At 32.5% G+C, this 60,948-nt stretch overlaps 2 protein-coding genes across 2 annotated transcripts; one reads left to right on the top strand and one right to left on the bottom strand.

The window, feature by feature from the left end:
• Positions 1-1,413: 1,413 nt before the first annotated feature.
• Positions 1,414-32,433, bottom strand: LOC133202274 (probable serine/threonine-protein kinase kinX). Its single transcript, XM_061338067.1, has 33 exons — positions 32,366-32,433; positions 31,247-31,297; positions 31,062-31,160; positions 30,766-30,888; positions 26,563-26,667; positions 26,136-26,192; positions 25,914-25,961; positions 25,542-25,592; positions 25,277-25,351; positions 24,531-24,641; positions 23,897-24,010; positions 23,721-23,774; positions 23,375-23,407; positions 23,193-23,270; positions 22,716-22,838; positions 19,898-19,954; positions 19,751-19,804; positions 19,610-19,660; positions 19,451-19,507; positions 19,220-19,264; positions 19,058-19,114; positions 18,781-18,840; positions 18,367-18,432; positions 17,042-17,098; positions 16,907-16,963; positions 16,736-16,798; positions 16,437-16,508; positions 14,756-14,830; positions 13,107-13,172; positions 12,924-12,989; positions 12,739-12,819; positions 11,392-11,538; positions 1,414-2,897 (listed from the first exon to the last, which is right to left on the bottom strand). The coding sequence occupies exons 1-33, from the start codon at positions 32,366-32,368 to the stop codon at positions 2,667-2,669; spliced, it is 2,487 nt and encodes an 828-aa protein (XP_061194051.1). The 5' UTR covers positions 32,369-32,433; the 3' UTR covers positions 1,414-2,666.
• Positions 32,434-50,442: 18,009 nt separating this feature from the next.
• Positions 50,443-55,831, top strand: LOC133202102 (visual pigment-like receptor peropsin). Its single transcript, XM_061337885.1, has 3 exons — positions 50,443-51,107; positions 53,942-54,047; positions 55,229-55,831. The coding sequence occupies exons 1-3, from the start codon at positions 50,469-50,471 to the stop codon at positions 55,627-55,629; spliced, it is 1,146 nt and encodes a 381-aa protein (XP_061193869.1). The 5' UTR covers positions 50,443-50,468; the 3' UTR covers positions 55,630-55,831.
• Positions 55,832-60,948: the final 5,117 nt, after the last annotated feature.

Raw genomic sequence — 60,948 nt, 5'->3', positions numbered from 1 at the left:
GAAATATCAGTTATCAATTTCATTGATGGGATATGATTATTGATTCTGTAGTTATATAGTTAAATTATTATTTACAGTTGATATGTAGTATACCCGAGACTTGTATCAGGCAGCTAATTGAGTTTAAGCCTTGTTCCATAAACAGGTAATTAATTGATAAGAATATGAAATATAATACTTTTATCTTAGATAAATGTAATGTGAAATAGTTGCATTGAAATGTATATATTTATTGAGTAATATTGTATATGCATAATATTCATTATCAGGATTAATGTTTTTAATATATTTTAATGCAGTCAAGGGAAATAACTTGTAAAGTACTTTAAACTTTAAGAAGATAGCAAGAGTTATCCTTCTTGTAATATACATATTCCCTTGTAAGTTATTGTTGATTTTTTATGCTCAATATTGATTATTCCTATTACAGGGCTTAACTACAACTATTATATTATCATTGTGTCCATCCATATCAACACTGAAGTATTTAATAATAAACGATGAACCCATAAGTGGTGTGTTATTCTTCACTTAAGGCCACTACTACACATATCAAAACTTCATGGCCCTCTATATATGCTTTAAGTAAAATATAATTCCCATCAACATCACCCTTTTCTGAAAGAGGTTTAAAATCAAAGTTATTGTTAACTAGAATTACCACTCCCCTAGAGTTTGTGGTGCATGAGCTGAAAAAACACTGGTATCCCCACAAATTTCTTACGTTTTCAACATCACATGAAAAGTGTGTATCTTGTAAACAATAAATATTATATTTTAAGGCTCTTAAGTAATGAAAAACATCCTTGCGCTTTGCAATATCACCTAAACCTTGGCAGTTCACTGAAATAATTTTAACCATTTAGAATAATTACAAGACGTTTACGAGTTGATACCCACCATGGAAACAAACAATCGGAGCTCATGTTGAAACTTAAAAGAGAGAAAGAAAGAAGAGAGTAAGAGCACAAATATAACAATATAGATGAATTAAATTTTTTCAGTAAAAAAAAATCAACTGAAAGTCAAGCTGACTACCGTCATGGAGTTGTAAGTCACATTTTGGAAGATTTAATGCAAGTTATGGCCGGAAAAGCGTTTTGGTAACTATTGTCGAAGGAGGTATGGTAGATGATAGGTTTACTACTATTGTGAAAAGTACGGATGTTTGATTTACTATTAGTAACAACTTTGAAACTTTGGTTTACTGAAGATAAGTTATAGTAAACCTAAGTTTATTATTAGTCTACTACAAGGTTTTGGTAGGGAAAATGAAAGTCAATGGGAAATGAGATCTTGAAATGTTTTAAGAACATAAACATTGAATGAATTTAAACGTCTAGATAATTAAAGTATTTAAAAATCTAGAATGTAGGTAATACCCCAAAGGACAAAGAGAAATAATACAATAAATAAGCATAATATACGTTTTATTTTAACTAGCATTTCTAAGTCAATTTGCAAATATACATATACACAATGTAAATTGTCGTACAATACACATTCAAGAAAAAAAATAAATAATACAAACTTGGGCAATCTGTTCCCTTACATCACGAGAGAACAACTCAAACGATTTAATCTCAGCCTTATAATGTCTAAATAGAAAAAAAAAAAACAAACAACCATTCTACAGTATGCTTTTGCATGTTGGTAAAACTAAAGAAAAGGGATATAAAAAGGGATAACAGATACCTATGTAGGATAATAGCAGACACAATATAGACAATGTTACTAAAATGCCTATATTTTAAAACAGATTATATGTTATGTTAATTCATTCATAAGTATATGCATGACTAGTATTACAGTATAAATTGTATATAAACCACTGAATCCAAATTCGATTGGGCCCTTTTAAATAACATGTAATTTGTATATCGTAGTAGGTTTTTTACAAAGCGAAAAATATGTTTATGCAAAAATTGCTTAAAGATATTAACAAATACTTACACTGCCTGCTTATAGATTACTAAAATACAGATGCTACAGAATAAAAATATTTGGACAACAACAACCTCAGACAACAAATCACAATTTTTCCAACCCTTTCGAGATATCACAGGCTTTATTACAAATGTTATACAATATATTAGAGGCAAATTACGGCAATTCACACACACAAATACAAGTAGAGATGTACATTAATATCTACATGAAATATAGTACAATTTGCATTATATCTACATGAAATATTGTACAATTAAATGATTGTTAAAGATTTATTGTTTGATGAAGTAAAGAGATACACATAGAGACATAAGAGCAAAATTTTGAGAAAATATAAAATTGCACATTCGCCTTTCTTAATACTGTCCAAATGCAGTCTGGATTAAGAATGCAGCTTTGCTGTTACTTTATCTAAGGCATATGATCTTTGAATGGATTACAACCAAAATAATGAAAATATTATGCGGGATTTTTTATATCCTCTACTAATGTATGTTTACATCTTATAAATAATATGGTTAAAAAGAAGCCTAATTACGTTGATAATTAAATAATTAATGAACTTAATAATTATTTGCTAGTGCAAGTAACGTCTACGACATTTGTAATCTCTATCGTTTTCTATCCCGAATTCTGAATATACATGTTTGCTTTTATTTTTACATGTGAGCTTAAATCATTTCCGAAGCAAAATCAAAACACACTGTATTCTTTTTTTAACCGGGTGAAGGCGTATAAGGAGCTGTGCCATTAACAACATGGATAATGTGAACAGTGCGATACTCTGGCTCTGTATTGCCAGACTTGTTAGCCACAACAGCGATGAGAATGATGACAACGAGGACAAGGATAGCGATGACGACACCAATGATGATTGCTTTGGTCCTCTTGTTACATGTCTCCATTTTGGTTTTAACTTCAACGGATATCTCGTTAAACAGTGAAGCCTGAGGGATAAAAAGTGCGGTGTTATACGAGAATTTCAAGCTACTTAATTATTTGCAATGCTTCCAAACTGCATGAAGAACTGAACATATGAAATATGTCAATTCGAAGTTAAATTTACATCTTTAAATTAAGGTCTGATGATACGTTCCTCGAAAAACTGTTTTTGTATCTCTTCTTAATAAACCAGAAATATTATTAATTATTATTATCTTCTGATTTCAAACTGTTTTCAAAATGTCTAAAAACATATATACACTAAAAATTATTACATCAGCAATTCAAGTGATTTCTAAGACGATTATATAGTAATTATCATTCTTGCACAAATGCCTGGTAATGTGCCTCAATTCTTTTACTATCATTCCAATAACAGGTGTCCGTTTGCTTGATCGACCGAAGTAAAATTCCACAAACGGATTACCAAATTACCCATCCACTGGATGTTTGATTTCAATAGAATCAATACAATTTTACATATGAAACACAGAACCCTGCAATATCACTGATGTACGATGGTCGTTCAACAAATAATGCAACAAACAGTATATCATAGTAAATGTAGATCTATTTAATTTTATTTTTCACAGTTGAAACGTTCATTTAAAGAGCTCACAGAAAACCCCATGATGTTTCCTATTGTCCTCGCAAAGAAATTCACTTTTAAAGTATGCATGGTCACTACACTGAGCTGAAAACTGTTTAAAATTATCTCTCCCAAGAAGATGGAAATGAGAGCGTTTGTGAAAACTGTGCTTCTTTTAGAAAATCGCCGAAGAACTCATATTAAAGATATGTCTTTAACGCTGCATAGTTCTCAGATTGGTTCAGCAATTCAAAAGTAAAAAAAAAAAGGAGAGTTAAAATATAAAAGTCAAACTGCTCGATTGAAATTTGTAGGAACACCAAAAATCATCGATGTTATGTGAAATATAATATCTAAGAATGCCAGATTTACATGCAAAGACATTGCTAGAACACTAAGCATTTCATCGTCATAACATTTTATAGAATTCTCACACGGAAATGTACATAATAATATTTCTATCAGATAGATGCCTTATTTTTCTAAAATTTCCTGAGAGAAAAATACGCATTAAATATGCCAACGGTCTATTTAAAACCAAATATTTCAACAAAATAGAAGACTTGTTAAATTTGTGTGATGGTTGACGAAACATGGGTGCAATTTTATAGCCAAAATGGAAGATGAATAATAAAATGTGGAATAAAAGATAAAGCTATTGTTCTTATTATTGTAAAGAGAAACAAGGGCTCCTAGCATGTTTTATTAGTTTTCATTTTTTTTCAAGAGGTTCAGTAAAACATGTACATACACCCAAGGAAGGACCATCAATGGTAACTTTTATGTTCAAATACAATGAAGAAAGGTAAACAAATTTCCTGCAAAGAAGTCCAAATGCTGCCCAGGGTAATTTTCTTGCACCTGGCAACGTTGCTGCAAATAAGCACAGAGAAATAAATAAAATTCTGAAGAAAAGAAAGTTTACAGAGCTTTGCCATTCTCCATATTCGCTAGATCTCAGCCATTGTGAGATCTTTTTATTCCAAAAATGCATAAAAACAATCAAAGGAAGAATGTACAATATTAAATATGTCATTGAAAGTTATATTCATCAGTGTCTTTGGGGCATCCCTAAAGATGGGTATGCTGGGGTTTTCTGGTCATGGGTACAAAGACTTAAGACATGTATAAAGGATAATACGGAATGCTTTGAGGGATTGAAAGTGTTTAGAATATGTATTACGTATTTTTCTTACTTTAAGATGACCTATTGCATTATTTATTGAACGACCCTCGTAATACTGAACAATCACATTAAATGAGTGATTTGTAGTAAACAGCAACACAACACGTGGTCAGACAAAGTCCTTTTTTCTGCATGTGTTATATATGGTTATGATTAGATATTTCTAGCCCAAGGAAGAGATATTCCAAAGATTTTGATTTATAACAATATTTGATCCACACAACAAAGTGCTAGAGTTTATTGAACATCGAAAATGAAACTCTAGCGCTTTGTTGTGTGAATCAAACGTATTGTAATATGCATTCTTTAGCTATCACTTGCATACCGCACCCATGTACCAGTACTCAGGAGCATTGTTTACTAGTTTTCACGTAAAGATTCGTATGAAATATGTGGAGATAACGAACAGTATTCGAGCTCAAAAGTCCATTTAACATTACAAAATAGGAGCAGAGCAAACACGGACCTCTAAGACATCAGACGTGGGATCAGGTGCCATGGAGGAGTGAGCATCCCCTGCCGACCGGTCACACCCGTCGTTTGCTCCTTGTCATGATCGGGAAATAACGGAAAAATCCGTCGACAATTCAGTGTGTAAATAATGGCCTGACAATTAGTATGAAAAACGTCAGTCAGCATTTGACTTAATGAAAGATGTTTTTGCTGACAAGGTCATTATATCGACCATAGAACTTACGAAATGATGATTTAAACGAGACTGTTGATATTCTTGTTTCATCAACTTGTTTGTCAATAACTTACTTCGTTTTCGAAATTGTTCATACGTAGAGAATGCTCTGGCGTATCGAATCAAATATTTTTACCCGGTCAATTCACAATTGAACTTGACACGTTAGATTATAGAAAGTATTACTGTTATACAAAGTAAGACAGGCTTTGACTGACCACGTATTGCTGTTTTCTACCGTAGTAAATAATCATTCAACGTGTTCGATGCGATTGGTCAATACTCTCGGTGGTATTTGAGATCCTGTGTTTTATATGTAAAGTAGTATGTTTTTTTAACCAACCAGCCAATCAAAGAGTAATATGGTAATCAACGTGTGAACGTTTAGCACGCTTGATCAAGCAAAATGACACGCTGTTATTGGAATGTTAGTAAGAGAAAACCTGTTAAAGTATCAATATTTCAATCCCAAATTCTTGGGAAAAATATATACAATTGAACTCCAATATCTCGAACACGGATGTCTCGAATACCACGGATACCTCGACGTTAGTTGGAATTCCCAACTGCTTTTTTTCTTTGTTTATTTTTACCTAAATATCTCGATATTTTCACATCGAAGTTTTTTCTGTTTTTAATTGACTCATTCAGTTTGTGATCACGAAATTTGACTGTATAATTGAGGAACGTATCGTCTGCCCTTAATGGATTTTCTTTGTCCCGTAAGTTGCGGAAAAGATACATGTAAGTGGGGAAATTTAATACCATATACAAATGTATATCTGTGCATTATCTTATGCTTTTCTTAAACTTATGGACGCCAAAAATGGGATACATTCTTTTCAGTATGCTAGTAAGAAAATATTATATTTTTTCAGTGGAATGAGGAAGAAAAATTAATTACAAAAATGAAAACAACAAAAGAAAAATCAGCACCAAACTTCTATCGTCCAATAGGATTAATAAATCTTCATGTTTAACCGTGATTTAATTTAAATTTGTAATATACATGTAGTGAAAAGGCTTAACTTTTAAAAACTAAACCTTGTGCTTAATCCCTTTGTAATTACAAAGTGCAATAAAATATGTTCAAACCAAAATTAGTATTGCGTCATGACCTTGCTGTTCGAATCTTAAGAGGATTTCTCTATGTTCCTATGAAGAAACATAGATTTTTAGTATAAATTTCTAAGTAAAAGTTTGATCCCCTGTTATGTGTTTCAGAGGAGCTAAAATGTCAGAGAGAAAAGGTGTTACACAGTATTTTTTTTGGGGGGGGGGGGAGGGGGTTATACGTAGTTTTTTGTGAAAGAGATGTAAGTTAATGTAATTTAAGCATTTTACGATTATCAGAGTCGAAATTGGAAAAATTTCATGCCTTTAATAAATTGTAATGTGAAAATTGAGGATTCTTCTTCAATTTCTATGAAAGTTAAACATTTAGTGTGTAATCAAAAATTAAAACGATAAACCCTACAAGGACACCGAAATAGAGATAAGAACAGATAGATACAGGTATATGAAGATGATAGCATCCAGTGAACATTGGATAGGGTGTAGGAAATGCATTTTCCTTCTACAGTATGATATTTTGACGAATTATAACATTTTTTTTCACTAAAATTGCACTTCCGATGTAGTATCGATCCACCACTTATTTGGAGAAGATATAGTGATATTTTTGAAAATGGTGGACTTTGTTTTCTTTTGTGTATGTATCATTGTCGAATATTCGCGGTATCTACGCAGTTTGTTACATGTTTGAATAAAGTGAAAATGGCGTTATCAATCAACCACTTCGAATCATCGAATGATTTTAATATTTTATAATGTACATTAGGTGGGTTATTTTACAATTAAAAGACAGTCTATGTCTGTAAGCAATTATGTATCCTGTAACACTGACATAAATCAACGAATATAATGTAAAGGAATTGTTTTAATTGGTGACAGGGTAAAACAACGTAACGTGTCTGGATGGCAATGCTTACAAAAGTATGTACGATTTTGATTAAGATGTGATACAGTTTGGATGAGATTGACCACCTATTGTTCGTTGTTGTTGTTTTTTTTTTTTTTGTTTTTTTTTTTAAAAAAACCTCTACAGGTCCATAGCAGCGGTTTTAAACGTGTGTGTGTGGGGGGGGTTAACCTCCAGAAACAAAAAAAGTTATACGGTCCAAACTCGAAAATCTTATTTCTTGTGGGGAGGGGGGGGGCTTCCTTTTAATTTGGTACATTTCTTTTCAAATGCTGGAATTCGTCAGTAGCAACAAAAACGGGGAGGGGGCAACAAGCATCTAAATGAAAATATATATATTAAAATATTAAAACTAAAGCAAAATACTACACTCAGAAAAAAGTAATGCACCCCTCCCCCCGACGTTCTCACTCCCCCAAGTTCTATGGGCCTGTACAAACATGGTATAATATTATCAATATAACAATATGGATTAAACACCAAAAGATTGCGTTCTCCCGAGCAATGATTCGATCGTTAATCGGACTGAATTTGTTCCTGTTATGTTGCGTGCCTGAGAAAGAAATTTAATTCGGACACTTAAAAACGAATAATTGTCCCTAAGCTTTGTATCCATCAAAGTTTTAGAAAAGACACATTAAAACTTTCTTGATGTTTATGTCGTACTAGTAATATTAAGGTAAGGGCAGACAAACTTTCCTCGAATACTAGTATCTGTTTTGTATCTCTTCGTTACATAGAAAAATATTTCATGTAATTATTTTCATCATCTTGTGGTTTCTATTGTTTTCAAAATATCTTATAAAAGAAAATCGCCAAAAATTATTATATTGGCAATTTAAGTCATTTCCAATAGGATTATGTATTAAACATCATCCTCTTGTATTTTGCACAGATGTCTGGTAAGGACCTCACTTTTTTGTGAGTAAACGTGCCAAACTGACAAATTCTTGTGGAAAATTACACGTTTTTGAGAAAAGTGTCGTCTGACCTTAAATAATATCTTTTCAACAAGTACATTTGTATTTGAATGAGGAATCCTGTCGTGGAATACTCCGCGTTTTTGCACATATGCCGTCACTGTGGCAAGTAGTTTTCTGCAAAGTGACAACATCAGAAAAGAAAATTTAAAAATAATTGAAAAATGTGAAACAGCAACTGTATTTATAAAATTTGGACATATTTCCAAACTGACAAATAAAATTATACAACTACCTTACGAAATTAATAATATCCTTGTATTTAATCAGGGAGTAAAAATATCATATCATAAATGTATATTCAAACCAGAATGAAGGATGTGTTTCATAAAATGCTAACCTCTGGTGAATGCAAACATCACCCAGGCATGACCTTCACTTCAAAACAAGCATCACTTGCAACTAGAGGTGTTATTTAATCTTGATGTGACAGATAAAGATCAGGCTCTGAATATTCTATAGCAAGATCTTGAAATTCTAAAGCAGATGAGTTAATTAACCACAACTCATTATAGCTTTCATAGTTTACAAGAGGAGCAGTTATCTCATATGCCCATTCATTCCTATATAAAATTAGGAATCTACCCCACCAACCCAGCCCCAAACCGGATAACGTACAGAATTAAAATTAGTATCAAAATTAGCCTTACTGCCTGTTCAACAAGGAAACCTATACTTAATAGGACTACCATAAAAAGTTATTAGGGAAAAAAAACAGAAAAATTTGCGGATGGTAGAATGACAGACAGAGAGACACAGGAACCCTCGAACTTGGGGCCAAGCATTTCACAATTTTGGAAGAGACACCCTTGCTCATCATAACTATGCATTTAGTTTGTTTGCTTAATACCCAGTAGCAGAGGAGAAGATTTACAAAGTATTAATGCATTTCCGCTATAAAATCAAATGAACCCCACCTTAAGGTACTACAAAACACCAATTTAATCTATTTTAACTAATTTCTTAAAATTTTCGTGAGAAAAAAGAATGACATCCCTATATTGTCAATAATCAATGATCTTTGTAAGAAAAATAATAAGCTGTGACATGTTTTCATCATATTTAAAAAAAAAATAGAGACGTCCTATATATTGGTCACTTGGGAGTTTACATTTTAGAATGTGTTTATGCTGTCTAAATGCGATATGTCAAACTGTTATTAAATGCAGTGTAACTTTTGATCCATAAATAGTAGAGGGCTGATATTTGGACATATACGGTGAGGAGTCTCCATTCTTTATCTACAATAAAGGTCAAGGTCATATTAAGAGGTCAAAGGTTGTGACGTCATATACTGAATCTTTCACTTTTTTGCCATTGAATTCTTTTTAATCGCTATCTGAATTCATCATTTCAATTTTCCGTATTTTGACACATTATAATCTGTGATCCATTTCACTCAATCTGTTGATTTTTTGTAAAAATTGAATCATACATTTTCTCGTAAGAGAACTTAAAGTGTAGCATATTTTCATGTGAATTTTCAATTCTGGAGCTGAATATGTTCTAGTTTTACATCATATTTTACTCAAATTTACCAGTATCAATATCTTTTACTGAACTTAAGCAACAAAAAGGCTGCCTCAAGATATAGCCATAAATGGCAAACTTATAAACGTATTTTCAAAATTGAGGAGTTCCAACTTTCTGATTGGTTGTTTATAATCGACGAATTTGCATAATAAACGACGATATTTCAGCGAGTTTGCCCACGGGTGATAAGTTTAAGACGAGGATATATCGTGGGTATCCAACGATGGCCCCACTAAACCTCCGGGGGGGGGGGGGGGGGGGGCAAAAACCATCAAATTCACAATATTTGCACCCCTTCATTCATTAATGCTATATTCCAAAATTGGTTGAAATTGATTGAGCAGTTCCTGAAAATATTCAAATGTTAACATACGACAGATGACGACAGACGACCTAAACAGTGGATTTTTCTCCTTCCTTTGATACTACATGCCTGTGTAAAGTTCTATTATACTAGTATCCGTAATATCACGAACGGTATTTTCTCCATTTAAGTGCATTTTAAACAAACAATCTGGTTCGCATTGGTCTACATGATTTAGAAATTTGAAACTGTAGCCTGCCTAAAGCAGAACATAAAAATGTTGAATTTTTCATCGAAACCAGAATGTTGACAGTCTCGAAATCGTTATACATTTTTAAGGGTACATAAAATAAAACACGTTTTAAAACATTCTTTTCTTTGGTATTGGAAACATATTAAACTTTTGATGCCTTATTTGTAAAATTTTTTTTTCTTTTTTCTGCTTTAGATTGAAATGCATTAAAGGGACCTAGACACAGCAATATTGCAGTTTTTGAAATTCAAAGATTCAAACATTCTTCAAAACATCATGTCAAACACCTGTGCTTGTAAACACGGGCATAAGCTCTGTTATTGTTAATGTTAACGTTTTACTGGTCGTGTTCATTCTGCTTACTCTGCACACATCACTGAGCACGGATTAACAATACTGGTGAGTTGGTTTTGCTTTTTCATTAATACACAACAAATTTTCCACTTTTCTTAAATACTGAAATTGCAAGGATGTGTGTCAATCAATCGCGTCCCAAAACTGGTAGTTTTAATAGTTTTCAGATAAAAAAAAGTTTCTAAACACACTCTTATAATATTTTTGGTGATACGCTCTGGCAACATATGTATTTATACTGAAAATTTTAGAAAAATATAAACTTCAAATCTGTGTCCAGGCCCCTTTAAATATTAGTTTAACATTATCAAATAAAAATGTATTTTGAAAACAAAATCAAAACACATCATTTTGATAGAGGAAATGTCTGTAAATTATCCATAAAAAAACAAACAAATAATATTCACTGAAATAACGATCGAGAAATGGTACTCAGAATTCGACGTCTGTATTTTACGCCATTTTCACTTCAAAACACGTCACAACCGACGGTGGATACATGAAAGTGTGTATGCAATTTTAAAATGGTTACATTAATTATCTCTTCATCCACATCAGTAAGTCTTGAAAAGTCACAAATCTCTCTCTCTCTCTCTCTCTCTCTCTCTCTCTCTCTCTCTCTCTCTCTTACCTTTTTAGATAGTTCATCAGCTCGATCCTCCAGATCATCAAGATTTTCTTCTCTTTCATACAACTTGTCGACATTATTCTGAGCAATTTCTTTTAACTCTCCTAATTGGCCTTTCACTTCCAATATTTTGTCAGATGTGTTCTTTTTCTGAGGAAAAATAACTTGTGTGTCTTTGTAAGCCATTAAACTTTTTTTTTTTCAGTCAGATCTCAAATGATATAGATGAAAAATGGTGAAGCTTTCAAACAACGAATGATTTCAAAATTTCTACAAACAAGACAAATCTGTGAGCAGGGCATAAAACACAGACCCCTGGAAATCCAGAGGTCAGATCAGGTGCCTAGAAGGAGTAAGCATCCCCTGTTGACCTGTCACACATGAGCCCTATGTATTGACGACGTAGAAATACATTCTGTAGTCAAGTTTAGTATAAAAAAAAAAGGGGGCTAGAATTGGTATAAAACACATTAACTAAAATACGACCCAATGACAGGTTATATTTGTTAACAAGGTCATTATATTATAATGACCATAGAATTTACGAAATGCAGACTTAAATCGAAGTTATTGAAATCCCTGTAATATCAATTATCTGTCAGTAGCCTGTCTCGGTTTTAAATGCTCTTGAGTATCGAATAAGTTGGGAGATGTAAACACTATATGCAGGTGATAGCGGAATATTACTACATAAATAAGGAAATTAATTACGTTGACGATGGAAAAGCTGAAGTCATTTTGTTTGTCATACAATTTAGTTGTTAGTTGGCCCTTATCGTCTATAGTCAGTAAACATCTAAATGTGAAAGAAATGTGGAAGACTCAGAGGTGTCTTCTATTTCAAGCTTACTCAGATATATCGAGTCGACATATAAATGGAAGTAACTATTGTTAATTGAAAAATGTCATCAATATATCTGAATGTCCAGTTTAGCACCACAGCAAGTGTGTTTTTCTTCTCATTTAGAAGATTTTGAATAAAATCTGCCTTATAGGAGTATAGAAAGTCGGCTATAAAGGAGCACAGTTAGTGTCCAGCGAAATTTCAACAGTTTGTTGGAAGATCTGGTCTCCGAAAACTACCTAAATGTTATTTAAAAAAATTAAGGAACTCAAGAATCCTTTTGATATCAACTGTAGAGTACTTTTTTATAGAACCAGAGTGATTTTTAACAACGTAATTTTTTTTAAATCACAAGATACGAAAGTTTCCACGCTCCATTTTGTTGTAGATCCAGTTACATATTACAATACTTTACAACACCTCCCCATGAATTTGCTTTTTCTATCGTATTACATCTCCACACTGAAGTTTAATTAAATGAAATGGTTTTTCTTCGTTTTACCTACCTTGACTTCTTCATTGTCACCTGGCTGACCTTGTTCCATCAAAGGGAACATCTCGGGTTCATCTGAGTCCGACTTCTTTTTCTGTAGGAGGAATAGAATATAGAAATACTAGATAAGAAAGCCTCATCTTTTTATAGATACTATGATGTTTGATAAAGTATCGTAACTAAACCACCAAGACCCACCTTGCCCTTCCTTTTTATTGCTTTTATTATCTTCTGTGGCATTTTTGTCTTTGGTTTGTCTTCCTCCTATAATTAAGCACCTTCTTTTCATTTTCATCCAATGTAAATTAAGAAAGGGTTTTTTTTTAATAAATCACAATGTGTCTTTTTTTATGCAAAGTAATGACAATGATTTTCAGTAACCTCATTCTCTGATTCCATGTCCTGAAACACAAGCTCTAACTGCCTCTTCCTTTCTTCCCTATCTGCCTGGTAAAAGAATTGCCAATAAATATTATCAAATTTCTTATTAAAACAATAAATATAATAATCATCTACGAGGGCTGTTCGAAAATTATTGAGACAATTACTTTTACTCCACAAAGGACAGAGATAAATTCATGAAAGTTCGTCAACATTTCATAAAGAACAAATAAAACAATTGTGCAAAATTTCTAATTTATAGGATAATTAAATAGGTTCCGGTGAAATTATAAACAAGCATATGTGTATTGACCTGGAGCAGCATCGCTACGTCATTTTTCGCCTGGTCAGACGTTATTTTCTCATTGTGAATGATCGGGAATCGTTCAATCTACTTTCTCTGTCATTTCATATAACATTCCAAAAATTCAAACTGTATCTTATAATTCTTAAACAATTCTCCAAAAAAAATTAAAATAAAACGTGTCCTGTTGCTACCCCAGTGTAAAATATACACGAAGTGTCATATACAGGTTGACTTAGTATCATGCAGTACCGAGTTATGCAAGGCGGGTCAACGTTATTTAGTCCGTAATAATTGATGGTCGTCCGAAGCTTTTGTTTTTACTCTGGTTGAATTATTTGTGAGAAAAAATATACCAATGAAAAAATAAACCCTTAGACATGTTTTATTGCATTGTTTTTGTTTTAGCAGGTCATTTAGTCTGGACAAGAGTTCTCAATACCGCTACACAAAATTTTAGGTATGCTCGCTGCTCCGCCTTGACGTCAAAATCCGTTTAGTCGTCGTTATCAGATTGCTATACCGCGCTTAAATTTTTTAATGATCTCCGTTTTTCTGATCGAAATTCTAGCAAACTTGCACAAGATGAAGTCAAAATTAAATCGAAAAATTATATACATAATTTGAATTATTTTCGCTCTCACTATGGATCCACTGGGAGTTTTTTTGTTGGTGTTACAAATTTTCAATATCTGATTTCTTGTAGGGTACCCCTACCATTGACACATTTATATACCATTGAAAAGAAAAAATAAAATATTTTAAAAATATTTCTTGCTTTTATCAATTCTTAGTGTTTGTCTTACGTATATGCAAATTTTCACCGAAAAACATTCATTAGAAAGAAGAATATACACAATGTCTCAATAATTTCCGAACAGCCCTCGTACAATTTACTAACATGTAATGTTTTGTGATATGTACTTTACTAGTCACGGCTTAAAATACATTTTCATATATCTAGATGAAATCTAGCTGCAGAACTTTAGTTCTCTGGTTTAGAATATTCGGACAGATAAACGATTAATATATTCACTATTTACGGATGATTCACTTGTCCTTGTAGCGACAAAGATCCACCTAAGCGTGTCCACCACTTTACTCTTATCTTTGCTATTTCGAGGTGGAATATTGAAAACGAAAGTTTTTTTTTTTTCTAATTAAATTCACGATAATTGCCGATGATCATGTGCGTTTCAATTATAGTATAGGAAAATCATCTCAGTTGTGATGCAATATTTAAGGTACAAGCAGTATATCCGGTGGAGGCCTATCAAAGTTTATTGGCAAAATGTATTCATTTATAAGTATAGATAATGTCATATTGCTCAAGACATACTCCTACCTCACTTTCTTGGACCTTCTCTTCAAGGAGTGTGCTAGAGGATTCTTCCAAATCATAGGGTTCCTCATATTGACTCTTAAATGAAAATATTGTATCATAATAAGAGCATTTCAAAGACAAAAATCATTACAACCAAACTTTATATCATGTATTAAGAATTTCTTCTCACAGTAAAGTAGGAATGCTGTGAGTTGTCCAGTCAAGGGCCCTGTCCCAAAGTCAGTTCTCTCATTTACAAAATGGACAGTTTGGGGTTTAACATACACGTATATAAAACATGATATCGAATGACTCATAAGGTATCGTCTTGATTACGGAAACACTGGGTAGTTTGAAACGCCATATTTTTTTCTTTAGTATTAGCATGTTTATTTTCTGTAACGTTTAATGGACTTTTGAGCTTGAATACTGTTCGTTATCTCCATATATTGCATCCTAGGTATATGTTCTTAAAAAAAATCAAAATTAAAACTTTATTTATGCATCATATTTCTTATGTTAGCATTCTCAACAGTATCAGGCGAAAAAAATATATCATTATTTGACTTTTATCTGAAAATATACCAAGGGGAGTTAATCGTCATTATTCTTACTATTTTCATAAATAAAGTGATGATAAAAAGTGGTCAATCTCAAAATTCTTTAAAATACAAATACAAATTTGTAAACAGGTCATGAAACACGGACCCCTTGAAACTCCAGAGGTCGGATCAGGTGCCTAGGATGAATAAGCATCCCCTGTCGAACTGTCACACTCGACATGAGGTCTGTGTATTGATCAGATAGATGAAGTAATCAGTTGTCAAATTTAGTAGTAAAATATTTTGACCTATTGGTATGATACATGTCAGTCAAAAAACGACCCAATGATACAATGTAGGTTGTATTTGCAAGTAAGGAAATTACAACAACCACAAAATTTTCGAAATGCTAACATTAAACTAAGTTGATAAAATCCCTGTAAAATTAACGTATTTGTAAGTAGTCTTCTCCATTTAACAACTGATCGTTCTCAGAGCATGCACTGGAATGTCGAGTAAGTTGGGAAACATTTAATCCATATGCTGGTGATCGTGGAATATAATATAAATAATTAAGGAAAGCTGTCAATGGAAAAGTTGAGTCATTTTATTTTGTCATATAGCTTAGTTGTTATTTAGCCATTATTGTTCATTGTTAGTAAAACATCCCAATATGAAACAATTATGGCAGACTCAGTTGCGCCTTTTATTTCGAGTTCACTTGGATATATCGATTCGACACATGAATGAAAGTAACTATTGTTAATTGATAAAACATCCTCGATATATCCAAATGTTGAGGCACTGCAAGAGTTTTCTTCTTCTGATGTATAAATGTTTAAATAGGAATTATAAAACAGGTCGCCTAATCAAGGCGCACAGTCAGTCCCATCGGTATTCAAACAGTTTGTTGATAGACCTGGTCTCCAAAGACTACATAGATAGTTTTTGCTATATGCCAAATGTTAATACATTCTACTACAGAATATACATAATCTTAACTGAATTTGTTATCCCCCTTGATCAGAAGTTTTTTATATCAGGTCTGGATTTCTTATGAAACTCTTTCATGTTCAATTTGTCTATGGATTGTGCTATTTTTGAATTCTTGCACATACATTTACTTTTTATTGTATGTATCAGTCTTTGTTAAATCTTACCTGTTCTTCCACTATCACTTCATCAATCTGTTGACTTGAAATAGCTATAGATGAGTCTTGCTCATTTGACTCCTAATGGAAATGATATAATAGTATTCCAAAAATCATTAGTGTCACAAAAATACTTTAGCCATTATTTAAAACTATTTTTAATAAAACAAACAATTCAATTTTCAGCTTTAACAAAACTCCAGCGAAAATTAAAATGTAATTGCCTTGAAACGAATGATCTATTTTTCCAAATAATGACAAGAACATTACGATTGTTACGAAGAAGACATCTCCAAGCTAGAGCTTACCAGAATTTTGGAGGATTTTCTAAATGACAATGTCTTCATAATTGAACTCCCTTTCTTCTTTTTCTGTAAAATACAACAAAATAAATAAATATATTCCTTTTATTTTCTTTTTACACTTAACAATTCAATTCTTTCTGGTAAAACTCAGGCTAATTGTATAAGGATGATAACCTTGGTTGGCTCGTTTTCCATTTCAATATCGAGTGTTCTCTCATTTCGGGGTAGTGTCTATAAAAACATCAAAGATAGTTTACGCAAATTCTCACGAAATTTAACATAAATATATTGACGGAAGCATCAACTTACAGCTGATTCTATTGTCACGGTGGCGGATCTAGGTTTGCTGTTCTCTTCAGTAGGCGACTAAAAGTAAAGACAGAAATGGTACGGATTTATCTCTTTGTTTGTTTGTTTGTTTTAGTTTTGTTTTGTTTTTTTTTCGTTGCAATTATATTTTATTATAATATACACCTTGTTTTATTATTAACATGAATAATAAAACTACTAATAGTTAATATTTCATAATACTCAATACTACTAGACTTCTAGGCATCACTAGAAATCTTTGACCATAGTCATCATGCACTATGAAAGGTAACGCTTCCAACTTTAAACCACAAAGATTAAGGAATTACCTTGATTGTGTCACATACTCACTATTTACCTCCCCTATATGATTAATACTTGAATACTGAAGAATTTTTTAAAAAAAATTTAAGAAGATATTATTAGATCCTTCCTTTTACAATAATACCTTTCCATTACAATTTCGACTAATAAGAAAATCTCCCTTTAGTACGCTAATACTGATCACATTGCTTTAATTCCTTCTTTTTTCTTATATGTACTTGTAAAGCTGACATTATATACATTATACACATACATGTACATATGTTATTTTGGTTAATTAAAAAGTTATAGACTTCATTCAGCATCAAATCATACATTTTTTTAAAAAGCTCTAATTATTTTAGCGGCTTTGTTTTGCACAAACACAAGTCAATTAGCGATCAATTTTATATTTCAAAGATAAATTCATCCCGAGTTTGTGTGTAAAAATATTAAAATTTTGAAAAAAGATTTCAATTTAAAACTATCATGTTGATCATCAGACACAGACTTTTACTTATATGGAGTGTTCGAGTAGATTATAGGTCATCAGACGCTGGACTATTAGTTACAAGGATTGTTCGATTTCGAATACAGCTGTTACTTAGAATGTTTCAGTAGCTTATTAGCTAAAGTGTTCAAACAGACTGTCACTTACATAGAGTGTTAAACAGGCTGTTACTTGCATGGAGTGATCAAGTAAGCTGTTACGTATAGTGTACAAGTAAGCTGTTACTTAGTGTGTCACTTACATGTAGTGTTAAGCAGGCTGTTACTTACATGGAATGTCTGAATAGGCTTTAACGTACTTGGAATGTGTTCGAATAGGCTGTTACTTAGAGTGTTCAAGTAGGCTGTTACTTTGAGTATTTGAGTATGCTGTTACTTGGAGTGGTCGAGTAGACTGTTACTTAAAGTGCTCGAGTGGGCAAGTTACTTAGAGCGTTTGATTAGGCTGTTACTTAGAGTGTTTGGGTAGGTTGTTACTTACGTAAAGTGATTTATAATAGACTGTTACTTACATGGAGTGTTCGAGTAGGTTGTAGTGTTTGAGATCTCTGCTTTGTCACCTCACTCACCATTAGGCTCTAAAAATTGCAAGTATTGCGTGTGAATATGCCCCATTTCTATAAAAGTTATAACAAATCATTTACTCTCCATGAGACTTTTAAACATTGCACGTATAAGGTGCATGTATGACTTTGCCTCATTTCTATTAATGTTATAAGTACAGATCAAAGGAATAACACAACTATACATTAAGTTGATCATGAAACAATGACAAACAAAAAGATAGGTTAATTCTTAGATGATGTGAAACAAACACACTGAGAATATTTCAAACTTTGATATATAATATGAATATATTAATTTAAAAATTGATATATAAATTTAAAAATTATTATGCCTTAAGTAGTCGAGCTAACTCAACAGACCTGTTGGTCACTGACAGAATAAGCAAAATTTGGTGGAGCACTGCTACGAACACCACTCATCTGTGGAAAAAATAAACTGAATTGTATTATACTGAATAAATCTCATCTATGCAAAAATTTACACACACGTAAAGAAAAAAAATTATTAGAGGAAAATGATTGACGTATCTCCATGAAAAAGTTAAGCAGGTATTTCTGAAATTCACTATCAATAATCGAGGATTACTGAATAACGTTATTGATATTTTTTGATTTGGTGAAAACTTGTAAAGTTTACCTCTGATTGACTGTATGGGGAAGAATGTATTACTTCTTCGTCTTTTATTTCAGCAGACTAGAGAAACATTAAGATTGATAGTTTATATTTGAACAAAGTATCTGACACATTTCATATCCAATCATCTTTTATTTTCATTTTTTTCAATATAAATATAATTACCTCTGCTTCATCTTCAGTTACTTTTCCTAGCACACTCTTCTTATGCTATTAATGTAGATTATAACCCTGTGATCTAGATTTCTATGTTATGTATTAAATCTTAATTCTTAGTTGCATATTTATTGTAATGTACACCATATCATTATACTAAAGTTTTGGGCGTTTGATTATTGATGCTTTATTTATGAAAATAATATCCTTATACTGTCTTATACTGTCCAAATATCTTACTGTCATCTTTTTTCTGAAAGAAGAAAATATCTTGGCCTCCTGACGGACTTTCTTATTCTGAAATGAAAAAAAGCAGCTGGCTGAATCCAAGGTATTTTAACCTTCCATGACAATGTTAAATTTCTTCTATGATAATACAGAACAGTTTGGAAAACGTACGATGTTTGGTGGCAATTCTTCATCCACAACTTCAACACTTTCTTTTTCATTCTGTAAAAAGTATAATCGCTTATGGTCTGCAATGTTCAATCTTTTAGAAATAAGAAATAAAAATATGTTTATACTTCACAAGGTACATACCATGTTAACAGGCCTTCCTTCCTCTTTAATAAAATGCAAAACAGGGCGTTGTTGCTGCAAAATATGAGTATCTATATTGCCAAATGCATTAAATATTTATAATGGGTTCCTCTAATAGCTGTATGAGATAAACAAATCTAAACCTACATTTTTGGGTAATCTCATGGATGAAAACTGTTTCGATTTATTTCTTTCTTCCCTTGACTGAAAAAAATTTAGATATGAACAGTTTTAAAGATTCCTTCTGATAAGAGAGTTTTCATTCCTGCTTTTGATACCAAAACAACAGTGCTTTTATTGGTTCTCAGCACAAGAAACTAATAATCACAAGTATTATCCATTCTCAAAAACAAGCTTTATTGAACTCAGGCCAAGACATAACAGAATAGTAAGGTAGTGATCTTCTACGGCTCTTCGACAAGGGTCAAGCTTGTTAATCAAAACAATAAGCATCAATTAAAGTATATACTCGACGGGTTAAGATATTTGTTAATATTATTTAAAACTCTACAATGCCGGTAAATTATAAATGACTTAAAGACACCATAAAGCATCTGAAAAATTAGTATATTATAGGAAACAAGAGGCCCATGGGCCACAACGCTCACCTGAGTAACTTTGGCCTTGCTGTTTTTCACCCGATTTCCCCCTTGTAATACCTATTGTGGCCCCGCCCTACCCCAGGGGTCATGATTTGAACAATTTAGAATCTACACTACCCCAGGATGCTTCCACATAAGTTTCAGCTTTTCTGGCCCAGTGGTTCTTGAGAACAAGATTTTTAAAGATATTTTCTACATATTTCAATGTAAAACTTGGATTCCCTATTGTGGCCCCGCCCTACCCCTGGGGGTCATGGTTTTTACAATTTAGAATCTCCACTACCCCAGGATGCATCCACATAAGTTTCAGCTTTTCTGGCCCAGTGGTTCTTGAGAAGAAGATTTTTAAAGACTTTTTCTACATATTTCAATGTAAAACTTGGATTCCCTATTGTGGCCCCACCCTACCCCAGGGGTCATGATTTGAACAATTTAGAATCTACACTACCCCAGGATGCTTCCACATAAGTTTCAGCTTTTCTGGCCCAGTGGATCTTGAGAACAAGATTTTTAAAGATTTTTTCTACATATTTCAATGTAAAACTTGGATTCCCTATTGTGGCCCCGCCCTACCCCCGGGGGTCATGATTTGAACAATTTAGAATCTACACTACCCCAGGATGCTTCCACATAAGTTTCAGCTTTTCTGGCCCAGTGGTTCTTGAGAAGAAAATTTTTAAAGATTTTTTCTACATATTTCAATGTAAAACTTGGATTCCCTATTGTGGCCCCACCCTACCCCTGGGGGTCATGATTTGAACAATTTAGAATCTACACTACCCCAGGATGCTTCCACATAAGTTTCAGCTTTTCTGGCCCAGTGATTCTTGAGAAGAAAATTTTTAAAGATTTTTTCTACATATTTCAATGTAAAACTTGGATTCCCTGTTGTGGCCCCGCCCTACCCCCGGGGGGTCATGATTTGAACAATTTAGAATCTACACTACCCCAGGATACTTCCACATAAGTTTCAGCTTTTCTGGCCCAGTGGTTCTTGAGAAGAAGATTTTTAAAGACTTTTTTCTACATTTTTCAATGTAAAACTTGGATTCCCTATTGTGGCCCCGCCCTACCCCCGGGGGTCATGATTTGAACAATTTAGAATCTACACTACCCCAGGATGCTTCCACATAAGTTTCAGCTTTTCTGGCCCAGTGGTTCTTGAGAACAAGATTTTTAAAGATTTTTTCTACATATTTCAATGTAAAACTTGGATTCCCTATTGTGGCCCCGCCCTACCCCCGGGGGTCATGATTTGAACAATTTAGAATCTACACTACCCCAGGATGCTTCCACATAAGTTTCAGCTTTTCTGGCCCAGTGGTTCTTGAGAAGAAAATTTTTAAAGATTTTTTCTACATATTTCAATGTAAAACTTGGATTCCCTATTGTGGCCCCGCCCTACCCCCGGGGGTCATGATTTGAACAATTTAGAATCTACACTACCCCAGGATGCTTCCACATAAGTTTCAGCTTTTCTGGCCCAGTGGTTCTTGAGAACAAGATTTTTAAAGATTTTTTTCTACATTTTTCAATGTAAAACTTGGATTCCCTATTGTGGCCCCGCCCTACCCCCGGGGGTCATGATTTGAACAATTTAGAATCTACACTACCCCAGGATGCTTCCACATAAGTTTCAGCTTTTCTGGCCCAGTGGTTCTTGAGAACAAGATTTTTAAAGATTTTTTCTACATATTTCAATGTAAAACTTGGATTCCCTATTGTGGCCCCGCCCTACCCCCGGGGGTCATGATTTGAACAATTTAGAATCTACACTACCCCAGGATGCTTTCACATAAGTTTCAGCTTTTCTGGCCCAGTGGTTCTTGAGAACAAGATTTTTAAAGATTTTTTCTACATATTTCAATGTAAAACTTGGATTCCCTATTGTGGCCCCGCCCTACCCCCGGGGGTCATGATTTGAACAATTTAGAATCTACACTACCCCAGGATGCTTTCACATAAGTTTCAGCTTTTCTGGCCCAGTGGTTCTTGAGAAGAAGATTTTTTAATGACCCCACCCTATTTTTGTCTTTTCTTGATTATCTCCGCTTGGAAGGGAGCTTGGCCCTTTATTTTAACAATTTAAACTCCCCTTTACCCAAGGATGCTTTGTACCAAGTTTGGTTAAAATTGGCCCAGTGGTTCTTGAGAAGAAGTTGAAAATGTGAAAAGTTTACAGACGGACGGACGGACGGACAGACAGACGGACGGACGGACGACGGACAACGGGTGATCAGAAAAGCTCACTTGAGCTTTCAGCTCAGGTGAGCTAAAAAGTTCATCAGTCAGTTTAATTAGTCATTAAGGAATATTTCCTGGATTGTTTAAGAAACCATTGAATACAACAACGATTCTGTTACCAGTAAATGTCCAGAATTCTCAGTATCAATGAAGTGGTCCGGAGATTCGTAAGAGTAGCTGTGAACACGTGGTTGTTCCAGAGCTTGTACATGATGCTGTCTGATTGCTACATCTGGTATTGTCTACACAATGACGATCATGCAAACATATTCAAAAAGCAGAACATGAAGCTATATGCCTTTTTACATTCATATAAATATGCAACAGAATGAAAATTGAAACCATATGTACATGTACAATCATTCAACAAGCACAACTACAATAATATACTGTAAAGGTGGTTATATTGACAAGTTGAACTTAAGATATACGATTGATTGTATTTATTTGATATGAAAAACAATTGCTGCATAATAATGTCCTTGTTAACCTTCTGCAAAATTCAAATGTGAATTTAAAGCTAAGGTAATTTTTCCCCAATAACTAAAATCAACGTGTACATGCGACACTAAAAAACAGGTTCACGTAACAATTACCGTAGTTTGCTTCATCATTTGTTCTTGGTGACTGACCGGAAGTGATGCCGTACTCTGAGAAGTGGGTGATTGAGCAACCTTTAAGGGCAATAGATTAATTTTTGCAATAGTAAAAATACATTTCTTTCATTATTGTTTATTTTGATATACATTACATTAATTTGCTTGAAACAAACTCTTACCGAAGTTGGCTGAACTTCAGATTCCACGTCTTCCTGCATAACAGAGTAATAATTTGATACAATTGCTTGAATATTAAAGAAAATGAATTTATGTATGTATATATTGGGTTACTTTGATACATATAGAAAAAGCCTATTTTTATTCTTCACTATTACTTCTAGCTGACAGTTTCAATATTCTTTTAATAGTCCATGTATCAAATGTTGATTTTTTTTTTAAATTTCACCCCTGCCTTTAAACTCTCAACTATACAAAATTTCTCATCTCACCCTGCAAACTCATCTTCGCTAGCTAAGGGTTTTTTGTTCCAATCCACTGCCGTAAATGTCAAAACATAAAGCTTACCTTTTTTCTTTTCCGGAAAGATGGTATTTTCATTTTCTTCTTCTTTTTCTTAGGCTAGGAACAAATGATTTTATCCAATGAATGTATGAAAATTAAAGCATTTTTAACTTTGCTTTTATTTTTTTATTTGATAAAGATTCAGAACTTTGCTAAAATGGCAGGTAATTTGAGTCTACCTCTTTATTGATATTGTCTTTCGATATTTCCATTTTATCAGATTCTTTCGAATTTTCTCTTTCAAGAGAGAACTGCACGTCTGTATCATGTTTCTGCTGAACATCTTGGGCAGGCTAAAAAAGAAATAAAGCGACTGTCTTGTTTTAATAGGAATGCCTGAAGCATTGCATAATCGAAAACCTCTGATGTTGCTTAATTTTTGTTCAAAATGTGTTTACGTGTACAAGTAATATTGTCAATATATTATCGAATATTTCGTTCGATATATTACACAAAGATGAAAAATATATTATTTTTCAGCTTTCCTACGCAACGTAAGCGCATTTAAATTTACCAATTGCAATTTTCATTTAAATGTTATATGTACATGAAACTGCTGGGGAAAATACACAAAGGTCATTTTAACCATAGTAGCTCACAATCTTGCTTGGTAAATAAAAGTATATCTACTATTTATAACACACGTGTATAGTATATATGTTTTATTTATCAATTAAGATAGAGTGTGGCAATGATCATAACAAAGCAAATTTAAAATAACCATTCATTCATCTATCAAATGTTAGTAAATAACATACATGCATATTGCTACACATGACAGTATGAGAGTTATATTCTGATTATAACACATACTGGTTGTGCTCTATGAACTTCCTTTGGTTGAAAAGACGATGAAAAAGGATTATTAGGATCATCATCCCAATCATCTTCCTCCTCTTCATCTGAATCATCGTCATCTGGTGACTGTTAGTAATCAAGTCAGTGTGATTATACGTGATCAAAACCAACTTCTTCCCAAGCAATTTTTATGTTTAGCAGTTTACATTATGTCACTGATCATTCAGTTTAAATACTTGTTTGTTTTTTTTTAACTCTTATATTGTAACTTAAGACAATCACAAATTTAACTGTTCCACAAGTTGTACAAAATAAAATTTTAATCGAATCGTAAGTAATTTAAATCATTCCGCATCTTTTCGTTTTTCCCACCAATTGTCGACTGTTTACGATAAAGATTTACGTTTATAATCAGCTCTAAAAAGTTTTTAATTGTTGCAATACTAAGCATACAATAAAACTAATAATATATCATTATGTATATAATTTCAAAAATGATAAACGTATTTCAGCAGTTTTCAGAATGTTAACCAAAAAAAATGTTTATTATTTTCTTGTTCACGTCTGGATATACATGTAAATTAAATAATAAAGTGCCCGAGTAATATTTAAATATGATTTTGTACATTATTTGAAAGTGCTTACGAATGACAAAATAACAAAACAATCATGCAATATGTGTATATAAGGAACCTATATAACTAGCAAGAATTGATCTCTCCAGAGAAATGTGTGCTGAGTTTTTACAATTATTAATTTACCACTTTCTCATTCTCATGGTTTGTCTTCTTTGCTTCTTCTTCAAATACATCTGTTAAACTCCGTTTGGCTTTTTTCTTTAATAAAACATACAATAAGCTATCTATATTTAATTGTAACAATGTATACTCAGACCAAAGCATTCAGACTAAATCATCATCTATCAATATTTTAATAAATTCTAACTTTGGCTCTATTTTCATTTTTTTTATCATCTTACTGGTCTATTTCACGTTTTCAAAACTTATAAACTTTGTGTTTATTTACCGATTTTTTTCCTCGTATGGATCCCAGGATAGAACGACTTTTCTTTTTCTTCTGTAGTTAGAGATGGAAAAGAAAAGATCACTGTTATTGTATATTTTTATGAATCAGTAAAATAACAGTCATTATTTATAGAAAATAAAGACACAATAGTATTTGCTGAAGTCATCTAGAATCTTTTTTTTTTTATATAATTTTCAGTTTGGACAAAACAACAGAAAATACTTTCAACAGAAAATAATTACTACTGTTTCATTTAAGATCTTTTCGCATAAAATCATATCATAAAGGGGTAGTCTCATTTATTTTCTTATTTGTTTAATCCTTAAATAAAGGATTAGCTAGACTGTATCAATCAAAAACAAAATTAATAACCTCTGAGGAAGTCGTTTCCTCATTTTCATAAGACACGCTATCTTTTTTCTGAAAAGAGAATTGCAATTATAAACAGCTGTGCGACAATACAATCATGATTTTAAAGAAATTTTTTTTCGAATATAAACACTGAGTAAAATTTATATTTTAACTAAAAATTTAAACCTCTGGAAGTGATAAAATATATTTCAGCAGTTCTAAATTGAAAAAAAAAATATTTACAGAGCTAGGACTTCGGACAGAAGCAAACTGTTTTAATTTCCTTCTTTCCTCCATAGGCTGTAAGTGATAAAGAAAATGTTTAATTAATAAAAGGAAATTTGACATATTTATTGGCTCAGCAGCTAAAGTTTAACATATATAATGCATTTTTAATATATGCCCAATATATGAAAACGTTAACCCCACTTAGGGACCTAATCTCCTTTATCCCATGATCCTATATACTGTATATATTGAAATTCGTTCACCAATTTCAGAGAAGAAACTTAATATGTTCAAAAATTTACAAACGACAGAGGGCCATCATTGTAGACAACACATGATGACAGATGAACACTAAAATCGCCTGAGTGATACAGCTGAACTAACAAAACAAAAGGTTTTCGAATGGACTGATTTTTGAAGTTCATTTGAAACATTAACTGACCAACATCTGGGGTGTGCTTTGTTCTGGCGACTCCCGGGAATAACTATGTACTCTCTTCGATCCTTTTGGTTCAACACTTTCCAATGTTTTGGGGTAACCTCCATTCTAGAAAAGGGACAAAACGTGAATGATAAATAAAATTCCCAAATTTTTCACTAATAAATGGATATTATTTATTTTAATTCATGACGAATAAACTTTACAGTATACCTGGGATATGACACTTTGAATTTTTCATCGCTTTGTTCATTTTTTTTTTTTCAAAAACCAAAAGTCTTTTTTTATATATATACAAGATTTAAAAAAAAAATTAGCATTATATTTTCAAAATAATACTACTTGTCTTTTTATTTTGTGATACGAGGAACGACTTTATATGTACATGTAACTGTTTTATATTTCAGCAATAAAAGGAGTATATTATAGGAATAATTTGACAGCTACAGAGACGTAATCAAAATTTGCCTTAATCTTGATTTTGTATTATTATAATTTATTAAAATAAAATTTATATCAAAATATCGACAGCTTTGAATGCAAATGATTCATTTTAAGTCTCATCTCCTTGAATGTTTCTTTTTTCTATATACGAAAATTATTTTAAAGAAATTATTTTATTTCAGGACGAATGATACAAACAAACTTTTATCAAAAATTTTGAAAATGACAACTTTAATCATGTTTATACACATGTATAAGTAAAATGAATAATTTTAACCGCATAGATTTTAATTTTTTACTCAAAGTTTCACAATAATGTGATTTTAAGTGACAAAAAATTGTATACATTAATAAGAGGGGTGCAGAAGTGTAGAATATTTTGAACATCATAGAAGGTCTGCAAATTCTTAATATTTTAGATATTTTTATTTGCATTATTTACAATCAAAATAGGTCCAAAAATACAGTACTGTATATACCAATCCAGACATCCATTTTTTTGTATCATCCGTCCTTAAGGTCAGATCTATGATACCTATACTTAAAATTAATGAAACGAACAGATTAAGAAACTACTTGCCCTTTCCGTTGACGGATGAGTCAATGTACTGTGGTTTTGCGGAACTGAGAAGTCTGCGGACCTTGGTGCTTGGATCTTTTGGACTGGAGATGACTCTCTCTGTAAAAGGTACAGTAAAACAGTTCTATGGGTACTTATTTGCTGTGCTAACAGTGAAGAACGATGACTTAATATGTAATCATAAAAATTGATAAATAATTCTTTAAATTGCAGCAATGGATGTAACAATTAAGTGATACCATCGAAAGAAATGAACGGTATTAAATGTATTAAAAAACTGGAACACCCATGTCAAGCGCACTGTACACTAAAGGTAGAAGCGATTGAGACGCTTAATTTGTGTCTATAATTAGTGACATAATTTTTAAAAAGAGGTCGTATCGACTTTGAAAAGTATTACACAGCAAACATGGGATTTCTGATAATGTTCAACATTATTGATTTATTGGAGAAAACGTCAGTCCTACAAATAATGTAAATTACCACTGAATTGAAGCGCAATTGAATTCATGTGCGATGACATTTTCAACAGGAAGAAAGTACCCATTCGACATGATGCAGATTCTTCAAACATTATAGATTCATTTTTTTAAATGATGGTTTTCATTTTACTCTCTGAAAAGCATTCAGAAAATATTCAGAAAAGAATTCAGAAAGTGATTTCATTTGAAAATTTTAGGAAGCACTCGATGTTTCATTAAAACCACGTACACTTTTTACCGCTGTTATCGTTCTGAAAAGTAAACCAGATTCACAAGGAGGTCACAGTTTTTTTTTTACTCTGGTAATTGGAATCAGCAGTTAAAATCTCTTACATGTCTAAGTGTTATTAAATCTGCGAAGTAAAACATCAGAATATGCAACTAAAGTAAACTGCAGGGTGCGGCAATTGCAGTTTCCAGAAGTTGTCAAGTAGAGAAGTAGTGTTTATCAAATGTGGATACTTAAACGCTCCAAGGAACTCTTAGGAAATCTGAAATAACACTATTCTTCGAAAATGAGCAGCATCAGAACTTACGACTTTTCCACATCTTATAAAACCATTCCCAACGAAAAATTAAAGATCATACTTTTTTGACATCTTAGACAAATCCTTCGTCAATAAAAACAATAAAAATGGAACGCGGAAATTTGCCTTTTCATTGTCAGGTCGTCTGCAAACTTATTTTGTTTTTAAAAAAAATGATACTATATACATATATATATGTGTGTGTGTGTGTGTGTGTGTGTGTGTGTACTCCGGGTGTTATTTCAAAAATCATGAGTTTCTGATTGAAGATATGGTCTTCCAACAATCTGTTGGAATTCCGATGGTACTAATTGTACCCCGTTGTAAGAAGGCCTGATTTTGTAATCTTATGAAGCAAACTTTATTCAAAAACAACTACATTAAAAATAATAAGTCTCATTTTGGCCTTCAATTTGACATTTAGAAATCTCGACGACGTTTTCATCGATTAACATTATTCATTTTCATTCCTACGTCGTCTCGATATATATTGAACTCCAAATAAATGACATCAGAGAGTTTGACACATCTACTTCATATTTGGACGTACACACTAAAGTTTATGATCATAACTAACTATTCTACCGTAATTGTCCCTTATTAATACTCCATGGCACCTGATCACACCTCTGATGTTTTAGAGGTCCGTGTTTGCTCTGCTCCAAAATTTGTATTGTTTAATGGACTTTTGAGCTTGAATACTGTTCGTTATCTCCATACATTTCATAAAGCAATATACAATTATCACCTGCATATGAGGTATGTTTCTCCCAGTTGAATCGATGATACGCAAGTGCATGTTCAAAACAATTTCTAAAACGACGCAGGCTACTAAAAAATAAGTTGATGATATAACGATATCAACAATCTCGTATTAAGTCAATATTTTGCAAATTCTACAGTTGATACAATTACCTTGTTTGCAAATACAGTCTATCGCTTGATCGAATGTTAACTAACGTCTTTCATAGAAATTGTCAGGCCATTATTGTCACATTGAATTGTCTACAGATTGTTCAGTTTACCAGATTATGACAATGGACACACGTCGGGCGGGACACCGGTCGTTAGTGGATGCTCACTCCTCCATGGCACCTGATCAGACCGCAGAGTCTGTTTTCAGAGGGTCTGCTCACAACTGTTTGTTTAATTGGACTTTTGAGCATGATTACTATTCGTTTATTTCACATTTCATTAGATTCCTTCTACAATACTGCAAAAACATGACCTTTATATAACCTTCTACAATACAGCAAAAACATGACCTTTATATAACTTTCTACAATACTGCAAAAACATGACCTATATATAACCTTCTACAATAGTACAAAAACATGACCTATACATAACCTTCTACAATAGTACAAAAACATGACCTACATACATGTATTGATTAACTTACTAGTACCATCTCAAAGTGGTTTCATGTAATCTATGTGTATTGGTTAGTAGATGATTGTGCCAAAAACGTTTATCTACCGAGTTTCGCTTCTGTATCTGCTTTGCCCACATAAAGTGTATGTCGGCCAATTTTTTAGAAATATCAAGTTGGCTAGCATTTTCTCAATCTTTAAAAAGAAACACCTCCTTATAATATTTTATACTTGATCATGTGATCTTGGATGAGCCAAATTGAGAGATGGAAATGATCAAGAAAAAAAAAGAAAAATGCAGTAGTTTCTTAGATATGTCAGTCAATATCACTTGGTAAAATACTGTGAAATCATTAAAAGTCTTAAGGGCCAATTTTCGCGGGTTGCTTAAACAGATTCGTGGGGACGTAATTTCGTGTATTCTCTTATAGTATGACTTTCTAACCATAGTTTATTAATTCGTGGAGGATAATAACTCGTAGATGAGAGGTACCAACGAATTCCACAAAAATTGAGCCACCACAAAATCTAATGATTTCACAGAAGAGGAAAAAGTTGTTTTACAACCTGCAACGATTGGATTTAAGAGGTAAAAGTAAGAAAAGTTCATCTAAATTTGTATGTTTTGAGTCCAAGAATTAATAATTAAGTAATAATCATCCCTTTGGGTGCAACATTGAAGACGACATATCACTCATCCGTGCATATGAAAAGAATATATAGAATGACGACAACGGTGTTTCTATTCAGAGATTTCTTTACGTTCTCTCTCTCTCTCTCTCTCTCTCTCTCTCTCTCACCTGACTCTGTGTATTTTGAATCACATTCTTCAGAACGGGACCAACATCCACCGGCCTCTCGTTGACCCTCTCCTGTTTCACTGTTGAGCTTTCAGTTTTCACATTTACTACTTTAGGATGTACCTGTATAATGATAAGTCGATTTATACTTCATATTTTACCCCCTGGAGGTTAGTTTATACATAAAAATATCAAACATTTAAACATGATACATTTATTTTATAACCGTACATTTATCCTGTCCAACTCTTTACCAAATTTACAGAATTCATGATAAAATTTTATTTTCCACTCACGTTATTTTCAGGTGCTGTTATTAGCTCTTCATTATTAACCTTGGATTCTGTAAGCCTTTTTGCTTCTTCTTCTGGAGCTTCTATGTCCTTGTTTTTATTCTGTATGATAAGGATACATTAAATTGACACTTACAATGTTTGAAAATGCAGCAAACACAGTACTTGACATAGTTTCACAATCAGACCTTTTTGATTTTCCTAAAGGAAAATTTTCCTGGCTTGTCTTTCTTTTTATTCTGTAAAACAAAAACAACAAATGTCCTGTCATTGCAAATCATATTTCAGGGGATATTCCGATACAATCGAACAACATTCAAAGAAAAAAATCTATATTCCAGCATAGGAAGAAAATAGAAAGGATGAAAGTAGACATTCAGTTCGCCAATTAACCTATCATTGTAAGTGAGTATGTGTATAATAAAAATAAAATTTTCTATGCATTTTAAGTAATAATACCAAATTTTAATTTATCAGTACTTTGACATAAAAGCTTTAAATAAATATTTCAAAATGAAAAAGAAAAGATAAATATCCAGTTGTCATTAAACCCTACTTTACCATTTAAACATTAAATTAATTTTTTTTTTAAAATGGAAACGTCAAGATTTTATGATTTTATGTACATGTATAAACATGTGTGCCTTAATGTTCTATTTATTAAACTCACTTCTTTTTATCAATTATTCAAATTAAATAACAAGACAGTCAAAATACTACTATAATACTGAATCATTTCGACCCATGCCCCCGCTGGGTCATCCCTGCCCCAGCCGAGGATGAAAATCTAAATATTAATTTTATGCGGCCTCACAAACTCTAGATAATGCCCATTACCTGGTTTCTCTTCCGTAAAGAGCACACTTGAAAAACTTAATTGTGCAAGTGAATATGATCTAAAATGGGTCATAAACAAAGCACGGCAAAGCTCTCATATCTACTTTTATGTTTCAACACCTGTGTACTAAGGGGAAAACTTTTATCACATATTAATATAAATGTAAACTTGAATTAGCGGGTGAAAGAGGTCAAGCATGAATTGGTTTTGACAGTTTCAGTTGAAAGCGAAAGTAGAAAAATAAATGTTAACCTGCCAGTTATCATTTTTAATCAATAATGATAACATTTAAGAGATAAATACATTCAACAGATAATTATATAATAGTACTAAGAAAAAAATATAAACAGAATTAACCGAATTTACACGTACACATATATTACGTACTACGCCTATGTTTAGTCACATATGTTTGCATGAATCAAATGTACCGTAAATACATTTAAATACAAAAGAAACAAAGTCTTACCATTTTACCATGGCTACAGCTTAAGCATAAAAAGATAAATCAAAACATCGACAGGGCCCCTATTCCACGACACCAAGGGCTAGTCAACATAATCTATTAATAGATATGGGGAATCTATAACTTTCGTATTTCATTACAAGCCTTATGTTTCTCTATATATAACCGGAGATATTCTATTACAATAATTATATATATTTTGTTAATTCCATAAGTCAAAATTAGAAAGTGAGTTCGAATTACACGATTTGTCGGATAGATAATCATTTCTTCCCTCTGGGAAGTATTTGGGAAAAAAAAAGGAATTTCCACTTAAATGTTACCTCTTAAGACTTTTTAAGGGCTTTACTGACTGTTTCATCAATTCTTTCTTTTTTTTTTCAATAAAAGAAAGATAAGTCAGCTAATATACATGTACATCCGTATATGAAGTTTGGATTTCAAAATTGATCTGCTGTCTTTAAAATTTTATTACTGTATATTACAATTTAATTTTAATGATTTTTTTTTAAATCTTATGCTAAATGATATGAACATTAATTTTCCATTGAATAATCAACCTTATTTCTTTTATGACCGTCAATCACGTTATTGCATCTTACTATATATTTCCTCTCACGTGTTGTTTAATTACTGTGAGTAAACCTAATCATTTTATTTGGGATATTTTAGGTTGACACATCTCGTGAGTTTGAGAGGAACGACTCCAATATCGGCAGGAAATTTACTATAAGAATATAGCTGAATAAGCTGATTACACTCTGGACTAGATGTTGTTCCATTAGTTAATAGAAAATATGTACTAATTTGTGTAAGTGAAAGTTTTTGAAAAGCGTAAGCGGAAATTCAACAAGTTTGATTATGATTCGTTGTAGTTTCTTCGAACGGGCATTCACGTTTCTGGAAACTCTGACACAATTTAAAATCACCAATTATTTATTTTCTTGTTTGTGAAGAATTGTTAATAAACTATACTATTCGCGTATAATTAAGGCCCATTCACCATATTTGTAACCTTAACTTACCTATACTGTATAACTTATGACATTTTTCAAAAATTTCAGTTAAAGGATATTTTAAATACCAAAAAATAAAGTTAAACACATTTTTCACTGTGAAAAAAAATATTTGATCTGCATGTTTCTCACTGCAAATAAAGTGCGTACCATACTGACGTCAAAATGATACGTACTTCAGGCTAAACCTCACTGTATCGGATTGAACTTCAAAATTGTATGCAATGGGAAGTTAGAAGAGTCGGCAAAATTGATCGTTTTCACGTACTTTTCACGTTTGAAATGATGCTTGTTTCATTTAGGGCTTTTTGTATGTGTTTAATTCCCCACCCACTCAGCGCGATCCGCTTATGTATTCTCGTTCCTCGATTTTTATTTCATCGAAGTGTATACGCATTTTAAGGCTAATTCAATTCTCTCATATTCTCTGTGAAGGAAACAAAATCAGTAATAAAATGATAGCTGTCATTCAAAAAGTAGTAGACATCTGCTTATTAAGTAAAATAACATTTTCTCTATTCTGAGAATTTCATTTGCATGAGGAAACACAGACATTAAGAAGTAGATAAATGATAATTGAAATCCCCATGTGATAATATGAGCTTGAGTTTCACATTCAACTTTATGTGTTTATTAATTTTACAATGATTTTAATTTAGATGCCTCTTATTGCGTCATTCACAAGATGATTTAATTGAAGTCATATGCCGATCGCATTTTTATTATTTTTATTACATAAATTTTTAACCAAGTGCTAATATGCACATTGATTGTCTATCATAGCTTGGTGTTTTTGAGTAGATATTTAATGAACATAAGAACACTTGATAATTCGTACATGTATAATGTAAAAAGCTGAAGATAACGAATACTTAACAATTTCATTTCTAGTAAACAAAACGATTCATGAACAGGGCAAAAATACGGACCCTGGAAACACCAGAGATGCGATCAGGTGCCTAGGAGAACTAAGCATTCCCTTTCGGTTGGTCATATTCGCTGAGAGCCCTATGTATTGATCAAGAAGACGGAGTACTCCGTAATTAAATTTAGTACAAAAGCAATGATCTAACAAATTGTATGAAAAATGTCAGTCAAAAAAAATAACCAAATATAGATTGTAATTAAAAGCGGACTTTAAACGGGATTCTTGAATTCCTTGTAACATCACCTTACTTGTCAGAAGCCTGCATCGGTTTAAAATCAATCGTATTCAGAGCGTAATCTTATGTATCGAATTATTTGGGAGACATAAAACATCATATGGATGTGATGTTGGAATATTGCTACATAAATAGGGGAAATTGACGATGAAAAGGCGGAAGTTATCTTGTTTGTCATACCGTTCAGTTATCAGTTGTCTATTATCGTCTATAGTCAATTATATATCCGAATATGAAACAGATGTGTCAGACTCTATGATGTCTTTTATTTCGAATTCACTGGGATATATATCAAGTCGACACATGAATGAAAGTCACCTTTGTTAATTGACAAAATGTCGTCGATATATCTAAATATTGAGTTGAAGGCCACAGCAATGGTCTCGTGAAAATTCATAGAAATATAAAAACAAATCGGCTAAGAAAGGAGCACAATAAGTGCCCATTGTTGGAAGACCTAGTCTCCACAGACTACATACAGATTGTCAATGAGGAACTCCAGCATCCTTGTAATATCAGCTTCAGAGTACTTTTATTTAGAATCAGAGTGATTTTTAACGAAGTAAATTTTGTTAATGATCAATCACAAGATATAAAAATTTACAAGATTCATTTTTATTGAGCAAGCAGTTGTCTATGATGTCAAAAAGCTTCTCCCTAATTAACTGTGACGAATGGCTGTATTAAACTTGGAAAAGTAATTTGTTCTAATACTATTAATGTTCGAAAAGTTTTGAGATTTTAATTTTCCAAAAGTTCTTTTGAGTTTTTTAGAACTAATATTTGATTAACACCAGTTACATGTATTGAATATGTTGAAGCACAGTGCTCCTCCTTCACAGCAGTTGATATTCTGGTGAGGAGTAAGGATAGGGGCTTGGTTAAACATTGACTAGACCCTGCAATATATCTTTGTTCGTAAGGGTTTTTATGAATTTTTGAAATCCAGTATACCGGTAGGTACGGTAAATCAAACTCACTTCCACTATTTATTTTTTAAACAATTTCCTGTTATTAAAATATCACAGGTTTTACAATTTTCGTACAAAATGGGAATTGGAACACATAGTGTCCTAATAGGAATCTTCAAAATGTTTGATCGAAACTTTACAATCTTTTATTCTAGTAGAGGTGTTGTCCGTTTTATTATAAAACTGGCTATCTGAAGACTGTTTATAAGACGAATTCTTTGTGTCTCGAAGGATAACCATTCTGTTAGAGTTAGTGCCCTTTAAAATGTCAACAGAGTGATACCTTCTACGGCATGTCAGTCAGTGTGGAATTCTTTATCTTGCTAATATTCATAGAAGAATATATACCGATTAATGACAAGTATCCTCGGGGACAGATTGTCCACGAGCAGATATTCATTAGTGGTGTTGTTTAATCAATATATTAATATTTTGCAACATTTCTTTTTGTATTTTATCTACTAAAATCAATGTAATTTTGCAATAAAAGCCTCTTTGTTTTTGGTGTTCCAATTTGAGAATACACTTGCAGATAATTGCTTTCTCTATATGGAAATACTGACTGTTTCTGTTCCTATGGCTTATCTTTACTAATATAAACGCGAAAAAAGTATTTATTTGTTTCAATCCATCTTTACTTTAATTTCAAATGTTCGTTTTGATTTCTATTTTGATAACGTGATTAATCCTGCCTTCTCGCATAATTTCCATAAAACAAAGTTTTTTTTAAATCAATGTGAAATTGTGACTGAAAGTTGGTAAAAATATAGAGGTTCCTTAAGCATAGGGTATTAAATATGAATGGAATGAATTGGACGGAGTATTGGTATTGTGTTTAAAGGATATCTAACCAATCTAAAGGATAACATTTTTGTATTTTACTTTCAATTCTGAAGGGAATTCTTTCAATTTTCTGTTAATGACATACGCAACGTACCTTACCTACTGATAATTTTTCGAGATATTCTTAATTTAAGATTATAGTGCCATCAGATGGTTGTAGACAAAAAATCAGCATGCGTTACCAGGGGTTTTGAAAAGATATCAATTGATGGAAATTCTTGTATAATTCAAAGAAAAATATACAAAAATTACTAAACATATATTCTAGATATTTTGTTTATCCAAACTTGTTTTAGAAGAAGTGTACAATAGCATATATAGACATTAAAATGTAGCACACAGTTCCTTTAAGTATTGGAACTCTTCAACTCCAGGGGAAAAGACAATAAAGTTCAAACTACGTTGCGTATGTCCTTAAACAGAATATAATGAAAAAACAGGGGGAGGAAGTGCTTTAACGGTCACCTGAGTTTAATGCAACTCTATAAAGAATCGAAACAATTGCAATTTAATACGTATTTGATTTATAAAAATGATAGAAAATAGTTAGCCTAGTACTCAGCAACAACACACACACACACACATACACACACACCCTCACACACACACACACACACATACACACACACACACACACACACACACACACACACATATATATATATATATATATATATATATATATATATATATATATATATATATATATATATATATATATATATATATATATACATATATATATATATATATATATATATATATATATATATATATATATATATATATATATATATATATATATATATTAGGGATGGCAATTTGTAATCGGTTAACCGGTTACTCGGTCGGAACGTTGGTAATCGGTTAGAAAATCTGTAATCGGTTAGTCGGGAAAAAAATTAATAAATGTGTAAATTTGAATGCAATATCCTAAAAATTCAATTTCAAAAATACAAATAACATTTTCAGAAATGTTAGCATGTTCACCTATCTATTTAAGCTGATACTTAGATAATTAAGGCTCTCCAGATTGACATCCGGGGGGTAATTGGTCACTTTTCGAGTCGTTAATTGCTGTTGAAACACCAGTCGTTACCCACTCTGCCCTGTGTTTCTTTAATGATTTTAATTAAATGATCGTTGACTACTGTGAACTGATTATAATGTGTACCTTACCTCTTCTATCCTTTGCAGTTACCTATCAAATTATATTCAAAAACAAACATCGTAAGATAAGCGATAAATCAGACTAAATTTTGATTATGGTAATGCAGAATGAACTTCCGTGACATCTTTTCTGAAAATATTTTAATGCTTCTGCAACCTCAGAATGTTTCATGGATTTCTTATTTTTTCATTTCTTATTTTTTTTTTTTTCTTTTGCCCATTAAAATTGAAGTACAATGTATGTAGTATTCTGATCATATATAAATATAAGCATAATATTACTACATGAACATCTTTATAGTCTTACTTATTCGAGTGTAGCTATGTCGAGAATTTTTGATACGATTATCCGACTAATCGGTCGGAACGTCTTGCGGTTAACCGATTGGCGATTCTGGGCGCTTTTAGTCCTATAGTATTTTTATCTCAGTTGCTTCGTTTCTAATGCAGATGACGCCCCATATTGTCATTTTGTTGGACATATACTCAAGTGCTCTGAAGTTGATATTAATTAAAAAAATGCTTGAGTTTCTGATCGACAATATCTATGTAGTTTTTGGAGATCAGGTCTTTCAACAATCTGTAGGAATTCCCTTGGGTACCAATTGCGCCCCCTTGTTAGCAGACCTATTTTTGTATTCATATGAAGCAGAATTTATTCGAAAACTTCTAATGAGAAGAAAACACTTGCTGTGACCTTCAACTTGACATATAGATACATCGACGATGTATTATCAATTAACAATAGTTACTTCCATTCATATGTGGACTCGATATATCCCAGCGAGCTTGAAATAAAAGATACCATAGAATCTGAATTTTCTCCCATTTGATTCATTACGCAAGGGCGTGCTCTACGTTGAGCAATTTCTAAAACGAGACAAGCCTTTGAAAAGCAAGCTGATGAAACAAAGATATTAACAGTCTCATTTACAATCATCAGTTTGAAAGTTTATGGTCGATAGAATGACCTCATCAGTAATACAACCTATCATTAAGTCAAATGCTGTCTGGTGTTTTTCATACTAATTGTTAAGCCGTTATTTACACACTGAATTGTCTACGGATTTTTCCGGGGGCTTTTCTCTTGATCATGACAAGAGGAGCACATGGCGGATGTGACCGGTCGGCAGGGGATGCTTACTCCTCCATTGCACCGATCCCGCCTCTGATGTTTTTGAAAGTCCGTGTTTGGTATATTCCCGGTTTGTGCTGTCTAATTGGACTTTGAGCTTGAATACTGTTTGTTAACTCCATATTTCATACTTACAGTTATAAATATGTTTCTTGATTATGCAGTTTTACAACAAGGACTCAGGGACGCTTTTAGTCTTACGGTAGTTTTTAGCTCAGGTGCTTTTTTGTAAACAGTATGTTTTTCTTGAAAAAGATTTGTAGCGATCTTGTGGGTTGTTGGCATAATATTTTTTGTCCCTAGTTTATTTTATTGATTGTATATATGTTTACTGTTTGTCATTTATTTGATTTGTTTTGAATAAATGATCATTCTTATTCGTTTTACATAGGTGTTACAGGCATGATTTCAAGGGGACTGTCAAACAAGCATGATAGTACTTTTTGTATTATAGTTTATAAATCTAAAATTTTTGTAAGATTTCCTCATTCGATTGACCTATCAATTACATTATTTACAGTGATTTATTATCATAGGTAAAAAAAAAAAAACAAACAAAGGAAATTTTCCTACCAGACCTCTTTACCCAGTGGTCAAGAATTTCACAAATCTGGTCAAAACACCCTTGCTCAATACAATTTTGTACTTTTGCCTTTCTGATGCCAAGAAGCAGGTTATAAGTTTTTCGAAGAATAAATGCATTTTTATATGACTTTATACATGTTTAATCAATAGATCCCTCTCCTAGCACTATAGAATCTCTTAACCAAGGGTCAAGAATTTCACAATTTCGGAAAAGGCGCTTTTACTCATCATATTCATACGCTTAGTTCGTCAGTTTCATATCCAGGAGCAGTGAAATATGAATATAACGAACCCAAAAATATATTTAAACAATATAAATTGTGAGTTTGCAAATGACAAATGACAAGATATGTTAATTTATGTCCATTTTTATTGAAGTAGCAGTTGTCTATGATGCTAAGAAACTGATCTTTAATTTATCAAGGGGAATGGTTTTATAAAATGTTGAAAACTCGTATGTTTTGTGGGTACAGATTTTGGTAATGTAGTGCAAATTTTCTTAAAGTTCCTTGGAGTTTTTAAGCATCCATATCTAATTGATAGATCTTCTCAAATATGTTTTAACAGTACTCCCGAAGTTCTCCCTCACTACTGTTAATACCTTTACTCGGCACTCAGGGCCATTGAGCAGTGAGGGATCTTTATCGTGCCAAAGCCTGCCGTGACTTAAGTAAGGAGTAAAGAAATAGGCTTTGTAGAACACTTGGCGGAATCCGCTATGTATCTTTGTTTATAAATATATAAAATTAGATGAAGTTATGGAGTCCAATGTAAGTAAGTTAATTCAAATTCAGTTGGGTTGTTGGGTATATCAAATTTATTTAACGTTGAAATATGATTTTGAAGAATCTAGTCTTTGGCACCTTTTTTCAGCTTTTCCAAGTTTTTCTTTTTATTTAAATATTTTGGATTTCCAACGTTTCGGCTTGAACATCACTGAAAAGACATAATTTGTCCAAATGCGCATCTGGTGCATCAAAATTGGTACCGTATATGATTTATGTTACTCCTTAGAAAGGGAACTATAAATATAAGTTAGATTACCACTGGTAGAATTAAATTCTAGTTCCTCTAAATTGTAATAATGATCTTTACAAACAAAGACTATGGTACCTGCTTAGTCAGATGGGACCTATCAAATTGATCGTTTAATCTTGCTTATTCTTTTTTCACTTCAGAATTATGGAAGATTGGCATAATCTTTGAAAGAACCTAACAACAAAACTTTATGGTAAGCCTGATGATGACTTCAACTTTTCTATCGTCAAATTCCCTTATTTATATAGCAATATACCATTATCACCTGTATATGGAGTTCATGCATCTCAATTGATTTGATACGCAAGACTAAAACGAGGTAAACTATTGACAAACAAGTTGTTGAAACAATAATTCCAACAGTTTCGTTTAACGTGAACATTTCGTAAATTCTATGGTCGGTACAACGACCTCATCAGCAAAAACAAGCAAATACAATCTATCATTAAGTAGAATGTTGACTGACGTGTTTCATACAAATTGTTAGGCCTTTTTTGTTACACTGAATTGTCAACAGATTTTTTCGTTTTCCTGATCATGACAAGGAGCAAAACGGCGGATTTGATCGGTCGACAGGGGATGCTTACTCCTCCATGGCACCTGATCCCACCTCTGATGTTTTTAAAGTTCCGTGTTTGGTCTGCTCAAAACTGTTCTGTTTCAATGGACTCTTTGGTTAGTGTTGGTTATCTTCATATTTCTTTCATAATATTTATGAAATGTCGCCGCTAGTTGAAAGATCGGGATTCAGTAAATATTAACCCTTTAAAAAAGGGATTTATGGTCTTCATTGCTATCTATATTCACATTACCAGTAATGACATGTCCAGCAGGATTAGAGCTGTAAACAGAAAAACTTGAACACTAAGGAGGATTAAGTTTTTTTATGTTCAATAAATAGCCACTTTTTTTCTTTTTTCTTTTCTTTTTTGTACTCAAAATGTTTGGAAGCAATAGTCGATGAATATTTATAAGAAATAAGAAATACAATGATTGGACTTGAAATATAGTGGAATACAAGACATTGCCCTGATGATGATGATGATGATGATGATGATTACGAATGAAGAAAATGTTTATATTACGGCTAAACATTATTTTGTTGGCAAATTTAACAACCAGACGGATTTTTTTAAGAATCCCCGTCTTCCGGAAAACTTGGCGACTGCAAAAAACCAGATTGGTAACATCCATAATCACAGTGGATAAAAGATAAAAATTTCAAAGAATTTATGTAGTTTTTTTACCATATGCTCAATAAAGCCCCCAACTAACACCAGAACCTCTGATTCGGGAGTCATAAACTTCAGGAAGAGGTTCACTTCATGCATAAAATGGCACTGTCCTCATTCAAATTAATTCAATTACACCTTAGGTCCCCTTAAAAACATCAATATACAATAGAGACGTAGTGTTTTCATTTCCTATAACACAGATTCTTCTGACAACTCAGGTATTGGAAAACCAAAAAATATAAAGTATCAGTACACCCCTCGATCCCAAAGAATACAACATGTTTCATTACATTAAATAACAGTTTATCATAAAAAAATGTAGATATTGCGCCAGAGGTTGTGCTCCGTACAAGATATTGAAAAAAAATGAGCTTGAGGAGGAACAGGACCTTGAGCTGAAAAAAATCTAGTCAATGATTTTATTGCGTATTTTGTATATTTTTAATTTAGTATGTCCTACATATCTTAGAGCAATTCTTTCATCACTTTTCTTGACTTGTTTAAGAGATATTGCCATACAAATATCGCTCCGTACAGTGTATGTATTAAGTTTTGGTTCTTCTTGTTTACGGGTCCATTATTGAGTCTATAATGTTTAAACACAAACCAAAAATATGTATAAGGACATGCAAATATTCAGAATATAAATAGTGTTTAGAATTTTTTCGGCATTTTTTCATATTTCAAAATGTTTATGGACTTGATAAATTACACTTTTCAAGACAGCTTCAGCGACAAAAAACGCACTTGGGAAAAAATTCTGTCAATAAATATTTTAAAATTTACGATTGAACTGAGGTCCTTCTTCGTAGTAATTAAGTGTAGCAATATTGTAAGGTGAAGCTTACCTCATTATCACACAGGACATAGTTGAACAAGACAATCGTGGTAAAAACGCTTTATGTTTACATTTTCCGAGTACTGGAAAACAACTGTGACGTCACACGTCCTGCTTCAAAATTATCCCGATGCATTGACTGTAATCTGTTTTAATGTTTTAAAACTGACCAGGTAATCAACGTGTACTTGATCTCACTGCACTGAGAGATCATATATGACGTCATGGACATGTTAGACTGCAGCGTAAAGAAACAGAGGGGTGGATCAATCGATTTCACAATTTTTATATATTTACATGATCGTTTAAAATTCTTAAATATTGTACATAAAATGTTTAAGCTCAACACGTTGAACAAAAATTATACAAATACAGGTGATTATAGCAACGTTTAACACCAACATTAACGGTGACTATGACGTAGTCAGTTAAGTCATGTGACATGTGTCCTGTCTCCCCTTAAAATGTGAACAGCATTTTAAAGAGAATTTTCAAGATATGGAAATAATGACCCAAGAAGAAGGTATGGTTTTAGCTTTATTGTGCCCTAAAATTTAATGTTTTCAAAAAGTTTTAAAACTGACTTAAATATCAGTTGAGTATATAACTGTGATTAATCAGGAAAGAGTATGGCATGAAGGAGTTCTGGAAATATGACTTCATCAATTTGATGCATTTAACTATTTTAAACAGAAAAAGCCTCAGAATTGCCCATTTCAGAAAATAGTGTCCACAGCTGTCGCCCACTTTTATTTTCGGATATGTTGTGTAAAATTCTTTGAAAAATCATGTATCTCAAAATCTTTGTGGGCGATACCTTTGGACAATATTATCTCAAAGAAAATACCATTGAAAATTGGTGTCTTCTGCAACTTTTTAAGAAAATACGGAATTGCACATGTTTATGACGTCACAATTAGCATTTAGAATTTCAAGTGAGAAAATTGATTTATATGATCTTTCGGCATGTTATTTCCAAGAACACAGGGCAAGATTTTTATTGAAACCGTACCTTGTTCTCTATGACGGCACAATGCATCGACAAGCCAGGAAAATTGCATCATTTTCAAGAGACATGCAGTCACTAAGGGTTAAAGTCATTATACAGTAGAGACGTAGAGTTTTTATTTCCTAAAGCAAAGTTTCCTCTGACAGGTAAGGTACTGGAAAACAAAAAAATATAAATATCAGTAGACCCCTCGATCCTAAAGAATATAACATGTTTCATTACATTCAAGAACAGTTTATCATAATAAAATTGTAGATATGTGGCAAGAGGTAGTGCTCTGTACAAGATATCATTTTCAATAGACATGCAGTTACAAAGAGTCCAAGTCTTATGTAATGCATTGTTAAGTAAAAACGTATAGTTTTGATTTTTCAAAAACCTACAGCACCAAACAAGGCCCTAAATGAAAATTTCCCATTGGAAAAGGCACTCTTGCTCATCATAATCATGTACTTCGTTTGTCTGCTTTTTATCCAGAAGCAGAGAATAAGTTTTTCAAAGATCGAATTAATGCAATTTCACTATGTGATCAATATATAAACCACCTTTTTATCAGATCATTTGACCCTGTGGCCATGAATTTAATATTTTTGGAAGAGGGCTTAATGCTTATTATAACCATACACAGTTTGTCTATTTGATAACCAGGAGTAAAGAAGAATTATGAATATTGCATGGATCAAGATGGTTTTTGGTCTCATCCCTCAAGACCCAGGATTGCGGAGACAATGAAATATCACAATTTTGTTCCCATTTGCACATAGATGCTTTACACCAAATTGGTTGAAATGGTGCAGTCATTCAAGAGAAAGAAACTGAAAATATTTAGAAGTTTACGACATAGGGACTACGACGGACGAAAACAGATAGCATTACGTTATCTAAGTGATAGGTGAATTAAAATTGTATATTAAACCCTTTTCCTACAAAGGTACACCATCAAAAAAGTATTGTACACAACAGAACAAAAACACACATGTCTTTTCATCAAAGGATGAACCGTCACGGTGGCTCAGTCTGTAGACCACTCGCTCAGTGATCGGAAGGTCGTGTGTTCGAATCACGGCGATAAAAAATAAGCAGCAACTGTTCCTTCGCCAAGCGCTCGGCACTTTGAAGTGAAAGTTGCGGGTCATTCGGATGAGACCTTAAAAACGAGGCCCTGTGTCACGACAGGTGTAGGCATGATAAAGATCTCTCACTGCTCGATGGCTCTTAGTGATAAATAAAGGTCTAAATTTGAAACCCTTTACCGGTATGTGGTGACGTCTCTTAATGAGTGGAAAATTCACGAATGAGACGTAAAACAATATACAATGAATTTATAAGAATGCAAACATGTATTGTTGCACTTTAAACTACATATTTGATCATATCACTGCACGTAATGTACAGATATGAATATTATATCATATTTATAATTATAACTACATATTTTATTCAGCACACAGAAATTAATTCAATGCGCAAATCTTTAACATAAAAACTATTTAGTTTATGAATAATCAGGTTTCTTCCCATCTGTTTACAGTTCATTGCCCTTTGCGAATTAGTGTCTGGTTAATTTGGACAATACATCCAACTGTTCCAAAGAGGGAATTCACAAGCTCAAGAAACAGGCTGATAGAATTACCGGTATACGTATTTCATCCCAGATGCGCCATTGATAACTCTGAAAAACTAGGTTGTCTAAGTGAATTTGCATGAACCACGAGAAAATTCTATACGTCTCCTTCCAATGAACCTAACCTTGTCCAATTTTTCTAGAATCGTTCTAAAAAAAACTTTGAACCTAAAGAAACTCTTTATAACGTGTTTTGGTTATCAAGATGAAATATAAGGATAAAGAGCAGTAGTCAAGTTCAAACATCCATTGAAACAATACAAATTTCAAGCAAAGCATCATTTGGATTAAGATATAAATTAAATTATTATTATTAATTATTTGCCGTATAATTAGAAAAAATTAAGGTAATTGTTCGTAATTAAAATGAAAAAGCATGATTTGTGTACTTTATTGTTTTCTAAAGGGGCCTCACTTGATCATCTGTGTTAGTTATTGCTCTCCGCTTTGTCTGTTATTGTGGGATGTTCAGATTTTTTAGAACTTTGGAGTTCTCTCTGAAATAACAAAGCCAATTTAATCTAAATTAAGAGATGGAACAATAATGGATGATGAGGGATAAAACTTTTAAGAGACTTCTTCCTTTCCTCCCCGAGCAGGAAAAATGAGGCAAAAACTATCAAAATAAAAGCAATCATTAAAAAAGAAACAAAGAGATTTTTGTGAAAAGGTTGGGACTAATAAATTCTATATTGGAAACGAGTATGTATTTGATAATCTTTTTCTTCACAGTTAAAATCTAAGGCTAAATTTTTAATTGTAATAAGGAAAGTACTTTTCAAGATTCCGAATTTCATGAGTTCTGGGTACAGGTTTTAGGCCCCAGGGTGGGGTTACATGTATGTTGGACAAATTTATCATCGTAACCATAACGATGTAGCCACATCATGTTACTCATACACAAATATAATCAAATATTGACTTTGAGGAAGATAATGTGCTCAAAAAAGGTTCAATTTTACATTTGTATAATGACTTACACCAATTATAATTATTAGAATTCGTCCTGATTACATTATTATCTGTGTCAATTTTCTCTATAGTTTTGATATTTTCTTCTCTGTATACATATTCAAAATGGTTCAGTTTTAGCTGAATAACATATCAGCACTTAGTATATACGAAATGTTTCGATTTAAGAAGGATCATTAGACCACTTTTTGATGACGTACTACACAAAAAATAAACCTCCATTGTTTCGTCCGTTTTCCTCTGGGGACGAATTGTACAGGTTTTAAATATAGATTGAACATGCGATGTTGTAAACAGTGAAAACAAAGTAACATATTCATTATGAATCATAAACGTAGATGGATTGTTCATAAGTAGAGATCAAAGAGAACAACAGTCGAATCTTCGCTAAACAAGTAATGTTCAATGCCATAGCGAAAGCGGCGAGCTCTACCGATGACAGCATATATGTATGGAGGAAATTCGAGTTGAAATCTACAACATTGTTGAAATTAATAATAATTGACTTGCACTATTTACAGTACTCTTGTTAATTTATATATTTGTCTTTATTTAATTTTTAATATATACTCTAGAAAATTTAGCCTTATTCTGAATTTTACATTTTCAAACTTTCCTTAGTGTTTTGAATCTGGGGGAATTAGGAAAGATAACTCTTGCAAATGGACTTTTTATTCCAAATAATTTTAAACTGGAATTTTCATTTCCTTATTACATTCTTCATTCAATTTGTCAAATGTCATTCATTGAAATACATTTCTTGTCTATTTATAACTGATTTTCCAAATTATTCATGCACAGATTCAGAGGAAAATGACATTAATTGTTTATTTGGGGAAAACTGGGGGGGGGGGGGGGGGGGTTAATAGAAATAAAATTGAATATTGTCATTTTGTGTACATGTCTAAAGAATATGCCCATCACCTGACACTGAAATTTCTGCAATTCTATTAATAATAAACCTGAAATAAAACATTTAACTAAAATCAGAAAATTCTTTAAAAATATTTATGGTATCATAACCTCCGTTTGGATATTTTAAATCCACATTATAAGTGGTGCTGTAATGAAATCTAAAATAAACTGTAGGTGTAATGAGCCTCCTTAATCCAGCATACTAGTATGGTTTAGTTTCAATCAACGTTCAGATCTACAAAATCGTTTAATTTAAACCAACGTACTTTTGAAGAAAAAAATGGTTCGGTCTAAGCCTATTTAATATTTACGAAAGAATTTGGTTTAAATCAACGTATGCATCTCCATATGACTGAACGTGTTCTGGAGTCATATTTCCAAATTTCCAATTACCTGTATCTTTCCACCTGAACGATGCTCTGTTAATTCACACGAATGTTACATTTTAATTCAAATTTAATTTAATTTGAATTTTATTTTAATTCAAAGAAACAAAAAAACATTTGTTAAGAATGGAAAGAAAACCCAGAGACCATAAAAATGAACTTTTTGGGGGAAAAAATCCAATATGTAAATTTGCTGCTTCATTGTCGTTATAAAATCCATTTTGTTTATGTAGTTATGATAGCTCAGTAGTAAGCGTTACACTTCCAATGCAATTGAATCGAAAAATTTTTGGTCGATCCTTACATGGAGCGAAAAATATTTTTTTTTAATGCAAACAATCAATTCTTTTATCAGTTTGATTTTATGTACTGTTTTTATTTAAAATGGATAATTTCTGGCTGTGTTGCAACTAGAGCGAAACCAATTGTTCCAACATACTAATACTTTCATATACAAATGTACTTGTAATTGCATTTAACTACACCCTTATTATCTTATAGGTGTTTATTATTTATGTGAAGCATTATTGTGTTATACAGTGTAGTAAACACTTACATTTAAACTATAAATGTTTCCTGCAGATAACACGTTAAATACAAAATTTCCGCCTACCTGATAAATACACAGAACTCACAGCAGGCATTGACCGGTCAACAGAGGATGTTTACTCCTCCCAGGCACCTGATCCCACCTCTGGAATTTCCGTGTTTAATGCCCTGTGTACAAATTTGTATTGTTTGTAGATTTTTTTGATCGACTAATGTTCATTATTTTCATTTTTTTTATTTAATTCAATAGTGTCTTTATCTAGAATTTATGCTTTTTATAAAATAGAAAATGTGATATTTATGGGGGGGGAATTATTTAAATGCAGGGTATCTAATCTTCTTCACATTCAGGATTGGTATTTTCCAGCTAGTGTTTACTTAAGTATATTTCTTTGATGTAATTAGGTTGTGATAAAAAAAATTATGAGAGGGTCATTATCATAGAAATTTGGTGATACAGAGTCTTTATTGTGGAGATCCCTTCTCCGATTTTCTTTCTTTCCTGTGGCATTAGATTGTATACCGTATTTGTATTAAATTCAGATGGTCTTGCGGTAAGGAAAAGGTTTGATGAATTTCTCTGTGATGCTCTAAGGTTTAAAAAAAATACTTTGGCGTCAGTGTAAAGTTAATTATAAATAAGATCATCACATATTGTTTACGTTTGTCCATTTTTATTGGTGTAAACATCTGCGTTTAATCCATTTTACTCGTTCTTTATTGCATTTTAGGATCAATAAGAATTATACAATATTAAATGTGATCTTTTTTAAATTTCCGTTTGCAGTTTTTGATTCCAAAGCCCATACAGACATTCGGTAAACCTCGGCTGATTCCGTCACCTTCATCAAGCCTCGGCTGTACGAGGAAACTTGATATGCGTCTCCGCTTAACATTTGTGATAAGGCTGCCTGTTTACCGCTTAGGGAAAACGTAACGCTTTGAAAACGATAATAAACATACATCTGATATACGACAAAAATTTTCAAAAGCATTTAGGAAACACTAAGAAAAACAATTACCAAGAAAAATGCACTTAGTATCTTTACATAATTACATGTTTGTTAACGGATCGAATTCAGCACACTGTGCACGTGTATATGTAGGGCGCAGCCATATTGGGTATAACGTAGCTCCGGCTCAGTGGAGGTTTACGTGATACAGCCGAGGTTTGATGAGGAACGAATCGGCCGAGGTATGCCGAGTGCCCATACAGATTGACCAATAATCTTTGAAAACAAAAAAGTGAAACTCGAATGTAATGAAATACAATAAACAATAATATTCGTGATAAAAGATTTTGATATACTTTTTTTTTTTTAATCTTGTAAAAAAAAAATTGTTAATCATTAATTTTATTAAACTACCTTTTGTTAAATTTTATGTGTTTTTTTTTTTCTTTAATTAAAAGTGTTTTCTCTTATATGAATTTCCCAAAAAGCAAATGCAAATTTTATCCCCGTTTATGAATGCAAACTAGATGTTAATTATTACTATGAAGTTAATTACCACTGAGTAGGGCTAGATGTGGATTCACACTAACATGGACTTCATTTACCCCAGCAAGTTTGTGGAAGTAAGGGTATTTATCATATGTAAACACACATGGAGAGATGACTTCACCAGTACTTAACAAAAACTTTTCATTGATACAGACTAATATTTACAGAAGTCTATGAACAACTTGATATCAGTAGAAACCTTTACCAGAAAATTATTTAATGACATATGCACATGGACGGAAAGTTGTTCTGAAAACTTTGTTGGAATAGGAAGTAATCGATTGAAAAACAGTTGAAAATACCAGCTGTATAAATACAAAACAGTACCGAGTTAACTGATACAGGTTTATATGTGTTAAACATACAAGTCTAAGAAGTGAATGAGAGGAAAGGAATTATATACACAATAATATATGCCATTTTGGAAGACAAGTGTAAGCAGTTTCAAACCATATTTTAGACGTGTTTGACTTTTGAAAAAAAATGTACGAAAAAGAAAGAATTTAATCAATTTCTAACCTGTTGATGTGAATGTTAATCAAAAAGAATGTAAATATTGACAGATCATAACAAAATGTAAGTCGTAAATACCCGTACGACATCAGTACTGTTCTCTCACCAACTTAAAGCCGAAATGAATTCTGCGAAGTAGAATCAATGGAATTGTCTCTTATATCCTTCACACATTAACATAAAGTGATGAGAGCTGTATAGCAATATCACTATACTATTCTAAGGATGAGCAGCCAGTATATTCATGTTTCAGGTGAGGTGGAATTGAAGGGCGCGGTTTTTACAAGAAGATAAATTAAGTATATGGATAAATTCAATTCTGGATAGTGTTCATTAGCTCGCTTCAAATATTTTTCGCTTTAATACAATGAAATTCATTAATATTGGCGAAGAACACACAGTAATAATGGGAAAGCCGACTCTGAAGAAGCTGCGTGTCTCCAAATGAATTGTTTCTGGAACCGCAGATAGTCATGTATAAATAGATTGAATATCCCTTCGCTTCCATTCCGAGAAATCAGGGGATCAACGTATAACTACGGTTGAGTTTTTTTTTTTATGAATTTATTCATTTGACATCAGATCTGATCAATAGGGACTAAGCTTTAAGAATCTCCAAATAAGGATTCTTTTTTGAAGAAAATGAATGGAACGAACAGATCGGACGTTGTGGACATCCAACCCGTAGAGTACCTGATACCGATCCCGCTGTATTACATCATAGGATCAGGACTTTTGTTTGTCTTTATATTTGGATCCTTTATGAACTTTACAGGTTTGCTTGTTTTTGCCAAAAACAAGAACCTTCGATCTCCAACAAATACATTTATAATCTCCTTGTTGCTTGGCGACTTTGGGATGAGTATTTGTAGTTTTATCTCTATGACTGCCCATTTCAATCGCTTCTTTTTCTGGGGTGACAGCGTCTGTACGTTTGAGGGGTTTTGGATGTACTTCATGGGACTCACCAACATGTACACTCTCATGGGCATCTCCTTCGACCGATACTTTGTCATAGCCAAGCCTCTCCAAGCAAACAAAATCACAACGCGAGTCGCTGTCGTAGCCTGCCTTGCCATCTGGTTTCAAGGGTTCTGTTGGGCAGCGTTTCCATTTTTGGGTTGGGGAAGCTACACATATGAGCCGGCGCGAACTTCCTGTTCTGTGCGATGGGATACGAATGATATAGAATCAGCAAGCTATAATATCTCTATTTTTATATGGAGTTTATTCTTTCCGTTAATGTTGATATTTTATTCCTACTACAACGTTTTTATGACGGTAAGTTTAAAAGATAAAAATAATAAGCATATTGCAAGATAACATTTACTAAAGAATATCATTAAGATTTTTTAGACTATTATTTTCATTTCTATTTATTTTTCTATTAATGACATTTCAAGCATCCGTTGTCCTTATTTATATAGCAATATTCCATTATCACCATTAGTGTTTATCTTACCAAACTACTTCGGCACAAAAGAGTTTGCTCTGAATACAAACAATTTTTAAACCAAGTCAAGCTATTGACAATTAAGTTGATGTTTCAAGAATTTCAACAAACCCATTTAAAGTCAGCTTTTAGCGCATGTTTCGGTCGTTATGAATACAACCTATCGTTGGGTTGTATTTTATCTGATGCATTTGTTAGGCTATTGCTTTTATACTAAATTTTGCTACTCCGTGTACCTCCTCAATACATTAGGCTCAGCGGATGTGACAGGCGACAGGGAATACTTGCCCCTCCTATGTACCTGATCCCACCTCTGGTGTTTTTAGGGGTCCTTGCTTTATATCCTTTTTAGTTTTTGCTTACTGGATTGTGAGATTGATCAATGTTCCTTATCGTCACACACATTAGATAATTTTAGGTTATTTCTGTGGTAAACTAAAGAAAAGCTAGCTTTAATTTTGAGAATTATATTGTTCTTCAGTAATTAGGTTGTAAATCCCACAAAATGAGCATCATTTTTAACCTTTTACACATTTGCAAAACTCACAAAATGGAGCCAGGCATTTTATTGGAAGAATATTCGACGTATTGAACGGCCCTGTGTCTAAGTCGTTTGTATATCTCGTGTTTGATACTTAAAATACGACAGAGACCATACAATTAGAGGGTTTTGTTAATGGTATTTTTCCTTCGTACAGCAGGGATCTAACTGTTCCTAAACAATGCCTACTAAGTTTTGTGGAGAAAATTAGCATTCATTGACAACTTCTCCAATTTACGCCATTTCTCAGCACCAGATTTTTCGGTAAAAATCACGTCCGCATGCCATTTTTAATGAAATATTTCTGTGTTATTGTTTTCTCAATTAATTGAAAAGTTGCTCCCTTAAAAGCACTGGCGGTGACTTTTATTCGCTTTAATCGGAATTGATTCGTAATAACGGCTAATTGTCTGTTTTTGATCGCAACGTTTTGTTAATGCTACAAAAAGATTACAGTAATAAGAATTGTAGGTTTACATGAAATAAATCCATGAAATAGATTTTTGTTATCCCTAGTAGGTCATATATGACAGACAATCAGTCCGTTTAGTCAAGAATAGACATCAGCCGTCGGTAATTAGACTTTGTGCTTTGTTTACGCAGATTGGCAATGCTCTTGCGTTTGTTATTCAAACATTTTTGTTGGCTACGTATTTCATTTTCTATTGGTAAAAGCTATACTCTTTCCTTTTGCTTATGATTTTTAAAAAATAAATTATTATTTGAAAATTTACTATCAAATTAATAAACAACATTAAAAAAAAATATAGCTGTAAAAAGTCTTTTACTTTTAATCGAATACCTCTGTCATTAAAAGTCCAATGTGATAACTTCCTATTTACATTTTATGTGTCTCTCCTACCAAAAACCTGAGGTCTGTATACTGATCTATTATGTTTTAACATTAATCAATGTCAGGTTTGTAAGGACATTTTTACTTGCAAATGGACGGAGATCTGCGCAAGCGGGTGTGGCAATTTGAAAAAGGAAGTCCTCTGTGTTAGCAATATAGATGAGAGATTATTATAGACATAGAACAGCAACAACATCTGTATTAATATTGAACACATAGCTGAATAATGTCCAGAATGAAAATGTGCTCCGTTCATTTCATGTCTCTTAAAAATTGTGATTTGTGGCTCTTAAAAATTGTGATTTGTGGCTCTTGTATCATGATTGAATTGATAGCATTTTTTGGTTTTAGTTTTATGTTTGATAGTTAATATCTAACTTCTGCAAAACGTCCATCACTTGAAAGAGATATAACCAAAAAAGGACGAAAATGGTTTTATTCATGTAGATATTGGCAACTTATCAAAACGTTTTCAATTTATAAATACAACTCCAATTATGTTACAGTAAAACACGCTTATAGCGAAGAGGCTTATGAAGAATTGACGCTTACAGCGAAGTGATTTTCATTCCTTGTGACTTAAAAATATAATATGAACTTAAAGGAATAACGATGAACGTTTATAATAAAGCAAAATCGTCCGTCCATGGCACTTCGTTATAAGAATGTTTAACTGTAATCAATAAGCACTTGCTCTTCACCTTAAAGTATTACCAACAAGAATTACATTACATAAAAGACTAATCAAATATGTGTTGCTCATTTACATTTTCTTTACTAAACAACAGAAATGTTCAGGGTATTAAGAGGGTTCTTCATCCGTTTGTATCTGATTCATCCTCCAAACATTTTAATATCTTATCTTTAACAGAAAAAGGGTGGGCAGTAATGAACTTTCTTTCAGGAAATTAATAATAGAAAAGGAATTACTGAGCACAGACTCGTCTTAAACATTTGTAGTTTAGTGACCTTTCTGTCGCAAAGCAATTTCAATATTTAGGACGGATCCTTACTTTCAAATCATGACTTTCTATTTCCTGAAGTCATATAAGAAAAGTTAAATCCATTAAATGGATGGGATGTTGACGGAGAAAAAAATGCTAGCAAAAAGCATTAAATGGATGGAGAATCTCTCAGGGCAAGATTATCTCTGAGAAGACCTGAGAAGACATTGTAAATACTAAATGATAAATTCTTTTTGGAAATCATCTAAAGATTAAAGCTAGGAAAAGACTTTTTTGAAATAATTGCTTTGCTTCTATTTATAGATTCGACACGTGGCTAGAAGTGGTGTGTGGGACATGAGCAGTAGAATTGCCAGAAGAAATCTTAGGATCGAAAAGAAGATGTTTAGAACAATAGTATACATGTTATGTAAGCGTAATATGAAATATCTACCTTGAAAATACGTGTTTAAGCTTTTAGCACTATTTTACTTGCAGCAGGTGTTAAACAATAGCATTTGTTTAATTTATTTACCTTTGTTGCATGGAAAAGTAATATATATTTTGTTTTCAAATATTAGCGGTACAAAGGTTAAACGCTTCAAACATGTATATGAAACAGGTAATTATGATATATTTAAATGTCTTTATTTATAAACACTTTAACTTAATAAAATTGCTAATTCCTTTAACATTAAACCTGTTTCCTATACTGTTTTTGTCAACATATAATATTTCTGATTGGTTGGGAGGTCATTCATGTACAAGATACATGTATGTAATGTTATCTGCGTGATGTCGGTCAGCTATTCTGAAGCGAATTTGGTCTTTCATTACTCAATGTTCAATTCAAACATTTTTCCTGTTTCCTCAGTCTGACCTATATTTAAGATTTATGAGCACTCCCCTTTATACATTTGTAAAATACACAGAAAGCTTGATATAAATATAGTTTTTCAAACTATCGATTTAAAGAAAAACGAAATGTCTTCTCATGTTGGCCTTGATTAATTTGTTTGAGAATTTTTCTTTTTAAATAAGTTAATTTTTCGTTTCTTAGACACGAAACATTTCCCCCCATAACTATAGATAGTTACTTTCTTAATAATGTAGCAATAACCTTTTTCCGCATTTTGCTATTCTTTTCTGTCGCATTTCGTAAGTCTATAACGTAATTTGACGTTGTTATATTATTACTAGGTCTTCTAAATAATTTAAAAGATAACATATTTTCTCTTCTGTTAGTTTTGTTATAGAATCATATGATCAAATGTTATGTCTGAAAAGTTAAGTTTTTTTAATCTATATAATTCATAACCAAACTTAAATGAAAGTTCCCGGACATCGTTGTCATGCGTACAATAGCAATATGTCCCCTGACTTCGTTCGGGGTGACATAATTAACATCAATTACTTGTTATCGAGAGTCAGAATGTCTTCAATTAAAAAATCTACTAATTGTAGGAAAATAATTAGTACAGTTGATCTTAGGCTTCATAATTAAAAATATGTTTCGGTGACATTATTTCTTACAAAAAGATATTTTAGGCGATGTTAAAAACTGCTGCCTCGGTTCTTTATTCATATGACATGTTTCAAGACCTATTTCAGGTTCCTTCATGGGTTCATGGACTCCTTATTCCGTTGTAAGTTTGTGGGCTATATTTGGTGAAGCCAAAGACATTCCACCGTATTTGATGACAGTTCCTGCTGTAATTGCAAAATCAGCTTGCATCTGGGACCCGATAATCTACGTAGGTACTAACAAGCAGTTCCGCATGGCGTTCTACAATACCATACCATGTTCAAGTCTCGGCAAAATGTTGATCCAGAGGGAGGAACAGAAGGATAGGGACGCAGAGGCCTCGGACGATGAGGACGAGGGAGGAAACAAGGTAGAAAAGGCGCAGGTCAAGAAGACGACTCTAGTGGCGCCAGTTGACGATGAAGCAGGGCAGACGACACAAGTGGAAAACTTCAGTCCGCCAGCAGGACCGTCTGATAATCCATAAAGATCCCAAGTTAGGTGAATGTTTCATCCAAGATGAGGAGCACTTTCTCCTACCTGAAAAGTCTTATTGTCAGACACGGTGAAACACACAAGGTTGAATTTGATGAACGACTTTTGAGAAACAAGGGTAATGTTATATCAATTATGTCCAACATTATCGGATGATGGTACAATCGGCTTTAACTTATCCGATACAATCGTGAAGATTTTGTGCGCTAAATTTGCCTGTTGAAAATAGTAGTATCATAATGCTTATAGCTACATGTACAGTTTATTCAACCTCTTTTTGATTATGGTATAATTTCCTTTGAACATTGATATTTTCTCACACCTCATTCACACATGAGACAGAGAATGAATGTAGAATGTTTAGGCTATTACGTATAGCTTTTTCTAAGCCATCGATTTACATAAAAACATTATAAACATATTAGATTACTAGATTCAAAGAATTGCTTTTTACATGTTTTACACCGCACTGTGTCCAGTTCACCCTATTTAATTTTGTTTATTGATAGAATTTCTGAATAAAGACAAGCTTTCTGATCGATTATATGCATATGTTTTTTTTAATTATTTTTTTTATTTTGTTAATTGCTTGGTGATAAGTTTCAATAAAAATCAATAAAAAAGGGAAAGATGATTTTCCATGTCGTTCAAGATAAAAAAAAAAAAGTCTACATATAGAGGCTAAGCAATCAGACTAAGCTGTAACATACAATAAAATGATTTACAGGTAGGTACTAATGTTCACGTCTTGCTGACAATTGCCTTTATTAGCAATCTAAGACAACAAGGTAAAGCATTCGTTTAAAATTCGTATAAGAACCTTATTATTTTTACTCCTTATTAATGAAAAAAGGTGAAGATAAAGAACAGTGATCGATCTCAGAAATTCTAAAACTATACAAATCTGTGACCAGGGCATAAAACACAGACTCTCGGAAGCTCGGGATCAGGTGCCGAGGAGGAGTAAGCCATCCCCCGTTGATCAGGTAGACGGAAAATTCCTTCGTCAAAGGACAAGATAGGCTAAGACCCATTTTTGGCCCCTGGTTTTGGGTGTCTTTTAGAATGATACAACAGTTTATCAATAAAAACCTGTTGTCACCCCTGCCACAAAGTAAGTATTGGTTCTAATTTATGGGATACACAGAGGTCACAGGAAGGTCGGAAAATATGCCATTTTCCGAATTTTCTCATTTTTATGCAAATTTTCATCGATTTTACAACACATTTTGTTTCAGAAAACATAGAGCACATGCTTGCCTATCTGCCAAATTTATATATTCCATACACTAGCATCAGATGCATCTTATGTATAAAAATCTCAGATAGGCAAGCTTGTTCTCTATGTTTCCCGAAGTGAAAAGTTGACGAAATTCCACCAGAATTGAGGAAATTCGGGAAAATGTCCTACTTCTGCACCCTCTTGTGGCCTTCATGTAAGCTTTGAATCAAAATAAGCGCTGGTTTTAAAACAAGCATCATTTTAAGTTCCTAACTACAAACTAACACAATTTTAACTGTGTTCTGATTTTTACATCAAATAAGGGACCAGATTCGGCCGTTACCATACCTTGTCCTTTAGTATAAAAACAAAGGCCTAACAATAAGTATGAAACACGTCGGCAAAAATACGACCAATGTTAGATTATATTTGTTTACAAAGTCATTATAATGACCATAGAATTTACGTACGTGCTGACTTTAAACGAGGTTATTTAAATTTCTGTAACATCAGCTTATCTGTCAGAAGCCTGTCTCGATTTCAAAAAAAATTAATTGTTAATTGTAATCGGCATGAAATCTTCGTTTTTTTCATTCATCAGTTGCATGCTTCTCTTCAGCTTCTTAAATAATGTTAAACATATCTGAATTGAACAATATCAAAAATTTTGCACATTCAAGTTTAAATGGAATATTAATCTTATTTCATTAGTTTTTGCAAAATAAATATTTTAAGCCCCCCCCCCCCCAAATAGGTATTCGTAAAATAACATAAAATTAAATATTTGATAACCAAAATGAAAGATTCTAATACATGTATTTTTATTTTTATTTTATATATTTAAAGATAGATTCTGAAATTTTCTGTTCTTGTAAAATCTTTTATGATAACATTATGAATTTTTTTTATTACTAAAACATTTTTTTCAAAAACGTGCTTTTTTCAATTTTGATGCCATGGAATGATAGGCTAAAATTAGAAATTGACTTTATTTTCATATCCCAAGACTGACATCTTCAGATCCAAATAATGTCTCGTGAGATTACAATTTGCCTGCTTTACTAACATCCTATTTGCTAAATATTGGTTCAACCGAGGATAGGGGGGTTATATAGAAAACAGGCGTAAAACGTTATTCATGCTTTTCTCTTACTACCTTACATCAAACAGACAAACTGTAAATGATGATTGTCAACAAGGAGTTTAAGTTCTTTAACTTTATGGTTTAGCTAACTATACACCTTTTAGGAAATCTGACCAGGACTGTTGGTTTAAAATAAACTTTAAACATATACATACTTAATTGATTAATTGTATGTTGTTTTACATACCATTTAAGAATTTTTCACTCATGCAGAGAGGTCACTATATAAATAGTGTGATTAATGGCCTAACAATTAGTATGAAAAACTTCAGTCAGCATTTGACTTAATGATAGGTTTTATTTGCTGACAAGGACATTGTGTCGACCATAACACTTGCGAAATGATGACTTCAAACGAGACTGTTGATATCCTTGTTTCATCAACTTATTTTTCAATAGCTTGCCTCGTTTTAGAAATTGTTCATACGCATAGCATGCCCTTGCATATCGAATCAAATGGGAGACAAAAACCCTATATGCAGGTGATAAGGGTATATTGCTACAAAAGTAATAGAAGTTGACAATTGAAAAATTGAAGTAATCGCGTTTATCACAAAGCTTTGTTGTTAGGTTACCGTTAATGTCTTTTCTAATATAATATCAAAATATTCAAAAGATGTGTCAGACTCTGTGGTATCTTGTATTTCAAGCTCACTGGGATATATCGAGTCGTCAAATGAATGGAAGTAACTCTTGTTTATTGATAATACGTCGTCGATTTATATCTAACTGTCGAGTTGAAGGCCACAGCAAGTGTTTTCTTCTTCTCTTGCAGAAGTTTAAATAAATTCTGCTTCATATGAATACAAAAATAAGGGGCGCAATTGGTAACCATGGGATTTCCGACAGATTGTTGGAAGACCTGATCTCCCAAAACTACACAAATATTGTCAAACAGAAACTCAAGCATCTTTTTAATATCAAACTCAGAGTCCTTATGTGTACAATCAGAATGTTTTCAACAAAATAATTTTGCAAATGACCAATGACAAGGTAAGTATATTTACGAGTTCATTTTTTTTAAAGCAGCTATTTATGATGTCAAAAAGCCTGGAATTTAATTTATCGCGTGGAATGGTTGTATAAAGCGTTGAAAAGTCGTACGTTTTTATGTTATTGATTTTGATAAAAATTTGTGAATTCAAATTTTCTAAAAGTTCCTTGGAGTTCTCAAGTATCCGCAACTGATTTACACCACTTCTCAAATACTGTTGTTAACTACTCCTGAAGTTTCTCACTCACTGCTGTAAATATTTCAGTAACATTTACTGAAACCCGCTATTTATCTTTGTAAAGATTTTTATGGAGTTTTGGAATCCAGTATAGGTATGGTAATTCAAATTCATTTTGATTGCATGGAATATTAAAAATATTTAAAACTGACATATGATTTTGAAGAATGTCCTCCTTAAGAAAGGAGCTATAGATATAAGTCGGGTTATCACTTGCAGAACTAAATCCTAATTCCTCTATAATACAATTCAAATAATGAGCCTTACAAACAAAGACAATGTTGTTATTTGCTTTGTAAATGCTTTTTCAATAAATCTGAAAAAAAATATTCAATTTTAATGTTTTACATTTTGATACAGTAAAAAGATAATAAACCCCTGTCAAATGGTCACACCTGTCATGTACCCGTTATCATGATCTAATCAAATTCAAGAAGTTGATTATTGTGTACAGTTTGTACGAGGGTCATTCAATAAGTAATGCAACATACAGTTTATCATAATAAATGTAGATGTATTTAATTTTATTTCTATACAGTTGAATAGTTCTATTAAAGAACTTCTAATCACAGAAAACCCCGAACTTTTTCCTATTGTTCTCGCAGAGGAATTCACTTTTAAAGTAAGAATGGTCATTATACTGAGCTGAATACTGATTAAAAGTCAATTACCTTGCTAAGAAAGGGAGAATGAGGGCGTATGTGAAATCTACGCTTCATTACGAAAATAACTGAGGAACCCATATTAAATATATGATTTTGATATGTGGAAAGACTAGTCTTTCACGCTGTATAGTTTTCAAATAGTTTCGGAAATTTAAAAGTAAAAAAAGTACAATTAAAGATCGCAGTCAAACTGGTCGATCGAAATCTACAGGGGTACAACAAATCGATGCTGTGTGCAACATGATATCTGAAAATTTCAGATTTACATTGATAGATATTGCTAAGACAATTAACATTTCATCGTCACAACAGTTTATAGAGTTCTGACAAATAAAATAAATCTAACAATAATTCTATCAGACGGGTACCTTATTTCCTTACAAATGCCTAAGAGAAAACACACGTTAAATGTGCCAATGTCTATTTAAAAATAAACATTTTCATTAAAAAGAAGATTTGATAAACTTGAGTGATGGAAGTCGTCCTATTATTGCAAAGAGAAGCAAGGGCTCTAAATAGGTTATAATTATTTTCTTTTTTTTCAAGAGGTCCAGTGAAACATATACTTACAACCAAAAGAAGGACTATCGATGGTTACTTTTATGTTACAATTTCACACAGGGAAGTTAAGTAGATTTCCTGCAAAGCAAGGCCATATACAGTCCCTATGGTAATTTTCTGTACCTGAAAACGCTGCTGCAAAAAAGCATAGAGTAAAAAATAAAATTTTGAACAAATAAAAATTATCAGAGCTTAGCCATCCCCCATATTTGCTAGATCTCAGCCATTGTGAGATCGTTTTCTTCCCACATTGCATGAAAACAATCTAAGGAGGACGTTACAATTTAAGGTATGTCATGGAAAGTGCTATTCATCAGTGTCTTTAGGGCATTCCTAAAGATGAGTATGCTGAGGTTTGCCGGTCATGGATACAAAGACTTACGACATGTATAAATGTTAACAGAGAAAGCTTTGAGAGATTGAAAGTATTAACAATCTGCTTTACGTGCATTTCCTATTTTTAGATGACCTTTTGCATTATTTATTG

This window comes from Saccostrea echinata, unplaced genomic scaffold, assembly GCF_033153115.1.
Source record: "Saccostrea echinata isolate AGI-Se365-2 ecotype Australia unplaced genomic scaffold, CSIRO_AGI_Sech_v1 ptg000046l, whole genome shotgun sequence".
Classification (NCBI taxonomy): domain Eukaryota; kingdom Metazoa; phylum Mollusca; class Bivalvia; order Ostreida; family Ostreidae; genus Saccostrea; species Saccostrea echinata.
The sequence above is the reverse complement of the archived record's forward strand: the minus strand, read 5'-3'. Positions and strand labels throughout refer to the sequence as shown.

Coding starts and splice junctions, on each gene's coding strand:
- LOC133202274 (XM_061338067.1), bottom strand. Junction 18,433..18,780: donor ATTCTGTCAGTGACCAACAG/GTCTGTTGAGTT, acceptor TGCAATTTTTAG/AGCCTAATGGTGAGTGAGGT. Junction 16,509..16,735: donor GAAAATCCTCCAAAATTCTG/GTAAGCTCTAGC, acceptor CATTTCCATTAG/GAGTCAAATGAGCAAGACTC.
- LOC133202102 (XM_061337885.1), top strand. CDS start 50,469: ATGAATGGAACGAACAGATCGGACGTTGTGGACATCCAACCCGTAGAG. Junction 51,108..53,941: donor ACTACAACGTTTTTATGACG/GTAAGTTTAAAA, acceptor TTCTATTTATAG/ATTCGACACGTGGCTAGAAG. Junction 54,048..55,228: donor AACAATAGTATACATGTTAT/GTAAGCGTAATA, acceptor GACCTATTTCAG/GTTCCTTCATGGGTTCATGG.